This window comes from Astatotilapia calliptera, chromosome 16 (assembly GCF_900246225.1).
Source record: "Astatotilapia calliptera chromosome 16, fAstCal1.2, whole genome shotgun sequence".
Lineage (NCBI taxonomy): Eukaryota > Metazoa > Chordata > Actinopteri > Cichliformes > Cichlidae > Astatotilapia > Astatotilapia calliptera.
In genome coordinates, this window is record NC_039317.1 from 21,046,774 (window position 1) to 21,118,862 (window position 72,089).

At 40.1% G+C, this 72,089-nt stretch overlaps 2 protein-coding genes across 3 annotated transcripts; one reads left to right on the forward strand and one right to left on the reverse strand.

The window, feature by feature from the left end:
• Nucleotides 1–6,600: 6,600 nt before the first annotated feature.
• LOC113007697 (glycerol-3-phosphate dehydrogenase, mitochondrial-like) lies at nucleotides 6,601–27,735 on the reverse strand. 2 transcript variants are annotated; one of them, XM_026144527.1, is made up of 5 exons: nucleotides 27,346–27,735; nucleotides 26,213–26,356; nucleotides 25,346–25,549; nucleotides 8,085–8,132; nucleotides 6,601–6,976 (listed from the first exon to the last, which is right to left on the reverse strand). In XM_026144527.1, exons 1-3 carry the CDS (start codon nucleotides 27,623–27,625, stop codon nucleotides 25,503–25,505), a joined length of 471 nt encoding a protein of 156 aa, XP_026000312.1. In that variant the 5' UTR covers nucleotides 27,626–27,735; the 3' UTR covers nucleotides 6,601–6,976; nucleotides 8,085–8,132; nucleotides 25,346–25,502. The 2 variants fall into 2 exon arrangements, with proteins under 2 accessions (XP_026000312.1, XP_026000313.1); XM_026144528.1 differs by lacking the exons at nucleotides 6,601–6,976; nucleotides 8,085–8,132 and adding an exon at nucleotides 19,201–19,267.
• A 13,347-nt stretch (nucleotides 27,736–41,082) lies between these two features.
• nr4a2a (nuclear receptor subfamily 4, group A, member 2a) lies at nucleotides 41,083–46,526 on the forward strand. The gene is made up of 8 exons (XM_026144526.1): nucleotides 41,083–41,291; nucleotides 41,773–41,877; nucleotides 42,062–42,933; nucleotides 43,385–43,514; nucleotides 43,702–43,865; nucleotides 44,243–44,445; nucleotides 44,613–44,791; nucleotides 44,919–46,526. Exons 3-8 carry the CDS (start codon nucleotides 42,064–42,066, stop codon nucleotides 45,173–45,175), a joined length of 1,803 nt encoding a protein of 600 aa, XP_026000311.1. The 5' UTR covers nucleotides 41,083–41,291; nucleotides 41,773–41,877; nucleotides 42,062–42,063; the 3' UTR covers nucleotides 45,176–46,526.
• Nucleotides 46,527–72,089: the final 25,563 nt, after the last annotated feature.

Consider the following 72,089-nt stretch of genomic DNA (forward strand, 5'->3'; position numbering starts at 1 on the left):
CTAAAAGGGGGGTGATAGAGCCCACATTCCTCGACCTCCCACGGCATATTGTTCCATTGTATATGAACACCTCGCTGCCACAGAACAGTCCTGGTCAGGGTAGGTGTGGAAGAAGAGCGAGGGGAGGGGGTCATCCTGACCTACAGCTGAACTTGAGCGAAAGGCAACATTTTATATTTGCTCAGTCTGCATGGTCGACATCAGAGTGCACAGCATACCTGCCAGCGGAAATGAGCTGTATATCTAATGTACACTTTAGCTTTGTGAGATATGCTTTTAACCACTTTAACGAACAAGCCGAATTTCCACTTGAACAACAGCATTGTGCAACTCAAAGGGAGATATGCTGTACTACTACAAAATGTAGTAGTACGTAATTATAAGAGAGGTGGTCCTGACCCCAGGGGTTTGCTGCTAGACTTCACCAGAAAGGTTCCTGTGCACTACATGAATATGCTCAAGAAATCCACCCTGTATTTGTGTATTGGGCTGTCAAAAAATTAAATGAAAAGTCATTCTAATAGGCGACCCTTGGCCTAGATCATATTTCCTGTCAATTATGAAAGTATGAAGTCATGCATAGTTATGAGGCATGGGTGGGCCTATTAAAATTCATAAATGATTTGTGTTTATACCAGGCTACTCTAAACCACTTAATTCCACGTGGCCATGTAGAACTAATGCTGGTCCCCACTGTATACCTTAAAGATAGGCAGGTGCATTGAGTTTCTCACAAATTTTAATAACTCAATTTTCACTATTTAAGAGAGAAGTAAGACCTAAGGGGGAAAAGAGAGAAATTAACAAGTCAAACAATCTTTACTCTTGCTTTAGTACAGATAACATGTAATTTAGCAACAGGATTTTCATAATAAATTGTTTGCTTAAAGCCAGAAGATGCACCAGAAAAAAAAAACCTATTCTTCCAACTGCCACAGTAATGGGCTAATTGTTTTCTGGTAATTATACCTTCTTCACCAGTAAACGTTTTGCAGACCTCTTGGGTTCCCGATGTAACTGAGGTGTGTGTGTGTAATTACATTTCTTAAGGTCAACCTTTCTCCAGGATGAATTAGTGAAATTGCATAGTTGACCACTTCAGGGCATGGATCCAAACGCAATTATCTTTATTAATAGATCTTCACTTCATTGGCAAGAGATGACTCGGAATCCAACTTACTGACACAAAACATGCCGTGCATCTTAAAGTTGCCTCACAACATCGCTAATCTTACATTTCTTCATTTGGAAAGCATGACACAGTCAAAGCCGCCTTCCTCTTGTTAATCGAAATTAAGGAGAAGTGTTTTGGTATTGAATCCTGAATGCCAGTGTAAATACTGGCTTGAAATGCGCAAACACTTGATTTGTTTTTTCTCACCGTGTGGGGCCTGGTACGAGATATTGATCAGAGAATATCCTGGTCAATCAGACTAAATGATTGCCTATAAGCCCTCAGCGCCTCCTGCTTGCTGGAAGGCATGAGGGGGATCCGCAGGAAACCGAATTACAGAAGCCCAGATATGAGCTGCCTGGCCACTGATAGTTCCCAGCAGCCTCGTGGAACTGAGCAATGCAAATGTACAATAAACAGGGCCTAAGCTGGTGGAGGTCTTTCAATCACACAGGGGCAATAGTTCAACCCCCGCCATGCATAATCCCAGCCTTGAAACCCCTGGGAGTCCAGCTTCCAACCTGCTCAATGGCACAAAGATATTAGATAGCCATATGTAGATTCACTAGGTAAACAGACTCTCATGATAACACAATACGCTCTCTTTTCTACCAGGAATATATTTGAAGCTAAATTCTGCTTTTTTTTCCTGAGAGAAGGCTCAAATTGAAGGCTTAGCTTTGCGCCATCAGAATTCGATGCAGCTGTTTGCTTTGTTTAACATCCTTGATATATCTCTTGCTGAGAAGAAATTGGTATCTGTTCTTTGTGAATTAAGTTGCCGGGGTGTTTGCATTGCAGACAGGGCTAGACTGGAGTGTGGCTGGTAGAGGGCCTGTTGGAGGGGGGGTGAAGTGTGTTAAGGCAAATGACAAAAAAAATCTCATGGAAACTGAGAAAACTGGATATTAGTTGGAGAGGAAAAGAAACAGAAAATAGAAAGTGTTCTTTTTTTGATGCTGATCTAAGGATTCAAAGTTATTTGATTACAGCTTAAGTGGTTTTATTCTAATGAGCTGATGATTTAATTGACTAGCTCCAGCTCTGGGTGGATTGTTACCTCTGTATGATTAGTTCTGTGCAGTAGATTTATTGTTCTTTACTCTTGATGTTCAGCCTTTCCCGGGACATGTTTACTCACTCAGTCTTTCACTAACACGGCCACACGCACACAAGCTACGCACTAAAAATAATTCTAACACAACCAAGCAAGTACATCTGTGTGAAAACACAGACGCACACACAAGGACGCAGTCGCTTTGTCACACATGCATCCGCTAGAATATAAACGCATATACACACACAAACAGCAGGGAGAGTGCTTGTCTGTGTGGGGGGAGGGTCAGTAGGAACGGAAGATAGCAGTCTGGGATGGGGTGGAGGGTGATGGGTAAGGTTGGGACTGCTCGTGTTCTCCAGGTCTGTGTAACACCCCCACACCCTCAACCACCTCCTCCTCCTCTTTCCCTCCCCTGCCTTTCTCGCCAGCGGCTCACTAGTCCCAGCAGGAGCCACTCCAGGCTTGGGAGAGGGTCCTTCCGGCCAGCAGGGGATCCAGAGAGGGGGAGTTAGCGAGGGAACAGAGAAGAGAGATGTGAGATGGGCCATTTTAGGCTTGCATCACATGATCGGGAGGTGGCTGATGAGGAGCTGACACCTATCATCTGTTCTGCCCGTCCATTATGTCAAATAGAGTGAAGTGACAGAAGGACAATGTGTTCAAAAGAAAACCCCTCGATCAACCTTTTTGTTTGCAACAAATGTAGCAGAAATAGCCACAGGAGTCCCAGATAGGATACGGCTACGATGTTCTGAAATTTCTCCTCTAATGTCATCGTCAGTTTTCTCACTTGTAATCGCTTTAAGACTTGTTTTGTTCAGTTTCATGCCTATACCGTTGATCTGCCCGTGTATCTGTTGCTAATGATGCCTCTGAGGTGCATTTTATTTTGTCACAGATACAGTGCTGTAATTAAGTGGCTCTCAGTCCTGCTCCTCAGTACCCAGAGTGCTGCTTGTTTTCAGTCCTACTAGAATCTTAATTTCATTCAGCTGGTGTTCTAGGTCTAAATCAGGCCCTGATTACATGACAAAAGTGGAAACCAGCAGGGCCTCTGCATCCGAAAGGACTAGAAATGAGAATAAGTGAAACTCGCTGCACAGTAGAAAGCAAAATGCAAATGAGATCATTTAAAAAGTAACCAAGTTTGTCAATTTTCTAAACTTGTCCGTAGGTAAGCTGAAGGTATAAGAGCAAAGCTCGAGGCTGTTTCTTTTGGTGCTGAACACATGAGTCCGCTTGGAAATGTAAGCACTTGTGAGTAAGAGATGATAATGATGGTATAATAGGAATCTATTAGTCCTTCAGTTTTTGCATGCCTAATAATTAGATTAATTGAATGACACTCATTTAGAGAAAATGAGGGACCCAGTGGTGTTAATTCAACCTGTGTTTCCAGATGCTCAATTCTAAACAGCTAAGTGAACTACCTAATCATAGGCCACCATCTGGGAATTCCCCTTCAAGGCAGCAATAGGGGATGGCGCCATAATACGTTTTAAAGGCATCAACTGATGGTTGCCTCCAACTAAACATATTGACGCCTCTCCAGCTAACAAATGGGGGGTAAAAGTGAGTGCCTTGATTATTAACTCCCTGTTCATTTAGGGCACCTAATGCTAATTTCTGTCTTTTATATGAAGGTAAATAAGGTCATTATGGCTGTGTTAATGATTAGCATATCTCACAGGTGTAATTCTCTGGGAGTACTGCTCTGAGACTCTTTTCCTTCTGTAAAAATCACTCAGTGCCATGCCAACATAGGGAGACTGACTAATTTATCCCCAAATTTGCACCATGTACAAAAAATCATGCAAATGAACTGGGTTCTCAATTGGAAGACACAGCATTTGGGTGACATTAATCAAAGAAAAATATGCAGACAAAGGTGACAGTAATCCCAATACTCATGCATAAGTGGCACAGCTGTGATTTGACTCACTGTATATCTATACGGTTCCTTGCATGGACCGGAGCACAAATGGAAATACATTACGAAACCACCTCCTCTCATTATTTTTTTTTATTTTAGCTCACAGAGATCAAGTGGCAACGGACTTCAAAAAAAATTTTTTTTTCTTCACACTTAGGTGCTCATGCCTTGCCGTTACAATAATTCAATTACGAGTATCTGTTGGGTTTTCCATTATCACTTAAAGTTGGCAAGAAGCAAAAGATTTCAGGTTGTCAAGAGTGGGGATATCTTGTCATCTGTAAATGAGCATGTAGTTGTGTGGCTGGTATGACACATGAGGTGCTTCAAAAAAAATAAAAAAGTTACCAAAATTAAAATAATTTGACGGTTAAATAAGTATGTCAAGATAAATTGTGTGGGTTTATGCGTGTTTTTCAATCTCGTTAATGATGATTGATATAGACATGTGATAATTGTAATTATCTCCCACTGCCTCCCGCTCTTTACACATGTGCATCTTCATTAGCTCGGTGAGCCTATAGATAGAATGCAGCATATACAATTCCTTGGAGTGTGAAATTTTCCAACATTCACCCATTCATCTGCCTGGTGTACAACTGTTGTGAGAGCAGTGCACTGCCACAGCCTGCGCTCACCTAAGCTCTCGACTGAGTTGTAGTGCGACGCAGCCTAATCCCCCAACAGAGCCGACAAGCCAGCCTGCAAACAGAGCTCGCTGCTGGCTCTCTCTGCGTGGAGGGAGCAAACCAACATCATAACAAAGGGTGTTTATGGAAAAATAGATGCTGGCGCAGCCGACCAGAAAGGGCTTAGCAGTGATCAGACCCCGCTCCCACCTTTATCCTTCACCGTTCACATTGAAATGCAAATATCAAGGCAGGGTTTCCACCCGCGTGCCACTCACAAATTGAAAAGCAGTTTTTATCTATGCAAATGCAAGCATGGTAATTGAAGTTAATCAATCAATGCTAGCTTTCACTAAAACCTTGAACATGATTGAATAAAGTAATTATCATTCAGGAGAAAATGATGAAGTTGTAGACAGCATGAACCTTATTAAAGGAGGATTTTGAGTCACAATGGCTTAATTTAGCAGCCCCCTCTGTGTCTTCCTCCTCTTCTCCCCTCTGCCTCTCTTTCTCACTCCATCCCTCTTATCTTTGCTCTCTGGCTCAATCTTGTGTGAGGCAGAATAACTCACTGTTAAGAATATTTTAAGGCAGTGTGAAATATGCGAGTCCGACCACTTGTGGAACGAAAAATAAGGTAAGTCCTGATGGAAGCATTTATTGCCGATTTAAACTGTCTTTAAACTCTTTTTCCCCTCCCCAGAGAATAACAGTTAAATTATGTCCTGCCTTTAAATTCTTTTGCTTTAAAGTAAAATCAGAGGGAGATACATGGGAATTTTCTTTCTGACCATTTTGATGAAAAATAAGAAACCTAACATATTTAACTCAGTTCCCATTAAAGAACTTTATTTTTAGTCCACACGTCTTGCAATGACACAGATGTGATTTAAATGTTATAAATGTCTATATTTTATGAACTCAATTTAAATCTGGCTTTAGTAATATATCAGAAGCACAAACTAGTGCAAACACTCTGTCGGATGTTACCAAACTGTATCTACCTCTGCAGGTATGTCCTAAAATTAACTCCCATAATGAACAATTTGAAACTTTCCTAATTAGCAGAAGAGAGGTGACTTTGAAGTAGCGTCTCTTCGGGGCTTATCCTCACTGACCGAACGCAAACCTTTCTTTGATTCACACTTGATGTATCTGTTCTTTGAGGCTGAAATGACACTTGTACATAACAGTTGAGGTTAGGGATGAAAAAAAGAGAGATATCAGTGTCAACCATTTTCAAATGAAGCCTCCCCCCATCCCATCCCCCTAAGCTTCCACCTGTCATCCAAGACGGTGGTAATTGAGACTTCCAGTGTGCTCCGGCTGGCTACCTTACTGTAGCTCTCCTGGCTGCTCTCCTTGTGGCAGGGCTAGTTAAAGGCCTCTTTGGTTTGTCACAGAGTTTAATATGCACCCTACATAATTATGCAGGATTCACAGTGCTATCAAACTGCAATTCAAATTAGTTCAGGATTAAAGGCACAGAACAGTACTGGTTCCTTAATTGCATTGTACTGTGCTGATCACATTCAAATACCCATTACTCATTCCCTCTGCGGAGCAATAAGTCAGAGGGATTAATACTGAGGCAGGTGACAGGGCCAAGCCATTAAAAGGCAGTTATGCAGAAAGCATGGCTGGTTTTATTCACGTTAATGAAATCAGTGAAATGAAACTGTAATAGATTTATCAAAGCTCAGATGGATTTGCAGTAAATCAGTTTGATTCAGGCAATCAAACTGGACAATGGAGATAGTTTTCAGCTACAGCAGTGGATATCAGGCAGCAGCATGTGAGAAGTGCTGATATTCTTCTTGTGAGGATTTGGTGAACACCCGGTGCCTAGGCCCTATTCCCAGAGCTGGGCCTGCTCATTTTTGTCAGCTAAATGGTGCCAGTGACTGATAAAACATACTGCCTTCCAGTTAAACACCATATTCTTCTACCCCCTTCTCTCATCCCACACTCTGTCTCTCTCTCCCTCTTGCTCTCCTCTTGAATTTATGGACCGTGTGTTGCTGATTCTGGCTTGTTATACAGTGCACAAGCCCATGAATTAGAACCTAAATTCACTTACATCAAACGGATTAGTGCTGAAATCCATCCGTCTGAGCTTGTCTCATGGCACAGAGCTTCAAGTCGCTGTCCAACACAGGATGCTAGCTTGGACAAAACTGCAGAAAAAACAAACAAACACAGTTTAAATTAAATATAGCTTAATGAGACTTTGTTTGATTATCTGTTTATTCACAAGCATATGCTTATTGCTGCACACAGAAAGCTTCTGGTTACAGCTGTATTATAATTGATTTTAAAGTGTTTAATGTTGATCTAGGGCTTAAAAATGCTAAAAAAAAAAAAAAAAAGGGAATTAAATGAAGTGTTAGCACATTATCCAATACAAATCTAAACTCTGTTCAATCTGAAATTCAAGGTGCAAGGTTCAGGTGCAAACTGAAAAGAAATCAATGAGTGACATTTTGCATTTTAGCGCACATACAGCCTGTAGAAAGTCACAGTAGGACACCAGCTATGCCACTTTTCCCAAGTCCTGCATTGCACTATTTCCAGTGTAAAAATGGTTAAATGACCTGAGCTCAAATGACATTATTTTTAAATGTGTTCTTAATGAGTCGTCCACTGTACAGTATAAATTCCAATTACATCCAATTAACCCCAATCAGAAGCACCTCATCTCTAGCCTCTTTTTTTATTTAATGGTTCGCTGCAGCTTCAACCATTGATTAGGCTGAATGAGCAGCACTACTAAATGACCACCTTGAAGGAGATGGGAGCTGTTAGCCTTAATAGAGACTGCGTTGCCATTACACCTCTGCATGCACAGTCCCCCCTCTTTTAACAGGCTAGATCAACTTTTATACCGGGGTCTGACGGGCTTCTATCCAGGTTGATTTTGACTTTAGCCCATTTGCTTCGAGGGAAAATGTTAAGTAGAAACCTTCCATCCATGAACGCTGGCCCATTATTTTCTAATTACAATGCATTTAGGTCCTTCAATAGGCATGCATGATTATACAAAACGACATTTGAATGTGTAAACAATGGAGATTTTCTTGAAGCAGCTATGAAACCAAATAGGATAGTTTGAGAAGTCTTGTGTCTATTTGCATTTAGCTTAAAAGTACATCCATCAAATGTCAAGTAAAAAAGTAAACATGATGCATGTGCAAAAAATAAATAAATAAATAAAAACTGTAAAATACAAAAATTTTATATTCCTTTTAAGACCATTTGAGACTGAAAATGATTAGAGCGGCTTACTTTATTTCACTCTCGCTTCTGTCAGGATGAAGACAGGACTCTCCCTAACTGCAAGAGAAACAATACAGACTAGAAATAAAAGCATAAAAAGCATAAATCTATTCAACATGTAGTATCCTCCAGTGTTAAAACTGGCAGCAGACGCTCGGATAAGCCCTCCCACATACTCAGTCTTGAGAATTTCACTGTTTGTGTTCTTTTGAGGAGTTTGTGTTGAATAATACCCACATGGCAAGACATAACAATCTGTAGATTAAGCCCAACAAAAATATGCGTAGAACTCCCTGGCTTTCAAGTGCATTCAAAATACAATTCCCTCATAATCTGAGCTTTGTAAAAACAAAAAAACAGTGTTGGTTTCTTAGTCAACATTAGAAGTGGATTAACAAGAGAACTAGAGATGCATGGTGTTTGAAAGAGCCTTGATACACAATTGCGTGAGATAAACACGAAGCCTTCACTGTGACAGTGTGCATAAGAAAATAATTGGCTTATTTATAGATGGTGTGAAATTAAACACACTTAAAAGCCTGGGACAGTATGGTTTAATCAACTGCCTTCAATTCAATTTATGCTCACAATTCACAATGCAACTGAGGAGGGGAGCATTAAATGCATTCCCTTATTACTCTATAAATGCAAGTGTCCAAGCAGACAAAACCCAAGTAATAAATTAATAGTAATAAAAACACCAGCTGTGTGGACAGATGTAGAAATTAAAAGCCAGCAACGAATACAACAGGCAGTCTAGCTTAATAAAATACATGGCAGTAACATTTCTTTGAACCAATCACATGTACCTACTGTGCAATATTTAAACATATTTAATGTTGATATGTATCTCGTTCAGCACTGGCTGAAATGTTAGTCGGTGCTTCAAGCATTTGAAGTCCTTTTGGGGAAATTTGATATTCAACATTAACAAAAACAACCAAAAAACAACTCCTGCTAGAGACCTTTTAACTTGAACTTGGCAATGTTGATATCAAACAAGTCAATTAGTAGATGGATATGACAATAATAGAGCAATAATCCAAACAGGAAAAGGGATAATGTTAATGTCTCACTTAAGACACCTTCAATGAAGGTTTAACCAGATAAAACAGTGAAAAAAAGACCTGATACTGATTAAACCGTCATTCCACCCTGTAACATGTCCAGCTCGTCACATCTACCAGCAACATAAGAGTTCAAAAGTCTTCTAAAAATCAATCTCTGATCAGTAATTACCAACAATACCAAAGTTTTTTTTTTTAGTTCATTTTTTAATTTGGAAGGGAGAAAATGAATAGCCTGGACTTTGGCTCCCATGGGCTGTACCTGCCCCTCAACAATTACCTTACCTATGTAGGTCACAGTAGCCCTGGCAAACCTGCAGCCCAGTTTACTGTAGGTTGAGCTCATCCAAGATATAGGGAGTGCAGAATTATTAGGCAAGTTGTATTTTTGAGGAATAATTTTATTATTGAACAACAACCATGTTCTCAATGAACCCAAAAAACTCATTAATATCAAAGCTGAATGTTTTTGGAAGTAGTTTTTAGTTTGTTTTTAGTTTTAGCTATTTTAGGGGGATATCTGTGTGTGCAGGTGACTATTACTGTGCATAATTATTAGGCAACTTAACAAAAAACAAATATATACCCATTTCAATTATTTATTTTTACCAGTGAAACCAATATAACATCTCCACATTCACAAATATACATTTCTGACATTCAAAAACAAAACAAAAACAAATCAGCGACCAATACAGCCACCTTTCTTTGCAAGGACACTCAAAAGCCTGCCATCCATGGATTCTGTCAGTGTTTTGATCTGTTCACCATCAACATTGCGTGCAGCAGCAACCACAGCCTCCCAGACACTGTTCAGAGAGGTGTACTGTTTTCCCTCCTTGTAAATCTCACATTTGATGATGGACCACAGGTTCTCAATGGGGTTCAGATCAGGTGAACAAGGAGGCCATGTCATTAGTTTTTCTTCTTTTATACCCTTTCTTGCCAGCCACGCTGTGGAGTACTTGGACGCGTGTGATGGAGCATTGTCCTGCATGAAAATCATGTTTTTCTTGAAGGATGCAGACTTCTTCCTGTACCACTGCTTGAAGAAGGTGTCTTCCAGAAACTGGCAGTAGGACTGGGAGTTGAGCTTGACTCCATCCTCAACCCGAAAAGGCCCCACAAGCTCATCTTTGATGATACCAGCCCAAACCAGTACTCCACCTCCACCTTGCTGGCGTCTGAGTCGGACTGGAGCTCTCTGCCCTTTACCAATCCAGCCACGGGCCCATCCATCTGGCCCATCAAGACTCACTCTCATTTCATCAGTCCATAAAACCTTAGAAAAATCAGTCTTGAGATATTTCTTGGCCCAGTCTTGACGTTTCAGCTTGTGTGTCTTGTTCAGTGGTGGTCGTCTTTCAGCCTTTCTTACCTTGGCCATGTCTCTGAGTATTGCACACCTTGTGCTTTTGGGCACTCCAGTGATGTTGCAGCTCTGAAATATGGCCAAACTGGTGGCAAGTGGCATCTTGGCAGCTGCACGCTTGACTTTTCTCAGTTCATGGGCAGTTATTTTGCGCCTTGGTTTTTCCACACGCTTCTTGCGACCCTGTTGACTATTTTGAATGAAACGCTTGATTGTTCGATGATCACGCTTCAGAAGCTTTGCAATTTTGAGACTGCTGCATCCCTCTGCAAGATATCTCACTATTTTTGACTTTTCTGAGCCTGTCAAGTCCTTCTTTTGACCCGTTTTGCCAAAGGAAAGGACGTTGCCTAATAATTATGCACACCTGATATAGGGTGTTGATGTCATTAGACCACACCCCTTCTCATTACAGAGATGCACATCACCTAATATGCTTAATTGGCAGTAGGCTTTCGAGCCTATACAGCTTGGAGTAAGACAACATGCATGAAGAGGATGATGTGGACAAAATACTCATTTGCCTAATAATTCTGCACTCCCTGTATTCAGACAAAGCTTGAAAGTTCAGTACATGGCCTTTTCATTTGTTGCTCAAAATCACAACACTATCCAGATTTACAACGCAGTTTTCCAGACCAACAACCACCCTATTCAGTCTTTGAAAGGTAGCAGGTGCACTTCAGCATAAGGGTAGAAGCCTGAAGGCGTTATAAATGAGGCAACTAAATGCGAGTCATAGACAAGGAGAAAGTATCAAATTAGTCAGGCGCACGTTTCTAGACTTTTAATGTTCAAACAACCCATCCATTTTACCAGAAGACTGTGATATTGATATTAATTCCCCCAGGTACAGTACTATTTTCTAAAAAATGTATCCCCCTCCTGAAGGCACCCTTGAACAACACATCTCCCCCTATGAATTGCTCCTTTATTAACTTGGTGACAATGAAATTAGGAGTCAGGTTTAGCGTTTTACTTATGGCTTTGAGCATGTGTGCCTATACAAATCTGAAGGAGTCAGTGGTGTAAGCATGCAAGGCCAGGGAGAAGAGTCTTTTTTGCATTCGTGGTTGTTCGCATGCTTCAAGTATGCATGCCACAGCAAACTCAACAGAGCATCTTGTTTTAAACTAATAATAACCAAATTCATGTTTTTATACTCAAATTTCGGGCACACTGGCCTTCGCTGAGAAGTCAGATTACTGTTTTTATGCTTTTTTTTGTTAAAAAGTAAATTTGAAAAAACATGGATAACAACAATAATTATGTTTTAGTGATAAAATGTTTTTAATTTCAAAAAATCTTGCACCGATGGAGTTATCATAACAAAAAGATTAAAAAAAAAGATTTTGGTCATTACTAATATTGTTACAGCTGTGGTATAAACCTTAAATTGGGTGGCGATCTAATAAGTTTGTTAAACACTGCAATTTCCTTAAAAATTCAGTTCTATGTAATATATTAGTACATTTATTTCAACTACATCGAGTGCAATACCTAAAAATATGTATGCATTGAAATAACAGTTTGCTTATAGGGTCTCACCCAACTACCAATCACACTTACAACATGTGATAGTCTTAATCTCCCAAATTAAACAATTTAAAAAAGTAACATTTACTACAATGATTTCTTTTAGTGTTATCAACAGGACTAAAATAGGAAAATAACAAAAATGAATGAATAAATTAATATGAAATTCTATCAGCTGTTTGCCTTTCACCACCTGGTAACCCTCTTCCTTTTCTATCATACTCACTTCCAATTACACAGCATCAGAATGATGTTTGCTAGCTGTGACGGACATGCAGTAAGTATACAAGGTTCATTATATAAAATCAGAAGTTCAAAACCAAAACTCTACTAATTAGTTAGGTTTCACAAGAATGTGTCATCAAAATGTCAGAAGCTCCATATTTTAAACACATCCCACTAGAGCTTTAGACATCTCCTACAAGTAAAATCCACTTATTACAATGACAGTCTGTTGCTGATGAGGCACTGTACAGAGAAAGTATATATCACAGGTCTCCTTCTTGTAATAATTCACTTTGTAATAGGGGTGAGAACGCTACAGCATTTTATTAAAGTGTGAGCACTTGGACAGTGAGTACAGTATATTTTTAAATGTGGACACACACACTCAGGTTTTAGAATGGCTTGGGATTCCCGTGACCTCCTGCTTCAGTCGCAAGGGCCTTATCTCTGGAGGGTCAATTACCATTCGCTTTTGCTTGATCTTGTTTGTTTAACTTGACACGGTGAAGAAAGGCCTGACATTGACCAGAATTCACTGCATTAATGTGTTCCATGTTCTGCATTCATCACTGTCACTAACATAGAGGAGAGTGCCGGCATCACATGAGGACAGAAAAGAGGCTGTATCTGTGTGTGTGGTAAAGACAGATGACACACACACATACACACACGATAAAAAAAAAAGAAAGATGTGTGCAGAAATAAGAAGACAAAAATGATCAATTTCTTCACTCCACTGACAACGATAATAAAATGTCTATTTTTTACGCTGCTGGAAGATTGTTTTTAAAGAAAACAACAATCTAAAAAAAATGTTTTTGTGTTGTGCAACTCCATCGTCTGTGTGATGTGGGTGAAAATCTACAAGATGCTGTTCAGGGCTTAGTTCAGACAGTGACTCATACCGGATTCTCTTCTGTGCATGCACTCTTATTATTCCCTCTTGGTCACTTTAGATGTAATTTGTTACCAACTCACCAGGTGACAGTGACATTTGCCTTTTCATTTTACCTGAATGCACAAATTTGTCTTTATCAAATAATCACAATTATTATTTGTATTTATCCATTGAAGACATTTCACAACTGTATCTAAATGTAAATCTTCTAATAGTAGTCAAGATTGACATTTTTTCAAAATATTTTCTTTTACATAAGTTGTTCTTTTTCTATTTTTATGAATAGCTAATAATAGCATGAGAGCATGAAAGAGCATGTATGCTCCAGGGTTAAATAAATAACATAAATGCAACAGATGTACCGTTATAAATTAAACTAGTCAGACAAACTAGATGCTGGTTAGCGTCTGGTTTGGATCTATACGTTGTTTTTGTTGGGATAACATGCAAACTCCACACAGGGAGGGTTCAAACCAGAACTCTGGAGCTCGGTATCTATGTGTAGGCTTGGTGTATGTGTAAATACATGTATATTTAAATAAATACATTTAAAACATGTTTTATATTTTAGACTCTTCAAAATAGCCACCCTTTGCCTTCATTACTGCTTTGCACACTCTTGGCATTCTCTCACTGAGCTTCATGAGGTAGTCACCTGAAATGGTTTTCCAACAGTCTTGAAGGAGTTCCCAGAGATGCTGAGCACTTGCTTGTCCATTTGCAATCCCAGACCATCTTGACAGTGGAGACAAGGCCATCTGGCGCAGCACTCCATCACTCTGCTTCTTGGTCAAATAGCCCTTACACAGCCTGGAGGCATTTTTGGGGTCATTGTCCTGTTGAAAAATAAATGCTGGTCTAACTAAACGCAAACCGGATGGGATGGCATATTGTTGCAGGATGCTGTGGTAACCATGTTGGTTTAGTGTGCCTTCAATTTTGAATAAATCCCCAACAGTGTCACCATCAAAGCACTCGCACACCATCACACTTCCTCCTCCATGTTTCACATTGGGAACCATGCATGTAGAGACCACCCTTTATCTTTCCTGAGTCAAACAAATATACAGCAACCAAAGATGTCAAATTTGGACTGATCAGACAAAAGCACAGATTTCCACTGGTCTAATGTTCGTTCTTTGTGTTTTGTGGTCTAGGCAAATCTCTTCAGGTTGGGGATTCGACTCCCAACCAAGGCGTCTGTGTCTAGTAAGAGTCCCTAGGCTAGACCTCCCATGCTAACCAAGCCTACCTCGGATAAGAATGAGAGAGAGATAACTGAAACCATACTGGCTTGGACGTCGCCCGGATTAACAAGCGTCAGGTGTTGAGCAACCAGGACACACTGAGAAGAACTGGGCTACTGGAAAAAGAAGGCATACGTGGGCAAGAGATGTAAAACAGAGCGCTATTGGAATGCTACTATGCAAGTAAACCCAGTGGAAGAGGTTACATGAAGAGGATGTAGCACCTATAGACTCTTCGATAGTCTTATCGACTCTTTGTTCCACACATGGATCCTGTAATGCCTAGAACTATACAGCATGAACAGGGCCCTAACCCTTCATCGGGAACTCAATAGGGATGTGGCGAACAACACTTGAGGACAACTTCAAGCCAATTGCACAAGCCACCATCAAGGTTCCACCAAGAAGATGCTCCATCCACAATGGTGTTCTGCATAGGCCTGAACCCCCTCAGTGAGATCACTGACAAGACTGGCTACAGATAGTGTCTATGGCGCAACTAGTGACTACGGAGAAAGCGTCAGCCTACATGGGTGACATCAAGCTGTATACCAGGAGTGAACAAGACATTGATTCACTGATCTCGAAGAGAGATACCAGCAAGATGGACAGCTTTCTGTATCCTTTCTTCATCACACCCAGCGCCGACAGAGGAATGTCATTCGGACCGGAGAACTATGGTCAGATGGTAACGAAGAGAGGGAAGGTAGTCAGAACCACCCTTTTCAGAGGCTGTGGTAGGATACAATCCCCTCAGCTCAGTTGTGATAGCAGCTCCTTCTTCAAAATGTTGGAGCACTGAGGTTTTTTGTTGTCAGTCTAGGTGTTAGGTATCGGAGATTCCATAGCTCCCACATCCTCTTCATGTAATCCCTTCCCACATTGAGGAAAAAAAAAAAGCACATTGAAACTTCATGTATGTAGTTATGTACATCCTCAAACTGCCAGTGTTAAATATATTAAATCTTCGACCATATAAAAGGTCTCAAGACAGCCTTAAAACACTCAATTTTTAATTTACATTGTAATTGATAAATTTTGCTAAAACCAGTTAAGCTTTGTAGAATGGTTTAATTTGATGCAGTTTAAGTGAAGTTAAGGGACTAAAAGTGTTACACATTTAAAACTTCAAAAATATGAGACTATCCAAGAAAGTTTAAAACTGCTTCTAAGCATGTTAAATACATAGTGATGATCAAAAATGATGAAAAGAAAATTAGGAATGTGTACTTTTACTATGTGCCGTTACAAAAACGTGTTTAATTTAGAAATTGTGTTGGTAGAAACTCCCACACAAGACCCTACAATAAACTCGCAGCTCAATTAGTGCAGTGGAGTTCACGTAAAAAGGCCTGCCACTAGCTGGATCTCTATTCACAGGTTATCTGTGTGTTTCCTTTCAAACTCACAACCCAAATATAGTCTTATTTGTCATACCTCAGGGGCTTGGGAGAAGCACTTATTAAGTAATGCTGCACCTAATTTTTCTGTGACACACAGTATAAAATACATAGTTTCTGTTAGTGTCACAACTGATTTTTAGTTGGTTTTAGAGTACAGGGTCTAAACCTACACCAGCCTGGAAGGAGGGAAGCATCAGTACCTCTCTAACATTTTATGCTCATAGGTTTTGGCCAGCGTTTGTACATCACCGTAGGAAACTTTTAATCAGTTTATCAATATGTGATTGAAGTGCAGACTTTCAGCTTCATTTTAAAGGGTTGTGTAAAAGTATTACATTTAATGTTTAGAAGTCACAGCCATTTTTGTACATAATCATTATTTTCAGAGGCTGAAAAGTAATAAGTGAAAATATATGGAATCAAGCTGCATTTCCTGGACATTCTCAGGGTAACAAAACATGTCATTGAGAGAAAAACAACATGGATGTGCTGTTCCAGTCAACATCTGGAGTATTGTTCCTGATCCCGCATATGAGACAGAGAGTCTGAGTGTCATGGTTACTGAGCTAAAAGAGGATCATCAGCACAGAACATCTATTAAAGTAGAGAAATCTAAAACCTCTTCTCATAAAGGAACACATGAGAAACGCCCACTGGTAATAATCAGATAGGAGCCTGTTCACATACACATGCACCCACACACACTCACACTTTCCCGTAATATTTCATGAACATCCATGGTTAATCAAACCTTTGATTTCTTTAAAAAAAAATAGAATCTTTTCATGTACTTCTCTGAGCAGTAAAGAGGAACAACTGTAAGTAGTCTTCAGAGGCCGTGGTAGGACACAAAGTCATATGGAATGAATGGCAGAGTGAAATGTGAAGATGAATACCTCTGGGTTTACATGTTATGATCATTCATGTCACGTGAGAACTCAAATCAATGGTTTGACAGCAAAGTTAGCTAAAAATATGACCTTATATTACAATAAATTGTATCTGTATAATGGCAGTCATATTCTTTTCCCATTTTTAAGCACTTGTTGTTTCTATAATAAGCACCAAGTACAATCTAAGTTTGTTTGCTTTCTCTTTTACTTTCTTTCAGATGCCTCCATCACTTACTCGCACCCACACACTCACCACATTCCAGGCCTAGCTGTTCCACATTTCTTTTCCAACCATCCATCATATTCCACTTATCCAGTTCAGAGTTATGGTTGAGCTATACCAGCAGTCACTGGGTAAGAGGCAGAATACACCCTGGGCAAGTCACCAATCTATCACAGAGAGACAACCACTCACATTCACACCTGCAGAAAATTTAGACTCACCAATTAACTTAACATAATGAGGACCTCCTTGCTGTGAGGCAGCAGTGCTACAAACTGCACCCCTTCCTTTAACCCTTTAAAACCTGAAACCTTTGCTACATAAGCTATATTTTTGCAATTTTAGTTATTAAAAATGTGTGATGTCATTTATATCATTTTTTGAGGGTAAAAAAAAAAGTCACGCTGAGGATGTAGACGTCGCAAAAACTCACAAAAACACATGTATCAAAACGATATGCTTGGCTTTTAAAGGGTTAAGATATTTAATTAATTCAATGCTTAAATATATTGTTCTTACTATCGTGTTAACATGTGAATCATTCTGAACCAACGGGCTTGTGCATTCTACATAGAATCGGCCCCCATTTCTCTATAAAAGAAAACAGGTTTACCTCCAAGTAAAGCAAAGAAAGTGGTAATGATACTGCAGAAGCCTGCACCTCTGAAGCAAGAGGAGTGTCCAAAACTTGTATATACTAATCATGTGATACTTGATGAGCTACTTTACTAATTTCTCATGGTCTATAATAATCCACAAAGACCAACATTTATCTGATGTCTGGATTAGGGCTAAAACTACCAGTTATTTTCATTACTGATTAACTTGCTTGAATATTCCTTTGAATAACTGTTTTTCCTTTCTTATAAAGGTGCTGTGAGGAATGCAGGGATCACATTCAGATCTATATTTGAGCTTCCAGGCAGATGACGTATTACGAACAGAATGACAGGAAGGGTGAGGCTTAACTGTATGAAAAGTACTGCTAGGCTGACTGCCAATAATAGACTATTGCAAACTCCTGATAGGTATAGATCAAAACAATGCCTATTTTTAGGGCTCATGCAGGCACAGTGAATGGCTTTTGTGTACTGGGTATTATTGCAATCACAGTGTAGAAACGGTGCTGAGCAAATCTCAGTAATTAACCTATGGTAATGACAAAAGCCAATTTATGGCTCTTAAAGATCAAATGTATCTGGGTTAATGTGAGGTCAAATGCATGTGCGGGAATATCAGAGCTGGAATTGATGTAGCTGATTGGGGAGAGGTGTACAGGGATTACTGACAGTGTGAATGGTGCTGTCAAAAACATCTATTCTAAATAGACAATGGAGCGCAAGCTGTTGTCGAGCTTAATTCAAAACAATAACAGTACACAGTGTTAATACCACTGTACACTCACTCACTGGCTGGCTGTTTTAAAGTATGGTGATCTAAACAGAGAACTCATAGCTGGAGGGGTTTCATTATAAGGTTTTGGCCTGCGCTTTAATGTTACATCAAACCTGTAACCTTGGTTAAATAGCCTGAACTAGACTGAAAAGTAGTAGCTACATTAAGTATAATAAGTTCAGAATGAATTAGAAGACCCTCTCCTTGCAGTGCTCCACTAACATTAACAGTATACAGTTGAAAATGTGGCGAATGGACACTTGCTCTTTTCTCACAGTGCATCCTTCTGCCATCTCCTCCCCAGGTAAATCACACACACACACACACACACACACACACACACACACACACACTTGGGCATCCACATGATGTAAAAGAATTCCCCCCCTTGTTCCACTGCACCATGGGCGTTTTGTAGGCAACAGACTGATGTTTACATGGCCCCAATCACAGCAGACTGAATGCACTTTGGCTATGACAGCTTTCTACCATTAAGCAATTTGTGCCATAGCAACTCTTTGACGGGATCAGACCACACAGGCCAGCCTGTGCTGCCCACACATTAATGAATCTTTGGTGCCATGATCCTGTCTCCAGTTATAGCTCTCCTTACTAAAGACCACTTTTAGCAGGTACTAAACACTGCATGTGCTTGATACGATCATTTATCCATCACATTTTTGGATCTTGTCAAAGTCTTTTAGGTCTTCCTTCTCTTTCAGCATCAAGGAATGACAATTCGTAAGTATTGTAATTGAACTCAACTCCATACTGGTGCCACTGTGACAGCATAACTAATGCTATCTAGTTCACCTTACAGTAGTTTTAGTGTGGCTTGTCAGTGTATGTGAAGTTACTTTCCTGGTATCCATCAGCCCACCTGACCACTTTGTAGATCCTGCGTCTGTAGGTGGAAGCCAGATGTTGTGCCATCTGGACGCAGTGACAGACAAAACAGACATTAGTTATTCAGCCAGACTCCAAACAGAGCCTACTGACAGATCATGGCTCCTGGGGAGTTATGCTGCATTTAAATAGCACCTTTTGATATTAGATCAATACACCGGATTAACAGTCAAGTCATTCATGGGCAGATGCTGTGGGGAGACAGCATGCTTTGACTGTGATACATTATGTGCCAGAACTAAACAAAGAAGTTATTTCAATTCCAATGGTTTTGTTACTTTTTTCACAAAAGGTCAAGCGCTGTCAAAAATATCAGCATATTGACCTTTTTAAACATTCCAGAAACATTGGGATCATAGATTATGCTTTCTTCCCCTCTTTCTCGGTAACAAAGGGTTAAAACTCATTCACACCAAAGTCACAGGGGGCTGCAACTCTCTGTGCTTGTCATTTGCAGGTCATTGTACAGTTCATTTGAAGTCTAACATGGCATGGACTGTCCTGGTGATATGTGTGTATTGTCAGGAGGACAGAGAAGCTGTGCAGGATGACAGCAAGCTCTGTTACTGCTTGAGTAGATCCGTCCATTCAGTCTACCACCTACACATGTTTCATAATCCATGTTTGCAATCTAAAACAGGCTTGCTTCTAGAGTCAATATTTTCATATTTTTGAGCTTATTTCTCTTTTTTTTGCAGGACACCCACACACCTGTAAATTTTCAGCTTCCAAGTTTTCAAAGTTTTGGTTTTTTTTTTAAGCAGTTGTAGGAGCTTACCTAGAACGATCTACTGTGCAGGGCGTGCTTCTAGTTTTAAATACCTACACTGAATTCAACCTACTGTTTATCCACAGCATAATATAGAACTGTGCCACAGACTTGCATTAATTTCCAAAAACAATTACACACCTCACTGTCTGACACTGTGAGGCATGTCCCTATACTCAACAAATATATAGGTAACTTCAGTACCTAGCTGTTGCAATTAAATACATTTGAGATCATTTTTTTAAAAGATTTACGTCTTCATTAGGAACTCTGGAAGGATATGGAGGTTAGACGGTAGCAAGAGACAAGTTATCACACTGTTTTTATCAGATTTGTTGAAAAAAATAAAACATGTTGTCCCTAATAAAGCAAAAGAAGAACGCAAACATCAAATTTATATTTAGGGAACCCTGAACTAGGATAATGTACATTTTATCCTAGTTTATGATGGCTGAAATACAGCTGTGTTACAAACAAACAAAGGCAGCAAGCAAAGGTGTTTGACTTTTTTGAGACTGCAGAAAGCATCAGACTACTGGTCTATTCAAATCTGCAGTAGACAGTTTGTATTGTGTTTTCTTCCCAACATGCACAGTGGAAATCAGTCAGGTCAGTGGGCTCAGGCACATTAATTTACGTTCAGTGACTAAATACGTGAACAGGTACACCCAAAGTGTTCCTCCCAAATGTTAAAAACACAATTAAAGGTCATAGATAAATTTCACATTGTCATCTTATAATTAGCAATTTTGACTTGGTGTGTTGTATACTAGTTTTATCTATCTGGACATTAACTGTGATTGTGAACACGTTCATTGAGTGCATTTTAAACTGGTCTCCAGTTGAGTAAATAGGGAATGATCGATAGGATAGATCAAAATTGTTGCCTTGCACAGAGAGTAGATCAAGCAATCATATATATAGATATGATTATTCTCTTCTTTGCCTCATTTGTTAAAATACATACTGGAAAAAGCGCTACATGGTCACCAGTTCACTGTCACTAATGTCAACATTGTTGCTCCTGCAGTTTGAGTGTCCTTGGAGTTTAGCTTTATGACCGGAGGAAAAACCACTCCAGGGTGGTGAGACATCACCTCTCCTATCTCAGAGAAAGACAGTGCAGACGGCTATGTTGGCAAACATAAACATGTGGACACCTACTGTCTGAAGACACACGCATCCTGCAGATATATGCTGTGTGTGTCAGTGCGCGCACGCACACACACGCACCCTTGAAGTGAGTTGTCTATCCTCTCTATTTCACCGCTAAAGCAGGAAAATAAACGAGCTCCTGCTGCTGCCTCTCAACAATCCAGTTTTTCTTGTATAGTGGTGACATATAAGGGATTAAATATTAATACGCTATTGTGTATCGATTGACAAAATACCTGCCACTATAATGGGCCGGTTGATATTTCTGAATAAAACAATGACAAACTCGTTATCAAAGGGCATTTTTAAAACATTTATGACAAGTGAGTAGCTTTGGAGCAGGAGGCCTCACACGGACAATAAAAAGCATGCCGATGAAGACAACGTCCATTTAGACTTGCTCAAAATAAAAGTTAAAGATAATAAACAATGTCTCCTGAGCTCAGAAGCCATACCACCATGGATTTAAAACTCCAAAATAATGGATAATAATGATGGGTGATGAGGATGGGCTAACACTTCTAATTATTTACATGTCATTACAGTTTGTAGTGTAGACATCTAGCTGAGTTTTGATGTAAATAATCACAGCATGAAAAAGGAGGAGTCCCTTTGGATTTGATGGCTAAAGAAGAAGATGGGAAATATTCAGTGAAAAAAAAAGAAAAGTTTTTCATTCTTTAATTCCAGAGGCAGAGTGAGCTACACTGATGCCTCCTTTGTTCGGCTGACTCATGGTTGGGGAATGGAACTGTTGTGTGGTGTGGAAAGATTTCACCACAAAAACAGAAAGGCAGGCCACTTCAAGCTGCAGGAAAGAAACAAAGAGGGTCTTTAAACATGCTAGTCCAGGCAGTGGAGAATCCAGTGAGTTGAGTCAAACTGAGAACAGCGAAGTAGAGATCTAGTGTTTGACACAAGGAGACTCTGGTGTGACTGTGAGAAGCCATGGAGACCCTTCCTGCTTTAGGGAAGGACTAGGGGAGACACTGGCTGTCCACTACGCAGGCCAGTGGGCCTTTCGAGGTGTCACCTCCACACAATGTGACAAACCCCTCTGGTCTGAGTCCTGTTCACACTCCCCCATCCCCTTCCTTATGTGTTCTTAGACAAATGAGTGAAGACCCCAGCTCGGGCACTACCACAGGCAAGGACGGAGACTGCATGGGCTCCACCAGTCAAGGCTTCTCGCTCCATCACTTCACACTTATATCCCCCACACTCTGCTATGTCCCCTTCCTTTATCTTACTTTTCAGGCTTCGGGCTTTCACTGCTCATTTTGTGACTACGAGACTTTTACCGAGGTCTCGCCCAGACATACGCCACATGTCACCCTGCCGTCTGTGGCCATGCTGCCTGGAGCCAGATGTGGTCTCAGGCTTGAACTGGAGACCTACTATGGCATGTCCCCAACAAACCCTTCTGTGTCTTATTCTTTATTTTTTATGGTGCTTACAGAAGACATATTCATACAGAACCTCGAGTACCAAGACAACAATGTAAGAAGCCAACTTAAGCATAATTCCACATTAAATATAATAGACTCAATCAATCCATAATAAAAGCAGTGATACATTATTAAATAATGGCATCATGTTGCTAGATTTTTAACTACTTGCATTTGAGTATTCAGTGAGCAGTTTAGTCTAATGGTTTTCCAGTTAAGGGCCTTTCTAAAATCAGATGAACTTACGAGGTGATTACTGAGATAGGAAGGAAGAAACAAGCTAGCAGTGAGGCTGTAAGGAGTTAGAGATTGATGAATAGTTCTTTTTAAATAAAAGGTCTTTTTCATGCCATGTTTCCTCCACCTTCTTGCTGAAGAAATAATCCACTTTATTTCTAGCCTTAATAATGTATCTTATGGACCAAACACACTGATATTATGCTGCATATGTAGTTATGCTGCAGTAGGCCTAAGATGCCGAGTGGGCTTCCCTGTGCTGACTGTTTCTTCTTCACTCACCTTTTTCACTCCCTGTGTGTTTATAGACCTTTGCTGTATTAATAATTAGTAATCATTATCCCATAGTGGACAAAAGCATAGTGGGTCCTGTTCTTTTGTCCTGTCTTTCTCTGCTCTCTTCTCCCTCACCCCCAACTGTGAGGGAGAAGAGATGGCTGGCGGATATCCACCTCTCCCTGAGTCTGGTTCTGCCAGAGGTTTCTTCCTGTTAAAAGGGAGTTTTTTCTTCCCACTTTTGCCAAGTAGGTGTTTTTTTTTTCTTGTCATAGAGGGTCGTGTCATTTATGGGGTTTCTTTACCTAACGACATAAAATATCTTGAGGTGACTGTTGCTGTAAATTGGTGCCATATAAATAAAATGTAATCAAATTGGAAAATAAAGCTATGAAGCACCTAATTAGTTAGATAATTTATCCACCATTTAATGCTCGATACCTTCCGGGTTACTTTACTCTGATTACTCAGCTGCACGCACAGTGAGGCTTTAAGCTAACAGTTACAGCGGCAGCAGAAAATGTCTCAAACTCTGTGTTCCCACAAAAAAATGAGTTTGAGACATTTTGTCTTTTTAATTGGTGGAACTAACCCTACTTGGCCTATCATCGTTTGATTTTTGGAAAATACGACACACCGTTTTTGCCACATTGAGAAAAAATGTAAATAAAACGACATAGGTTTAGAGGGACATTTCTCTAGTGCTAAGTACTTAGACATCTCGCGTGAGACAACCACTTAAAAAAAATGTTTCACAGACTAAAACGCATAGAAACAACTATTCAACAGTTAAGACTCTGCTGTACTTTAACATCTTAATCTAAAAGTAAGATTTGATGAGACAAATCGAGTAAAATGCAGCTTTTTCTATGACACCCAGAACAGAACAATAAATTGGTAGAGCTGAAAATTGTTCTATCATACTTGAGTAAATATACTAAGTTACTTCCTAATAGCTTCTCTAAAATATGCCAATATACGCATCTTTATCTCATTAGTATACCAAACCATACAACCTCCTCTATACAGCTCTTCTCTTCACAGCAGATAAGCTGAATTTATCTGAGTTTTTTCTTTAGCATATAGAAGGCAGAGCTAATATTGAGGAATGCAAAAAAAGAAAAAACCGTCATGGACTAATCTTGTGCTGAGTATAGCCATGATAATGATGATGGATTAGAAATACAGCAGTGTATTGGGATTACAGTGCTATTAACTGGCCAGGGAAGGAGGATGAGGAGGCTGACCAGTATCAAACTAATCAATCAAATAATCGGGACAAGCCCTTGTCTACTAGAAACAATTAGACCACTTCTCCAAAATCAATAACCCTGCATTCTGTTTAGATACCCACTGGTCACTCATTCAATAAAACCTTCGTGGGTTTTGATAAGCCTGCCAGTCGGCAAGGGCCATTTGAGGCTCCGAGTGGGAACAAAATACATCAAACAGGCTCCAGGAAGGCCTCATAAAAATTGCAAATCGAAAACAATATAATTTAATGTGGCAAAGGTTATTTTTCCACTTGTTCATTATCAAATGTCTCATGTGAAAGCACTGCTATGAAGGGGAAAAATCTATTTGGTCTTGAGTGTTTGGGGAAAACAGGAGGGACATGTATTATATCTAAAGGAAAACAAAATAACGATGGAATCAAAAGGGTTCATAAAGTTGCTCTGAGAAATAGCCTTAGTATTGGAGGTGTCTCCAGCTTCCAGCACAGCTCCCATACATAATTAAAACAGGAATTTGTATCTGTCTGTACTCTGTGGCCTCCTGATGAATTAATATCTGGTGGAAGTCCTACACAGCCATCAGATTAGCTCATTTATTTCTGTCAGCTGCTTGCTCTATCAGCTATTTGTAAATCAGAGAGGGTGGTTGGGTGGATGCTGGGGGGGGGGGTGGGGATCGTTGGACGTGTATTTATTATCATAAATGGGTGTTATGAATTAGGTCTGATTCAAACGTCCCGGCTATAGTGCCGCAAGTGTAAGTGCGCAGTGATGACTTTCTTTTCTTTTCTTTTTTTTTTTTACCTGGGAGAAATGTTATGTTGGTTGTTGCATTAATTATACCTTACATCACAGCTGTCCCTTACATGTATTGGGCTGCAGTTCAGTAAAACTTTGATATTTGTTGAAGATATTAAAAAAGAAAACAAAAACAAAAATAGGCATCAGGTGAAGAATGGTAAGTTTTTATGGAAAACAAAATCACCTTCCATTTCCTGGCTGTGGTTGCCGAGTTAGTTGAGGATGTAATTCAGACACTGATATCCTCTCCAGAGATGACTTGCTATGCGATGGTGTGTTTGGGCATCCGCTCCCCAGGTCAGATAGAAGATGATGCGACGGCGTCTTGGAGTTTTATGCTGTCAAGTCTGGAGGTGCATGAGTGTTGTGTGCATGAGAGGGCGAGCGGCTAGGGAGGGGAACAAACAAGGAGACTGCATTAACCTTTGGTCTGCTGGAGAGGGGAGGGCACAAGCGGGCCGGGCTGGTTGAAGGGACACCCCATAATCAGGCTCCTGTCAGTGCTGTTTCCAGGAGATTAATTCAGCTGGTTTCAATTCCAGTCGCTGCTCCCGTAGCCTCAACGCAGGGTACACATATTGCCCTGTTTAAAACACATGCACATGGCACTGACTCAATTTAACACAGGAATAGCTGAGGGGGAAGGCTGTGTCACAGGAGTAGCCTTCATTCCTTACCAACACAAATAACATGCATCAACAAGAAAGCAGGAATCTCAGTCCGACCCAAAAGAGAAAGGAATCCAATCAAAAATTGAGATGCAATCTCAGCAAGAATAGATGATGCTTGAAGAGAAATGTAAGTCTTCTCTTGCAGTTAACACAGTGATTACATGAAGCTGTGACACTCCCGAGCTGAAGTTCCCATTTGGACTAAACACCTGCTCTGAGCTAGACATACAGGCAGAGCAGCCAGACAGAGCCTGGCTGTTGTGGCCAGAGGCTGAGGAGTTTCTATTGCAGCTAACTAATGAACTGATGAGACGGCAGTGCTGAGGAGCAGGTGATACAGGAGGATAGTGACAGAGACGTAGGGGTCCACCGTTAGTTACCTGTAATAGCCGGGATGACGATGTGCACCCCGGCACTGGGCTGACAGATGTCGGGGTTCTTCTGATCATCCATTTTCCACAGCGCGTCCGTAAAAGGTCCCGTGGCATTGATAACACATTTGGCTCTGACATCAAATTCCTGCCCTATGAAAGAAAACAGCATCAATCACCAGGGGCTATTCATCTGTGGCTGGTGACAAGCCGGATTATTAATTTATCAGCGAACGCCCCCCTCTCTCCGTAATAGAGTGGCTCGAGTGTGTCCATGGGAGACTTCCCAGGATTGTAATTAATAGGAAACAGACATACCTAATTTCCCTCTTGCCTCTTTGTGTCACAGAGTAGCTCAGTGGCAGTGACTGAGGGTCTTTTGAAATTGTGGAAGGGAAATGTTTGTTAATGTGATGCTTGATGTTGACGAGCTACAGTATATAATGGGATGCATATCAAAAGATACCATGAGGATAGCAAATGATCTGTTTTGGCAACAAGCTGAATGACAAACTACCTTTAAAAATTTGATGCGTGATGCTGCCACTGCTAAGAGAAGCGAAGAAAAGACCAGGAATGACTGCGTTCACAAGCCAGAAATTCATATCTCTGTGAGCGAGAAAAAAAAGAAGAAAAAATAAAAGACAAAGAAAAAAGAACTGATGACAAAACTGTTTTTATTATCCTTTCAGTCTGAGCCCTCCCTATGTGAGGCCCTCCTCTCACATTATTAAAGTGAGACATCTCCTCCAAGAGCACACTTCCATCTTTTAAAACATCAGGGGGTGGTCATGTGTTGAGATCCTCAAATCTTGGTTATTCATGAAATGTTTCAGAATACCATCTTTTACCCTTAACTGCTTTATTCTTCCAAAGCCAGCCCTATGCATGACATTTAAAAGGTAAGTAAGGCCATTTGGAGTACGCTAATTCTGTCTTATGTTCCTCTCTACAAGATCTGAAGCAGTCCTCTACACCATAAAACGCTTATAAAATATTAAAAGCCCCTGCATTAGATGTGCAATGACTATGTGCAAACTAGCACTGAGTAAGAGGCGCTGGGAGGAACCCTGTTGTGAGGGCTAGAGAGAGTAGGAATAGAGTGAGGCAGGAAGGAAGGAAGCGGCTTTTGTTGGATTTACCTGTGATCACATCCCTGCAGTGCGCTCCGCAGACCCTCTCCTTCCCCGTCTGAGGGTCTGCCCTCTCCAGTAGGTGCACCACTTCAGTGTAATTGGCTATGGCAGCCCCATACCTGGCAGCAGTGAGGGCGATGGCGAGGTTCATTCGAGCATCGTTGTGTTGTCCTGCAGCGGGGGGACAGGACCAGAGCAGGGGGATGTGAGTCACCCCAAGCCTGTGACTGGTGGTATGGAAGTGTGTCGGAACCGATATGTCACATCTGTCCCTGTCACTTTGCATCAGTGCGATTGCTGCTCTGGCCACACAAGGAGCACACTTAAAGCCACAGTGGCCCTTTGGCCTGAGTGTGGGGCCCCGGCAGCCCCTCCCCTCTCCTCTCCTACGCTGGGAAGGGTAACCGCTCCTCGGGAAAAGGAAGGGAATGCAAGGAATAGATGCACTGATGCCTTGAATATACAAAGAGTGCTGAGGAGCAAAAAAAAAATGGTTGTTTGAGAGTGTTCCTCTTGTGTAGTACATAATAGTTATTCCTGTCTTTTGAACATTTCATTAAGATTACTTTAATAGTTTTGTGTGCACAACTTCAGCAGGCTTCATTTTAAAAGAGAGCAGTGATCAGTGAAAACGGTCACGTCTCCTCCTAATAATCACATTTTTCAATATGTCAATATGACGGTAAACAAATCTTGACAGCGGCTGATCTTCCTTTCTAGAAGAAGATCCGTTGGCAGAATCCTTTTAATGAAGAGAGAAATCAAGTATCAAGATTTATGGATTAATCCCTCTTCAGCTCTAAAATACCAGAGATCTATATTCAGAGTCACAAGGTCACAAGTTTTGTAATTTAAATGAAAGGGTCTAAAAGGTGACAAATGAACAAAGCCCAGTTTCATTAGGAAGTGATTCTTATGTACATCTTTGAAGATTTATTGCTGGACAATCCCTTGGTTCAAAAGTAAAGAGAGAATAGAGATGATTAATCACTTTTAATGTTGGTGTCTCGGGTGACTTTCTTTCTATTTGTTATTGCCAAGGAAGTTCAAGTCCTCATTGTTGGCCAGGGAAAATGTTGCTACTTTGCAGGAATGAGCAGGGTCCTTTGTGCCCTGATTTATTTTACGTTTGAGCGACTTGAGGCTAGCTAGCTGGTGGGCTCTGCTTAATGCTACAGCATGCTGGAAGCCATTCCCTCACTACGGAAAATAAATAAATAAAATGAAGGGAAAAAGTAAAAAAAAGAAAAAAAAGACCCAACAACAACAGATTTAAAGGCCACATTTTAGAATGAATTACATACAAGAGTATGCACCCTGCCATGATGTATTAGGAAGACCATAGAATCCACTTCTTCATCTCTGTAGGGTGAATGTGACCATTATAGTATGTGGTTAGCAAACTTATGCCACTGGTGGTGTATGAGCACACGCATGCACACGCATGCACACACACAAGCGGCTAAGACTTGAGAGAGGTTTGGCACCGGTAGGCAGCGTCTGATCCTCGATGATTGCTGAGCCTTGTAGTGACCTTTGAACCCGTGATTCACAGCTCTCTGTTGTGGGGCCTGTCACAGATTGGCACTGGGTAAAGAAACAGGAGAATTAATACTACACTAAATGTCAGGAATTCAAGGATTAGTAAGATCACGGAACCAGGATTTATGAATGAGCGGCATAGCATGGGTATGATAACCCGGCACAGTGAAGATGATAACAATAATGATGATGATAATTATTATCATCAGCAATTAAAAGCCCAAATGGCCGAACGACAGAGGAGAGCTAAATGAGCATCAAAGCTCCCTGGAGGACAGGAGCCCACCCCCGCCCTCTTTCTTGTTCCCTCCCTCCCATCGTGCCCCTACTTCCGCTCGGCTCACACCACCAGTCGTTCCAGCCTCCTGGAGGTACAAAACTCAGTGGAGTGAGAGGAACTCTGCGGCTGGACAAAATGCTGCAAAATGACAGGGACAATAATGACAATGAATTTCATGTCTTCCAGTCATAGAGCCAGAGATGCTTGGCTGGGCTGACTTGTCCAATTAAATTGTTACAGGTACAGCAGGAGATAGAGTTATTATCCCAGATTCTTTTGTCAATTACTCCTTTAGCAGAAAGAAGAAGGGCAGAGTTGAGCAGACAACAAGAGAAAAATATTTCCGTAATATGGGAGAAAAAAAGTTTCAACACACACCAGAAATGTGAAAATTATTAGGCACGGTAATATAATATTTTAAATACTCGTGCTGCTGTTGACTAGTCGGATTTTTATGAAAAAAGCAAAGGTGAAGCACCGCTTTTAAATATTTGAAAAACTCTTGCTGCTGAATGGTTAGAGTTTACGATCCCTTGTCCATGTGATTTATGTGTATGAAGTAAAAAAAAAATCATTTCGTACTAAATTATATTTTTGCCAATACAACATTTTCTTAGGGTAAGGAATGTCTATTTGTTGAAACTATCTGGCAATGATGGCTTGAAAAATCCCGGGGAGATGAACCCAAGCAGTCAAAACCCAATCCCCATTGAAGAAGGTCAGGACAGAAAATGTCACTGCCATAATGTACCCAGTTGTTTATGGGAAAAGAGGTGGAAAAGACAGCTCGAGGAAAAATTAAATACATGTAAATGGTGTAATGTTTGTGATCAAAGAAAAAGAGTCTCTATGATAAACACTATGGCTAAATTAAATCGTATTAACATAACAATTATTATAAACAGTTATTAAGTAAATACTCTGATGCATTTCAGATTCTCTGCTTTCTAGAGGTAAAAGAAGAAAAACACACTGGTATAAAACTGAACAAATATAAATAGCTCATGTAAAATACCCCCCTCTCCCACTTACTTCTGCTAAATGAATAAGGTTGACAGATCACTGCTCAGATAGTGGCCATATTCCCTCAGAAGTATGTTGCCTTTTTGCAGTACATGGGAATCCACATATCCTCAAATGCTAAATGAAGTCTGACAGATAGCCTAGAGAAACAAAGTTGGGAGTTTGAAGCTACAAGGGAGACCTTGAGTGAATGGGACATGCTATGTACACCCTGGCTAACAATCAACATATGCTTTGTTTTTCTGATGCCAACACCAGGCACATATAGCCCGGAGATAGATGGATCCTGGGACTGGTAGGAACGCGATGGCTACTGGCTATTTTCTGCTTTTTTTTTTGGTTTGTTTTTTTTAAAAATGTTGTTTCTAATTTGTTTACGCTCACATAGACAGCAATTACACAGCTGTGTAAAACACAATATATTTAACTATATTACACACAAACGAATAAAAACATCCGCTGTATGCTGCACTACTTAAAATGAATGTTACTGCACAACATACAATTTAGCACCATGTATATATGTGTAAAATAATTTTTTTTTTTTTTACTGCTAATACAGAAAATCAGTTGTTATCAAAGTTGAATTCTTAAATGTGTTTTCTACAAACTTGTTTTTCTCATAAGACAAGAAAAAAAACTTTTTAAAGCACATAAAACAGGACAGACTTAGGGTTCTACAATTTGCAGTCAGATTGCTGCTATCAGCATCTCCAGCTGTGATAAGTGCTATAATTTTTAACATTACAAGTGAAAGTGATGCATACACTTTAACAGTGCATAGTAATGTGCACAGCACACTATATACTGCTCAAAGAAAGATTTCATGATTAGAGGCTTTGAGCAATAAACAGTGGCTCCCACAGCTTGTCTGTCTTGAGTCTGGTGGATTAAGAGAATCAGCACCTTGCAGCATTAGTGGAAAAAATAAAGCATTTCCATGGCTGATATGTGCCGAGGATGACTTGTTACTACATAGTCACATTCTTTTATCCCCTCTGTCTGCATTTTCCTCTAGGACAGCACTAAAAAAGACTTCATTTTATCATAGTCTTGAACTCTTTGACTGATGTTAGTTGGGCTAGGTATGGCTTTGTGCAAACGAGGGAGGTGTTCGGCGATGGTGACAGGCAGCATGATGAGTTAAGAAGGTGCCACGGCCCGGCAATGAAAGAGAAATCAGAAAATCTCCTATCCCCCTCTCAGTAATGAACCACACCTGTACACTGCTTTAAATACCAGAGAGAAGCTTTAAATGTCAGGTGCAATTAAAGCTTATGATTCAAGGCTGCACCAATCAAATCAAGGCCTCTGAGTTCAACCAAGTCTGAGAGAGAGCAAAGGCGAGATGGAGCAGAGATGCCATGGTCTACTCTTCCTTTACCTTACACTTCAATGAGCCTTCAAACCCAAAGGTGACTATAAAGTTTTCTTCCAATCGGCCGAACTTCTACATCTTTTCGACTCCACGGCTTTATTGAGGGAAAGGTTTACCGTCTTTGTTTTGATCAGTCTTGATCATGTTTGCTTAAAAATTAATTAATTGAATAGTTTCATCAAATTTTAATCATAACCTTAATTTAATGTAATTTATTTGGAAGAAGTAGATGAAACAACACATGGGCAAGTATTTCATCTGATGACATCAGTGATTTATGGCAGTTCACTGTTATCAGAAAAGTTATTCCTTTAACAAAATAATATCACCTTTTTTGGTGCACAGTCTTTTTGGAAAAACTGGATAAGATCATATGTTTTAAGGGTAAATATACAAGCTGAAGGTTCAAGCTACCGGCTCCCAAATACCGTTGCTTTAATTTGCCCTGTGTAGCACAGGCTGCATTTTACTGTTGAGCTGCTGACTAGGCAGCTGTGTTTCCTCCAATCACACTAATTGGCCTCTTCTGCTGCTCACCTCCAGCATCCTCATATGTTCATACAGATAACAAAATAAGGCTCCTAAAGAAAACACAGGCTTAGAATAATGAGATATCGCAAAGACTGAAACGTAACAGAAAATTGTGACATTTTACTTTGAACCTGGGTGACTCGTCTTAAACAACTTATAGCAAAAGAGGGTACATAAGCCTTGTTTCACCTATTACTGAGAGATAATTTCCCGAATTAATTTACAGTGTGATAGCAACAGAGGTCTGCTAAGTTGTAAGAATCCTTTAAAACAACTTCAGAAAATTCCAGGCAGGCAGTCATTCAAGGCAAACATGTCACTGCTTCCCGTGAATGAAAAATGAACATAGGGGGGTAAATAAAGCAATATGACCAGAGGGACCAGGAATTCTGCGGATAAGTGTCAGCTGCGGAGAAAAAATGAAGCATTTACCTGTTTGTAATCCAATTTCATGATGGCTTTCTGTAGATATCGGACTCCTCCGTGAATGAGCTTGGTGCTCCGGCTGCTAGTGCCTGATGAGAAATCGTCTCCCTGCACAGGGGCAGTTTTGAGATCTGACAATGGGAGCCAAGGAAACACATCAACATTTGGATACTTACTGTCCCAAATCTTTAGAATGGATCAAGATGCTATTCGCATATGCACAACTTTCCACTGTAATATTCATGACGAGAACAATATTGTGGGGCCATACATATTCCATTGGTTAAAAACAACAATCATTTCTACCACTATGACAGCATGAAGCACAAAGAGCAACCGCATATTCTGAGACCACATTTAAAAAGAACAAAACTTAAAAAAAAAAAAAGAAACCTAGAGAACATATGCATGTTTTTAAACACCGAAGGAAGTCATATGACTTTCATAGCATTTTTAACAGTGAAATCGCTCTTTGCTTTGCCCATTAGAAGCTTCTTTGCTGTCCCAGATGGTCGATAAATCCCAGTTTTGAAAAGAAGAAAGGAAGAATAACTGAGGATTAGAAGAAAGGGTTTGAAACCCCCCTCTTCACTGCCAATAGACAACCAGGGCAAATAAAGGGGCAAAACATATTTAAGAAGCCTCTCACCAGCAGCATAGATAATTGATTTGGTATGTAATGGTAACCACATGAGGATGCACGCCCTTACTGGAAGAGAACAAAAGAGTTTTCATTTCTTTTTTTGGTGACTGGACTAAAGCCCGTAGACATGTGAAGGGGAGAAATCCTTCCAGTTCAAACGTACTGCTGCTCTACACTTTCTAGCAGACATGTGAAACATCTTACAGAGGAAGCCCCAGAGAGGCAGCTTGGAAAGCAGCTCCACCACAATGGCAAGGAGGTTATGCAACATCAGGATGGAGAATACCCATTTGCAGTTGCAAACAGAGGCTGAACAAGACTCTGCCATGAAAAATCCTTTCGGAAAGCTCCTCACAGAAAATATTGTGCTGGTACTGTAAGAAAAAACTGGGATTTATTTGTTTTTATTACTTTTGCCTGTAAAACCCCGATACAGATCCCTGTACACGAGGGAAAATTGGATTTTTTTTTCTTTTTTTTACTAAAGAAGTTGGACCAGAAAATATTGGGAACCAGGATAAGGTGGGATTTTCCTGTTTTTTTTCTCAGTGTCAATAAATCCCAGATTTAAAAACAAACACACCTGTGCTGTTTACACCTCAATACTGTCTCTTAAAATTTACTTACAGGGGCAGGATGGTGTGCATGGGTTTAATTTAAAATTATCCCCAGTGTCCAAATGTATATGTCACCCAAATGAACTGTTTGACCTTTTGATGTGTTTTTAATACGGCTATGAGCCTTTGCAGGCTTTGCATAAACATATAGCACACCTATTTCAAGGCAGACTTGTGATAGAGATTATTATTATTATTAGGGGTAATCCTGCTTTTATGCATTTTTTAGGCTGGTTTATTGTAACACTAGAATTGCAGTCAGATCAATGATTGTAAAGATATTTAAAGGATTTTTAAAGCTTTTTCTTACAATAAGAAAAAAATGTAAAAGTATATAGCAGCACTTTTTACGGCATACAGAAACGTATGCAAATACATTCAGAATTTTAAAAAAGGGTAAATCAATCTGACTATGAGGTTGTAATGAGCAGTTAGGACCCCTTAAACAATCACTTGTTGGATTTTATCTCATCCCTCTGATTCCCCTGAGTCCTCTCGATGGGGTTCTTCTTCTATCTGTTCAGTCCCCCTTTTACCTGTTCAGCCACCTTCACATGCAACACTCAGGCCTATAGCATCCATGCAAAAGAAATCCAGCCATCCATTTCATTGTCATATGACTCCAGGGGACAGTACACATTAATAAATGTGTTTCATTATTATGCATATGTCTTTATATTCCTTGTGATGGATTTAGGAAAAAGAAGCCATGTATTTTCTGTGACAAAGCTGTCAGACACCATCAAACAATAAAAAACAATACATCACATGCTTATTTATATTCCACTCCCAATAACATTTCAAAATAGTGTCTTTCGAGATTAATCACAGAATCTGCATGTGGCGAGCAGACGGACAACGCTGAGACATGTTAACAAGTAAACGTGACTAATTGCAAGACTGATGATGATGATGATGATGATGATGATAGAGCTGGATTATCTAAAATAAGCAAAGCAGAAGAAGACAAATGGCATTCGCTCTCAAGTTCACTGCAACTGTGAGACACGTCCACATTATGGAGGCACCATCAACCATTTGTTAGAAATAATATGCAGCAGGTAATAGTGAACAGAATGGAAACTAACTTTTGCTTAGTCACCTGTTGTTAATGAACACGTTTAAGGTCTGTGCAACACCGAGTGAAATTAAGTTACAAGTACCGTCTTTAAATCCACGTTGAAATTTTATTCAACAAACGCAATCTGAAGCATCCTTTTTATACTAATAAGACTTTGTTAACAACACTACTCATTGCTTTGCAACACTGAATCTCACATGGTTTTTTTTCTCTATTCTGTCAGTGCAGTAGGGCCATAAAATGAAAACAAGCCGCCTCCTTGCACTGACAGCAGTTCCCATTACTGCTACCTCCTCCTGTAATGCCCAGATACAGCTCAGTTGGTGAGCAACAGAAAAAAAAGAAGAAAAATCAGCAACGAGCTTTGCGGTGTACAGTGGCCTAAGCAATCCATTGCTTAAACAAACTGCATACTGCAGGCGTTGTGTGGTAGGTAAATTGCACATGGAATTTATGGATTGGAACTTTTCTTAGGTTGCACAAACTCCAAAGTCTTAATAAAAGAAATGTGCAATGGTAGAAAGTAATTAAGTACATTTACACAATTACTGTGTTTAAAAAGAAATGTGAGGGACTTGTAATCTGCCTGCTTTAACAGGAGAAATGATATTTTTATTCCACTATGCAGACTTTACAGTCATAGTTTCTTATTACCTGTACATAAAACACTCCATAAACTTGTAAAATATAATACATAGTTAGTGTTAGCTCTTCAATATACTGGAAATCTCTCCTGGGGTCTGTCTCACCTTTTTCCCTATGACAGTTAGTATAGGCTCCAGAGCCCCTGAACTGGACAGGTAGATGGGTGGATAGTTAGTTCCCAAATATTTGACATAAAAAAAAAAACAGCATCTGAATGTCTTTGCAGGTTTTCCATCATCCAGGTTATAATAATTTATGTGCTCAAAAAGAAACCAACTGGACTTATTTATGAAATCAGAGTCTTCCTCTGTTCTCAAATGAGTCCCAGGTATTTAACCCACAGTGGGGTTGTCTTCTTGGTGAAAAATAGATGTCTCAATTATCTGTATATAGAAACTTAGCTTGCTACTTTTTTGTTACTCATAAGTGCTTGTTCAATACATAACTGTGTTCACTTTGAAAAACAAACAAAATATAATTTAAAAGAAAAACTATAGCTGATAGTTAATAATGACACACTAAAGTGGTCACAAACTTACACAGTGCAGCGGTGAGTGGTTTGATGATACGATGCCACATTTTCAGTGTTTCCCACATGTTGTGCATGTATCTGAGATGTTGTGCTGAGACTCAGGCAATTTAAAGAGGTAGAGTGCGCGGTTATGAGATTTAAATGCTAAATGCTTCGTGCACACTGAACTAAAAAATCTTCAAGCTCAACACCGCATTTCTTTTGTTCCTCAGGAATACATCCACCAAATGTGATGAACAGTCATGGAGAAATGCAGAGAGACTCATATACAGAGATACATTCGCTTAGTAGTAAGACTAAAAATATACATTGTACTTGTTAACTGATAATGGTACTTTTACTTTTTCTTCCACAGCGATCTGAATACTTCTTTATCACTCGATACATGACTAATGCAGCCTTTCCTGTTTGTGGAGAAACAGGTCTGCCTCCTCACAACACAGTTTGGACGGTTCATGGCAAACTGAACCCATGAGAGGAAAAATCCTCTCCTCCAGCTACTTAGAGGGGAAAGCCTTCCAGCTTATGCAAAGCTTTATCCAATTCCCTCATTATCCATTCTAGGACACTTTGGTGGGGCCGAAATGGAATCGCAGCAAATTCCAGTACACAAAGAAATCTGCCGCACTGTCTGGCCTATCGGAGGAGCGTGCCTGTGAAAACTGTAAAATCTAATCAAACCTCAAACGGATCGGATGGAATAAAAAATTGTTTGAAGCAGAGCGCATATGCTTATTAGTGATCTACAAAAATAAATGATCTGGGTTTGTTACTTTTAAGGCAAGAGTAATCAACGCTTTATATCAATGATCTTTTAAAAGTCCAATAGCCAGTGGCACTGACATGGTATATAGGAGTCTTTAAGGTCCACATTCATAACTATTAGAAAGAAATTCACTTTACAATATTTAGCGTCCTCTCAACCTTTCATAATTCAGATATATTAATAATCAAAGAAACTGACAAAGAAACTAATGGTTTGTCTGATTTTCACTGGGGCACAATCCAGCCAGCAATTGATTGTGAAACCAGGGACACCTGCAGCTTCGGAATACATTTTCACTTTCAGGAGGATTGAAAAAAAAGAAAAAAAAACCCAGCACCACGAGGAAATATTGCCCCACCACATGAATATGCAGGGAATTGATACCAGCAGTGTCATTACTAATGTTGCTGCCAATTACAGAGCATGTCATGACACTGTGATTCATGAATATTCATCGTTGACTGATATAGACAGCAGCAGTATGCAGAGGCTTCTATTCCCATTTTACTGTCTCATTGTGAATGGTGAACAGGTACCTCCATCATGCCATGGAGGAGCCTTCCAGCTGCAAGACAAGCTGTTCCATAAGGCATTGCTAGTTAACAGTGTGTTATATAAAGGTGTATAAAAGTGATGAAGTGCACCCTGGCTCTAAAGAGCAGGCATTAAAGCATATTAAGTAGACATTTAAGCTTGTAAAGTGGGAATCTAGAAATGGAAAGAAGACACTGAGCAAAGGGATGCCTTCAGGGTCTGGCTGTTCAATTCTCAGAAAGTTTGATACCTGCCAGTGCTTTGAGATGAAATGAGGTTTGTAGAAGCGACCGGGAGATTTTGCAAACTATCTAGGCTGCAGTTTAAGGAGAATGGCGCAACTTCTTTTCTAATTTAAATCCAATTTCACAAAAAAAGACAATGCAATTTAAAGATGGAGCGACGATTAGTTCTTTAAGAAGTGGAAGCCTCTTTCTCAGTTCCCACTTATTCTTAATTTGAGTAGCTTATGTGCTCAATACAATAATGAGAAAGTGGTGTTTCATGGAGTTTTCACAATTTTCTGCAACTTCACATGCTGCATAGTGTTAGAGGGAAACGGTGTTGTTATTCTGTAGGTTATTTCATAAACAAACATATGTCATATCTAATATGATTGCTAAGAAGCAAAAGAAATTCATCTTGTTAAATGGTAAATGTGGGACGACTTATGCCAAAGCAATAACCATCTACAACAAAAGTGTCATTTGCATGTTACAAACAGCTCAGGAAGTGTTGATTCTTAAGTAAAAAGAGCACAAAAAAGGTAAAAAAAAATGTTCAGTCTAATTAAGTTATTCCATGACCAAGAAAGTATTGAACAAAACTGCTGATATTGATGATAATTGTACCTATTGTCCCTATATTTTATTTTGCTGCTTAAATTAGAACACATAATCGTATTTGAGAGCTGACCTTGTTTTGCATGAAAAATCTTCTTCTGTTAAATCTTTTATTATAGCTGACCTGTAAATGTTGTGCAGTAAAACAGTACAGTGTTCTCCACTGCAGCTGGCAGTAAGAAATAAGTATGCATGTAAGTCAGAATTTTACTACAGTACTTTAGTAAATGCACTTTGTTTCCTTCCGCTTCACATAAATGCTTCACTTGTTAAACACTTGTAGAAGAGTAGCCTGTACTTTTCATTGTGCTAAAATGCCATGTACTTCTTTTGCAGGTATCTGAACACATATTTCACTACTGAAAATGACCACTTTTTTTAATCCTCTTTATTAACCAATCACAGCAGCAAAGCTGTAATGTATTATACTGAAATGCAAATGTTGTTAATAAAGCTCCTAAAATGTGTCAAATGGAGCTGCACAGTATCTGAGAAGACTGCACCACATGGTCAGTTTGGTCCATACCTGAAATCCATCTACTATATGTGAACATTACATCTCCAGAGAAGGGGAAAAGGAATAGACTATATCAAATCGCCCAAAAAAAAATAGTGAAGAATACTTGCTGGAGGTAAAGACGTTAATTTGAACCGACTTGTCAAAAGGAATTAAAACAAAAAAATTGACTCAGAAGTTTCTTTGCGCTGGGCCTGTTGCTAATAACAACCACACTCATGATGGAGACCAGCGAATCAAGTGGGGCTCACTGTTGGCATCCCTCCTCGCACTCAGGGTCGAATCCCCGGGGAGCTGGCAGACCCTGGTCTCACTGTAACTGAGACTCATATGGTATCCTTTGACCTTGAGATGACGAGAGTGTCTCTTCTACTAATAAAACGCATTTCCCACAGAGTTGTCGATTGCACCCGGGGAGAAATTAATAATGGGGGCTCCCACGGTGATAAAAGAGAGAGAGAGAGAGAGTCAAAGCTACACATTCTGGCATTTCTACAAACAAACCTAAACATATAATCTTCCGTATGATTACAACTAACCCGTTAGATTCACATCAGACTGCCAATTAACTGTGCACATAAATAGGAAGTTAATTACTCTTCGGTAAAACGGCCAATTAAACGCTAACCGAGCTTAATTTTAAATGGAAAATTGTTACCAGTCAATAAAAACCAAGCGGCGTCCTGTCATCAGCGTTTTAAGTCAAAATAGTTTTTGTGTTTTTTGTGGAGGTTGGTCACATATTCCACTTTATGTAAATATATTTACATGGCTGTAGGATAACTGTTGTTTAATGAGCCGAAATCATGATGACACAAGACTGGGTCAGTACAATGTGAAAAGCGCCATAATCTATGCAAGTCGAACAATATTTTACTTCCGGATATCCACAGTTCAGTGTGGGGAAACTGTAATTTACAAATCCCGTCTTATAGTCCACCTGAAAACGACTGGGCGTGACCACACAGTCTTAATGGGGTTAGGTTAATTAAAAGGTTAATTGTAAGAAACAGCAGCTTTGTGATGTATGGCTGGCGAACAATAGTGTCCTCTAGAGGTGAGTGTAACCATGATATACAGTTTTCTTTCCCCCACCCCTCTTCTTGCGCACTCTTATTGTGTGTGCTGTGAGTACGGGGCAGTACATAAAACAGCTTCAAGACTGATGGTTGTTCTGTGGTTCATGTAATAAAGCAGCAGTCCAACAGCAATAACATATGATGCTGCATGCGGCGAGATCCTGCTGTAGCGTGTGGAGCCACATCTCTGCGAATGCACTTTCTGCTCGCTCTCTTGGGCCTGGTTCCCAAGCCTGCGTACATCTAGAAAGATTTAGGCCAACTCGACTGGCTACAAGGTGTTGGTGTAAGATTAGGCGAAGATCAGTTATTCCATCGCTGCAGAACAATAAGGCCAGCAGATTATTTTGGCGACCGCGTCAACTTGAGAGTTTTCTGCGTCACTCTTATTCTGCGCGCTGCTATCACGTTTCCCTGTTTTGGGTCCCCCATGACAACTGGCTACAGGCCCGCTAATTATCCCCCCTTCCTCCTACAGAAGCGCTCTCTCTCTCGCGCGCACACACACACGCGCGCTACCAGCGCTATGAATAGGCAGCCCACCTCGCAGACCCCACCCCATCTGAGGTCTAAATTTGGAACACAATTGAAATAGCCTACAGAAATCCTGTCAGAAGATAACAAAGAATAATATTGACCCCTGCTTCATTAGGGCTATTTCATACAACTACAGTGAGTCTAGCATTGTGACGTTGTGACATAACTGTGCCTTATATGTGTCCCGGTGTACACTCATCTTAATTTCACATTCAAATACTGACAACCAGGCCATGCATAAACTCAGTGCTAGTAAGGAGACGTGTTTCCACTTAGGGGTGTGTGTACGTTTGTTTTAATGCCACAAAAATACACCGCACACTTGGCTACATATTGGCCTGCTGCAACCTTGGAGTGTACCTTCATTTCTTTTGGAGTAGTGCATGGTAGTAAATGAACTTTCCCCGATTGTAAATACTATTCCCGCATGCCAGAACAGTGAGGAAAACAACAGTGACAGCACCAGTCCATCGGAAACGTGCATCATTTACTTTAGAGATTTGTGGCAAATACATCGAAATCATATCACATAGACTCGTGTCAGCTTAAAACAAGCATGACGTAAGGCCTGTGCAAACACCAAGGTGTCTGAACTGAGTTTAGGTGGGTTTATCCTCCACTACATCTCTGCTAATGTCCATGTGGGAAGCAACACAGAACACATACCACAAGACAAACATACTCACCAGAAAAATTGGGGCTTGAGAAAGCTCCCGAGGAGATTGGTCCGCGTCGATGTCGACGCCGATGACGTTGCGCACTGAAACACGTGGGCCAGGGTATCTAGAGCTCACATAAACAAAGCCACATTGGCCAGACTGGATAGTCGAAGCTCGTGTCGCTGTTGGTGCGCGGACTCACTTCCCTGCTTGGCATTGCTTGTACCTACGCTCGTGATTTGGAGCTTTTACTAAAATTGATGAATACCACCTACATGCTTATCGCATGGACAGAAAGTCACGATCCTGATGTGAAAGAGGTAAGATTCATTCATTCTTTTCTTGCAACATAATCTCCGAATTCGCTCGTCCTGTCCGGCTTCTCCGAGGCATTGAAATCTTTTTTTTTAATCTAAGTCTTTTTTCTATCCTTAAATTGAAATTACACGCAATTAAGTTTGACTGAGACTATTCAGATGTGACTGTCATTTAATGCCACATTTCAGCTTTCTGCTTTTTAGACAAGTTTTTACTAGTGTCAAGTGCGCAAAGTTGGTCTGTTCACGTCGAACCAGCATCTTATTAACAAAAGAAAAGAAATACTTGTGGTTTGGTTTCTATAGCATGTTGTTCATATTCATTAGAACACTGGATAAAATGTTGTAACATGCTCTGCACGTTTGGAAACGGGGTATGGTTTGCGCACAAATAGACTTATGCTTAACCAATGTGTGATCTCTCCTTTTAGAGAGATTGTTTTATTGTATAATCTAGTAACTCCAAACCTTTGTGTTTTATTAGGGGAAGAACCAGAACAGAGTCGCATTCTTCTATCCCGACACCCACACAACAGCTCCTGACATTACCCATTTCAAGTGTCACCGGAAAACTGTCAGAAGACTTGAGGTAGGATGTGAAACATTTATGTGTTAAAGTTTTATTTTTACCTGAAATCCCACACTTGTTTAAATTAGTGTAGTTTTTGCTGTGGACATTTCATATAATTTTAAATTGATATATAAAACTTTCCCTCTCAGTTTAAACATTTATGTGAAAAATTCTAATTTGTTTGCACCCGTCTGGTTTTCAGCCATGCCCTGCGTTCAGGCTCAGTATGGATCATCACCTCAAGGAGCCAGTCCAGCTTCCCAGAGCTACAGCTACCACACCGCAGGAGAATACAGCTGCGACTTCTTAACACCCGAATTTGTTAAGTTTAGCATGGACTTGACCAACACTGAGATCACAGCTACTACTTCTCTACCAAGTTTCAGTACATTCATGGACAACTATAACACCAGTTACGACGTTAAACCGCCCTGTCTCTATCAGATGCCCCACTCCGGAGAGCAGTCCTCTATCAAAGTGGAGGACATTCAGATGCACAGTTACCATCAGCAGAGCCACCTGCCACCCCAGTCTGAGGAAATGATGGCTCACTCTGGGCCTATGTATTTCAAACCCTCCTCGCCTCACGCCCCAAGTACGCCAAACTTCCAGGTTCAGCCTAATCACATGTGGGAGGACCCTGGCTCCCTCCACAGTTTCCACCAGAACTATGTTGCGGCCACGTCTCATATGATAGACCAGCGCAAGAATCCGGTGTCAAGGCTTTCGCTCTTCTCGTTCAAACAGTCCCCGCCCGGTACTCCTGTTTCCAGCTGTCAGATGCGGTTCGACGGGCCGCTGCACGTGTCCATGAACCACGACAACCCGGGCGCACACCGCGGCCCGGACGGCCAGAGTTTTGCGGTGCCCAGCGCTATACGGAAACAGTCTGGCCTGGCCTTTCCTCACTCGCTGCAGCTCAGCCACGGGCACCAGCTGATGGACAGCCAAGTGCCATCGCCCCCGTCCCGAGGATCTCCGTCAAACGAAGGTCTGTGTGCGGTATGTGGGGACAACGCAGCCTGCCAACATTATGGAGTGAGAACCTGCGAGGGTTGCAAAGGATTTTTCAAGGTGGGCTGAAATGACAGCGACAATGAATGCGTGTTACTGTTTTTTACGTCAGCGAGACATTCTGTCATTATTATTCACAGCGCAGTGTGTTAAATGCTGCTCAGTTACTTAAAAACCAAATAAATCAAAGGCAACACAATAACACTAAACCCGACTTTAATACAAGTGTGAGTGCGCACACAAAAAAGAACCACATGGCAGTCATACTTGTCCACACAGACGTGACATCGAATGAAAAGAAATAATAACCAACACCACTAATGCGTATTTGCTGAGCTTCTCTTATTATTATTGGGTCATACAGCACAATTCAAAACATTAAATATGAATTATATTATATTGTTTTCATCCTTGCATTTCCCCTTCAAGTTGTGCGTCAGAATTGTGTAACCTTGGAAATGGGCCCGAAAGTTGACTGTGTGTTTTTTTTTTTCTCTCTCTCTCTTTTCAGCGCACCGTACAGAAAAATGCAAAATACGTGTGTTTAGCAAATAAAAACTGTCCTGTTGACAAACGCCGAAGAAACCGTTGCCAGTTCTGCCGTTTCCAGAAGTGCCTTGTCGTCGGAATGGTGAGAGAAGGTACGTTTGGGCTATGCATTCAATTATTTCTGTCCCGGTGGTTAATATTTTTCATCTGACACACTGGGAAACGTGCGTAATGCAGTACTGGGTTGTGAATTTATCCACTAATAGGTATTTACGCACACCAGCTGGAGTTTGTATATTGATGATTTATCTAAATCACATATCTTTATATATTTTGCAGTTGTCCGAACGGATAATCTAAAAGGTCGAAGAGGACGCCTACCATCCAAACCCAAAAGTCCCCAAGAGCCTTCCCCTCCCTCGCCGCCGGTCAGCCTCATAAGCGCACTTGTTAGGGCCCATGTGGACTCCAATCCCTCCATGTCCGCTTTGGACTACTCCAGAGTAAGTGACTCTAATAATCCCAGAAATAAAAAGTCACACACTCGCAGAACATTTGAAAAAAAAAAAAGAGTTAAATATTATTCAGAGAAAGCAGATAAAACGAGACTGGCGACCCCTTTAATTTAGTCCTGCATTAGGACTAAATTTATTACCCTGAAAGTTTTCTGTAATACATCGCTGAATTCCAAACTTTGCCAGCCTTTTAATGTGACACATTTTAAGTGAGCTGCACTGAGATGCAGAACTTAATAAAAAGGAGACATGAATTCAACGGTTAAAAAAAATCTTTCTCTCCTTCTTGGAAATGGGCATTTGCAATTTCACGGATTATATATTTTAAAGGACCTCATTAAGGCGCTGTTTAAATTAAATTCCAGTTCCAGGCTAACCCTGACTACCAAATGACTGGAGACAACACTCAGCATATCCAGCAGTTCTATGATCTCCTGACGGGCTCCATGGAGATCATCCGAGGCTGGGCGGAGAAGATCCCTGGCTTTTCTGATCTACCGAAGCAAGATCAAGATCTCCTCTTTGAATCCGCCTTCCTTGAACTTTTTGTCCTACGGCTGGCATACAGGTGAGACTGAGTAATTACTAAATAAAACAATTTAGGCTTTAGATAATCATCAGTCCCTCCTTCAAGCTTCATTGCTTTTGGCTTTATTAGCCGCCCAATAATTAGAAGGCTCTTGAATCCACATTTATTACCAAGCATAATTAATGACATTTTGTTAATAACTGCAGGTCCAACCCAGTGGAAGGAAAGCTTATTTTTTGTAATGGAGTGGTTTTACACAGACTACAGTGCGTCCGTGGATTTGGAGAGTGGGTAGACGCCATCGTGGAGTTTTCTTCCAACTTGCAGAGTATGAATATAGACATCTCAGCTTTTTCCTGCATCGCAGCACTGGCCATGGTAACAGGTGAGTAAAGGCGACGGTGCATTTATGAACACTGGATGGTTCACAACGCTTATGAAAAATGAGAGGGTTGACGTATCATAGATTATTTATCCGTGCCTGTTTTTTCTTTGTTAATTGTATTTTTCAGAGCGACACGGACTTAAGGAACCCAAGAGAGTCGAGGATCTCCAAAACAAGATCGTCAACTGCCTCAAAGATCAAGTGACATTCAATGGCGGCGGCTTGAATCGTCCCAACTACTTGTCAAAACTCTTAGGAAAGCTCCCAGAACTGCGCACACTCTGTACCCAAGGTCTGCAGCGTATCTTTTACCTAAAGCTAGAGGACCTAGTCCCTCCGCCAGCAATAATTGACAAACTTTTCCTCGACACCCTACCTTTCTGAGTCTGACTCAATGGCGAACCTCAAAGAACTTCCAAAAGACTATTTGTGTCAGACTTGACCGATTTTTAAAGTTGTTATTTCTGAATATTTGCAAGCTCCATATGCTAACAGAACAACCACATTATGAATATGAATTCGTGAAAAAGTAACACGAGGGAAAAAAAGACAAAGTCTAATGGCTGTGCGGGCCTTGATTTTTTTCCCCTTTTCTCTCTTTTGTTTGTGCCAAACAACTGAATTATCACTGGTTAATGCTCTCCGGTGGACAAACTGTCATCAAATTTAACTTGGTCTTGCAATCATTTACTGTTTGTTTAACCTCGGCTCTACTGATTCAGCATACTCAGATGTAATATATTCCATTTATATAGAAATATATAAACCCACGCACACACACTGTATATTATGATAGATTATGTGATGCCTCCAATGCATCGGTTTATAACATGTGTAAAAAGTTTGTTATAATGAAAATATTTAATTTTCTTTTCTCTTTTGACTCGTGCCTATGTGTTTCTGACAGGATCCCAAAAGCATCCAGAAAAGACAACGCATGATTTAGTTTCTTTTTTTTCCCCCTCCCACCCCTTTTCCTTTTTCTTTTATAGGCACTTGCTGAGGTGATGTCTATATATAATATATACCGGACACTATGTAGTCTGCTAGATTTGATACTGATTCGTAGTTATGGCACTCCTTTTATGTATGACGCATATGTGGAAAAATATTTCATCTGTATAGAAAATGAGGGACCCATGGTGTTTGTAAAACTGTCAGACATTCCTTGTTTGTATGTGCTGTAAGTATTGTTGCTGTTGAATATAAACGTTTCTATATATTTATTATTTCTATTGCCAAGAGCTACACTAAGCATGGTGCAATTTAAACGATTTCAAACCATCCAAGTTTCATGCTGAGCACGTTGTCTATGTTTTATGTCTTATAAGCGTCTAGCTAGTTATAATTTAACACGTTTTGGAACTGAAAAATCCCATCTTATATGAAGAGGTCCATGAGTGTGTGATATAGGCCTACATCTTTGGCATCATGGTGTACTTACAACTTCTGTGACGCATTTGGTGCCGAATTCAAAAAACTTTAGAGAGAAAGAAATATTTAATGTTTACAAATAAAACTTTTAAATCGATCCTTTGCTAAACACTTTCTCTGAAATTTATTCTTCAAATTCAGACTTTTCCAATCCCCAAGAGAGAGCGAGGCACACGAGAAATGATGCATTTTCTCATAACTTCTTCACTGAATTCTCAGTTTTGTGGAAGCTGTTGCGATCAGCGCTCAGGCTCGATTGCGCAAAAAAACCCAAACGTTTTTTATAAGGACACCACAATAATAATAATTTCTGTTATCATCCTGTTTAAAAAAAAACGTGACAGGATGCGATGAGATATTTAGTTCAAGCTAAGGGAGTAAGTCGTTGCATTAAAAGATGAAATATTCGTAAAGGCGGGCCCATTTTAATTGGATTTGGATTTTTAAATTTGACAAAAATATGAATCTTTACAGAAGCGCATATTAACGACTTCACAATTTTAAGCTTTCATTTTCCGACTCTATTGAGCTCATATTTCATTTATCCAAATTCAATTTAACCCACTTACATTTTAGGAGTTCTAAAGTGTCGCCATGCGTGCAGGTGTGTATTTCCAATTATTTCTAATATTTTAACAAATAAAGGTGACAATTTTATTAGTCTATCCTTTGCCGATAAAACATTTCCTCCCTTTTCTAATGTCGCTGTCTAACTAAAGAAGCGATGCAACAGATTAAACGCAGGAATTTAAATTGAACATAAAACACAATTTCTCGAACGACTGCTTAAATGAGAACATCGGAATTCATCTTATAATTCATCTGTTCTTTGCTGATGTAGCGCGGATGATTATAAAACTTTAACTTTGTGGATCTCGACTTTCCTCGTTACCAAAAAAGGTGATTAAAAATGTAATGACGCGCTCTATATTATCCCAGTCTGTGTACAAGCTGATTTTCTTTTCCTTTTGCGCTTCCGCTCCACTGACCTTTTATAATTTAAAATCAGACTTTTAACCTATCCTACCGACAAGTCAGATCAGAGCTAGAACTAAACAGTTTTACAGTCGGCAGTTTTCTGGCATAAAAAAAATCCGTCTACATGCAACTTGCCATTACAAATAAGAAGAAAAAGGCGTTCGAAAAGCTTTCTGAGAGGTGAAACCCGGTTTGAGCACAGGTAGCGCAGGCTCGCATTTCGCGTTCCAGCGTAGTTGTCTGTGAAATTTAAGTGAAGAGACATATGATGATGCACAAACAGGAAACCTTTACTGCGTCGTTGTGCGGCATTTTTTTTTTTGCAAACCGAGGCCGATGTTTGGTGAAAATAAAACGATACCCAGTTGGTTTTTAATAGTTTAGTAATACGCCAGTTTTTTACCGACAACCTCCCACAAACCCCCCGGGAATGAAGTTCCGCGCCTCTTATTTCTTCTACATCCTCCCCCTTCCGCTGTATCAGCCATTAAAGTACACAGGTAAAAACGTCCCTATGTAGGCTGTATCCTTTAATCCAGTGCGCTGATTAATCTCACGCAACTGCGGTGAAGATTTTTGTGAGATGTCGCTGCACATCACATCTGCATATTGTGAACTGCACAAGTAGAAATACAAGTCATTTAGAAATGTATACAAAACGGCTGTGATTAGCTTGAACAAAGTGAGGCAGGGCCGCTGTCACTAAGCCTTTCCTTCAGTCTATCAGGAGGGAGAAGTGACGCGAGGCTTTGAGGCATGTCTGGGACTTATCCACAACGATTCCACATTTATCACATGATCAAGATGAAGGGAACAGCTTATTTTGAGAGATATTAGCAGCAGGCAATAAATTGTCTAAATAATTACATCGTCACTGTAAAGTGCTAATTCCAAGGCAAATTGGGATTGTGCTCAGAACCAGTTTGCTGACATTTAGCAGATCTGTTGAAAGGGTGCATTACAATGTCACAAGTTTCCTCTATTGACTCTAAGTACAGTTAGGTTTTATACATGTCTATCTCAATACAATAAAACATGACACATGTAGCCAACACTTCTGTCACTGTTTGTGCATGATTATATATATGCTGCAAGACTTTGAGTCTCAATTTATTAAGTGCCTAATTTCTTCCCCACTCTTGGACACCAGCGAAAGGTTAGGCGTGATTGTGTGAGCACAAGTTGGTCTACAAGAAAGAAAAGAAAATCATTTTTCACTTTTACAGTCTTGTGTTGAGCCTCTGAACACAGAACAACAACGAAAGCCAGCAGGTGGAGGTGGCCGTCTCCCAAGAACAAAGCCCGCATATCTGCCTCTAAGTGCTCATACACAAGGTGAGAAAGACATCGAATTAAAAATCTCTCAGTCTTAGAAGAGACACGAACTCCGCACACTGTGGCAGTCTTGCATTTGGTTGCACGCTCACCTGTACACTGTGGTGAAGCTGACAGGTTCATGTGTGTTGTATGTGGTGGATTTAAAGTGTTGTCAGTCAGTTGTAGGTATTTAATCTGAAAATCATTTTCCACTGTCAACTGACCATCGTTATTTTATTATAATACGCAACACTGTCAACTGCTTTTATTCATATTATTTTAATCGGGAAGCCAAAATGTGTTAATTAACAGCTAGATCATTGCATCACTTGATACCTGAAGTGGGAGAAAACCACACCGTGCATCTTTGCAGTATATGAGAACTTAGTAGACATCTAAAGAGCAGGCATTGCTTTTGCTGAAACTGCATTTAGATGGAGAAGAACTACACTGTTTTTAAAGTGCAGAACCAACAAGTAGCAATCAGCGGCAGTCAGAAGGAGATAAGGAAGAATAATTATAAGGATGCATGAATACATCTGATACAAACTTCTGTGCAAAACAGTACAAAAGTGGCAGCCTACACGTTGCCCACTGTCTGCTCTCTTGGGATACAGCAAGTGAGCTTTGGTCACAGTATTTATTTTCTCTGGCCTAGCTAAAACAAAGCCACGTGCAAAATGACTTTTTAAAACTCTTTTTGTCTTTTATAGTTGCCAATGAAAGTCATTTTGAGGTACAAAGGGAGATGAAAGCTTGTGAAGTGGATCTATATGTCTGCACACCACATGGCAGTCTTTATTACCTGGATCTGGCCATTTAAACAACATTCACTGCCTTTTCGACAGCCTTTTTCGGCATCTTTTCGTTCATTCACTGCATCCACTCTTCCCTCAACCTTGGCATCAATTTCTTTCGTGTTACCTTTCCCTCTGTTTAGGCAGCGAAGCACTTTGCTGTGGGAGCCTGCAGTAAAACATGTTGATTACACAACTTATGAATCTCATGAGTCCTGCCGACTATTGCTCTAAACAAAATGAATGAATAATGAGTTGAAAGATGGCCCTTTGGATAAGACTGTCTATAGTTATATTACTGTGACTATTTGATTTACCATATTGAAATGCTGATGATTGTCCAATAAATAATGCAAAAAGCTGATTTCCGAGCGGCGAGGCAGGAAAAGAAATCCACCTTGCATATAGATGGAGGTGAGCCATGTCTGTCCCTCTCAGCCTGTGGCCCAGAGCAGCTTTATCATTCATAGGACTAAACAGACAATCAATTCAGCAGCCGTGTATGAAGGATGAAGGGATGCGACAAGCTGTGAATGATGAGAAGCCAAAAATCAAAGGCCTCACTCCTTCTTAGCTCTAATAGCCATTACCAGCCCAGGCAGCACCAGTAAAATGAGGTTAATCATTCGCACAGATCCTTTCAAAGAAGATTGACTGAACTTGATGTCTAGTCAGATCACTCATAAATATTTACTTCACATTAAACAGCTGTGTGTGCTCTGTTATCACGCATTGATTTCTGACGGATGCCATAAAATTATTGTTTCAAGTGTGGTCAGTAAAATCCATTAATGTAATGCTTGTACCAAGACTCAATTATGCTAACCACAAGAAATTAATAATGCAATGAAATTGACAGAACATCATGTGGGAGAGGGGTTTCTTCAGGTTTCTGCCTAAAAAAATGTATAAATGGGGGGAAAAGAGAAATGGTGTTTTTGTTTGTTTATTTGCTTCTTTTCATCACAAAAAGCTAATCGAGGCTAAATTAGTGCATTCAGTGCTGATAGATGCCCAAATGAAATAGCCCAAGAATTTAGGGATGAGATTACGTTTATGGGCACCGCATGTATCAGGATCGAACACATGGGCTCGGTCCTTTGACCTTATTGACAAAGTGAAATCGGAAATTTCCTTTATAGAAAGAGTTAATGTTTCCTCAGGCAGACATGTTTCCGATTCAATTAGTTTTAATGAAGCCGGTGCTCAGTGGTCACTGAAGTAGAAAAAACAGGCTTAAATGCCTGATGGTAATAGAGGACATATTAAGGAGGAAGGGATCGGACACACAGTGCATGCTTCTAAGTGGCGAAAAATGCCTCTATCAGGCTGGTAGGAGCCAGTGGCTCGGTAAGCAGTGAATTGTATGAGCCTCAAATGATGCATTTGGTCTCTGGGGCGAGGCTGGAGGAGACTGAGGAGTAAACTGTAAAAACGGAGGAAAGAAGAAGCTGCTTCGGATGATGCACATGGGTTATCACGAGTGGACAACAATGTTCACCAAAAAAAAATCTACTTTAAATAATTTCATCCCAAGAGCCAGCTATTTGATTAATGTGTTTAACTATTTAATGCAATCGTTGCATTTTTAATTAATGAGTAAAAACATACCTTGTAATACCTCCAGTTTATACACTGTTAACTATGTGACTGAATGCAGGGATGCAAACTGGACTATCCCTCCATCTGATGTCAGACTGTAAAATGTCAACATGGTCAGATGCACTGGCTCTGTTCCCACAAGGATATGCCCTTATCCTGTGTTATGGTTTGTGCTGTTGCTCCACGGTAAAGTGGAAGCACACCCATGCACATGTAATCTGTTCATGCCTTTGGGTCAAATCATGTGTGTGGTCTGCCATCTTCTCAGTATTACAGTTTCTCTGTCTGTAGCATTTTTTGCATGCATTTAGTCTTGCGAAATGAAAGCAATCTGGGGTTGTTTTTTTTATAAAGGTAAATACATAGTAAACCAAAAACTTGAAGTTGCTTACCATGTAACACACTATGTCATGTCCTAGATTACAGGACTGCATCAACTGCATCATATCTTTTGGCACAATGCTTTTTTTTTTCTTCTTTACGATGACTAACAGGAGGTAAACAAGCTTGAAATGAATGCACACTTTGATACATGTTAAGGGCATCTGAGGCCTCTGCTTTATTTCTCGAATGCACAGACTATATGCATGTAATCACTACATAAACTGATGCACTAATGGTTTTACAAATCTCCCTCAGAACATATTAATCACACATGTAGTGTGAGAAAGTGCAAGTAGATTGAGTGGGGTACTCTTGAAGGGTCAAGAGAGGAATATGATGTGTGTTGGACAGAAAGGAAGGCGATAGGGGGCTGTGGTGTGTGTGTGAGTGTGTGTGTATTTGTGTGTCACAACAGACAGAAGAGATCCAGCCCAGGCCCCCACACAGCTTTGTCATATCACTAGGAGATTAGGAACACACATGTCAAGCTAGGCACAGCCTGCTGCAATAATGCACCTGCCAGCTCTCAAGATCCACTCAACCCTTGTTCAACCCCTTGTACCTACATGCAAACACAAAGGCACACACACATAAATGTACCATTTTTTAATGGAAAAAAATACCCCACCCCACCCTTCAAATATACGGACTAAAAGACGTAATTTGAGATAAAAGTGGAACACGTAACTAGAATGATATTATTGATGTATGTTAAAGGAAAATGTATTTCAACACATACAGCAAGAAACACAGGAGCTATCAAAGATATGAAAAGGTTGAGAGCTGGAAAAAAGTGGATATTTTACATGAAAAGTCTTACAGCAGAAGGTCATTGTCTTTCTTCGTGACAGAGTTCTTCAAGAAAAGCAGAGAGGGGAAGCTCAAAGAGATTCATCTCCACCAGGATCCAAGGTCATCCAACCTAGTCATCCTAGAAGCACTTGAAAAATATGGAGTGAAGACTTGAGATATTCTTCCCCCACCCCAAAAAAAGGAGTGTAGAGGGAAGACTCTGACTGAAGAGAATCACTGACCTTCAAACAAGCGCTCTATCCATATAGAGTAGGGGAAGACATGCACAATCCATCAAAAATGCACATGAACTTTCCCTCTTCAAATAGTTCCCGCTTGAATAGCAGTCAATGGATCAACTATGAATATTGCATGTCCTGAATTGCAGGGAATCAGATTGAATTCAGAGTGAGACAAAATCTGTGATATCGCACTTTCAGATTAAATCTCAAAAAAATTGTTTTGAGGGTGAACACTTTAGGCTGTAATTAATAACAACGGCAATGATGAGTTTAAACCCTGGGTTTGTTGTTTATGACATAAACCGGCTGTAAACAAACACATTAAAATGTAAAGAGGAGAATATATATAATCCAAATAAAAAGTAAAAAAAAAAAAGAAAAAATAGAAAAAAAGTCCACCCTATAGTCATGAAATTGCCTTTTGCCACAGTCTCTCTTCAGGAATGGAAAGATCAGTGTTAATTTCAGCCCGTTTTTGATTGGATGAACCTGACTCCCTCTTGCACGACATGGATACCACAGGTCAGTGGCTGGTGCAGTGTTGCATGAAACAAACAAATAGAAAAAGGCACCTTGTGGCACTTGACTCTCGCCAGAATGCAACTGACGGCAAGCTTGCCAGCGTCCTATAATAACGACCAGTGCCTCATAACCAAAGAATGAAAGAGAGAGAGAGCGAGGGCGGGAGGGGGGAGGTGGGTTGAGAGAGAGGGAGAAAAGAGCAAGGAAAGAGGCAGAAAGATGATTTAAAAAAAACAAAAAACAAAAACGAACAAGGTTGTAGAAGAATGTAACATGTTTGTGCTTGTAAAAGCCAGGAAACTGACTACAAATATATAATACTGAATGCAACAGTATGCAGAAAGGATAAAAATACTGAGGATATAAATACTGAGCGACCACAGAGGAAAATATAAAATAAGTCTGACAGCTCCAATACATGGTTAGCAACAACGACAGAGAAGCATTACTAAGGAAAAAGAATCTCAAAGCTCGAATGTGTTTTATGTTTATTTCATATATTAATAGTGCATAAGCACAGAGTGAGCATGGGCTTGCCTTTAGGAGCAACATGGTGGTTGTAACGCTGCAGAATAAAATATCAAATTAACATCACTGCTTTTATTGAGCTACTAATCAGAAGAAATACAAACACACTGCAAATACATCAAAACTTTCATCAGTTTTACACATCAAATCTGTTTACGGGTTTTCAGAAATATACAACTAACTGTTGTATGAAGTCTTTTGTGGGGTAGCTATATAAATTCTAATAAACTGCCTTAAGGGATGTTTCTTGTATCAGTGTCATTTAGGTGTAAATACTTTATGTTTGAAAATAGAAAATGGAATCTTTATGATATCTGAGAGAAAATAATTTGACAAACTCGTATCTCTTGAGGCTCCAGATGACATTAGCCACTAAAATGTTTGACCAAATGGTTGACAGCTCACTTGTTACTCATTAGGGGTAAACTCCTACCAGCATGAGGCTTTTAACGCTGAGGTCCAAGTCATGATAGGTGGTAACCCTGACCCTAATTCTGCCCTAACCCTTTGTTTTAGATAAAAGCAAAATCGACTTCTTTGGTAGAAAAAATAGTTTTTTGGTGTTTTAAGGTTGTTTGACGAGACTTAAAAGAAAAAAAAATTAAAAAATAAAAGATATTTTCTGATTCCCTGAAAAAGACATTTAGTCATTTGTCCGATGACAATTTAATAATAATAAAAAAGTTGAGGGATTTGCTACAAATATACTGGAAAATTGTATAATGCTTAAAAACAAACTTTGTGGAAGATCTCACAATTGTTCAGTGACAGGATTAGGTATTAAAAGTGTATCCCATAGAAGTATGGAGAACTTTATCATTCTGTGAAAGATCATAGACATCATGTAGCCACCATGATTCACCCACTGGTGAAAATGCTCTCAAATGCATCACTACCACAGACAAAGCCAAGAGGCTCAAACTGGAGTAGGCCTAACACGTATCTTTGTATCAGTCACAAAAGCCTCAATAAACTTTAAAGGTGTTAGTTAATCACTCGTACAGATGTTAAAACATGAAGAAAAGCAGCTACAGATACCGAAGTCATTTTGTTTTGTATCAAGCTGGATTGCAAACATGCGTTTTTGTGCTGCAATTTGTATCGATTGACTGGCTTTTGGAGCCGACCTCAAGTGGCAACTTGAGACCTGCAATTTTTGGCACTTCTACATTGGCTTCATTTCATTCTTACTTGCTTGAGCGTAGCAAAGAAAAGACTGCATAGGTAAAGTTCAGCGATTTAAGAATAACGTTTCTCAACTTAAACGCCACGTTGTGCTGGTTTCATCACCATCTATGGTACGCAAAAGCGGTGATTCCGAGAATAGCAAAATTGCTTTATGCGAGGACCGAGCTGAAAAATCAGTTGAATGGCTGCAAACTTCTGGCAGCACTGACTTTAAAACAGACAGTTCAGGAAATCATTGCATGAGATGAGGAACAAGTCAGAAAATCATCGTGAACACAAGTTTTCACTTTATTTGTAAACTCTATACAAAAGAGAAAAAAAAACATATATAAAGAAGAGCCAAGAATCCTGTCAGCTTCTCTGGGAGCAAACTCATTTAGGAAAGACTGAAGTAAAATTAGAAACTGTGGCCTGATCTATCAAAATTTGAAACTGCTTTTAGAAATCAGAGACACTGTCCTCCGGGCTAAAGAGGAGAGGGAATATCCGGCTTGCAATCAGTTCAAATGTCACCATCTGTGATGGTACAGGAGTGCACTGGAGCACATAGTGGATAATGTGCACAGCTGTGAAGGTACCTTTAATACTGAAAGATACACCAGCATTTGCCACCATGACAAGGTTTTTTTTTCAGGGAAGTGAGACGAGGCCAAAGAGCATTCTGCATGTATTACAACAGCATAACTGTAGGGTTAGGGTATCCTCAGCTCCAAAACACATATAGAGTATTGTTAAAAAAATGTAAAGTAACTCAATGGGTAACATAAAGTAGAACTGTTTGTGAAGCGTGCTGCAGGCTTTAAAATGTGCATCCATTTACAAACCCCCCCCCCCCCCCAAAAAACACTAAACCACAATGTTTACATTATGTTATTAATAACGTCTTTAACACCTTATGCAAAATTTAGGGAAAAAAGGGGTAAGTTGGTACGGAGGAGGGAGGAAGAAAAGGTAGAAGAGAGAGAAAAGGAGAATGGAGAACAGAACAGCCAGGCGGATCATCCTGTGATAAGATGAGGAAAATAAGTCTGATTATCGCAGAGACTGGGAGCATTAGACAGACAGTTGGGAGTCATCTCAAAACTCAGGAGAGAAGAGGCAAGACAAGAGGTCACAATTATGCCCCGCTTGCTGCACTCCCCTCCTCCTCATGAAGTCCTCTAATATATTCGGTTAGTTCCTGTATGGCACGGAGGGGAAATTCTAATTAAAGGGTGGGGGGAATTTTGACACATGTGAGGCAGAGATCAATATTTAGCACCATAATCAGCCATTCTTGATGGCTCGACGGTGTCACAGTGAGCCGACTACGACTCTCCATTAGAGTGCTTGGTAAGGAGCAGACAGGCAGGCGAGCGAGTAGCCAAACAGGCAGGCTGCACAGGAGCACCAGATTCCCAGCCATCATGAATCAAAGCAAGCGATGCCTCCTGTGCTCCATTTTGCTTTGCTTTTTATCTTCATTCATCCTCTTAAAGGAGAAAAGTGAACTCTGTCAGACTGCTTTGTGAAAGTGATGCAGGGGGAGCGGAAAAAGAATAGAAAGAAAAATGCCATAGAGGAGATATGGCGGATCAGAAGGGAGTGCAGCTGTAAGGATTTTGGACTTTAATATGATTGTAAGGTACACAGATGGTCCTGCCTGTGGAGTGATTTCTCTTTTGGTTTGACCGTAGTTCATTTTAATTTCAAACAACGGTGGATTAAAAACTTAGATTCTCACAGTAAAGTAATACCAAAGTAATACCACAGAAGATCAACCATCAATTAAAAGTTGTATCCTGAATATGTTATGTAGAAGTAGAAGTACAGTATTTTGTTTTTGAACCTAACCATTGTAAAGTATTTCACTCTGAATTAATTGAGTAAAATTTGCAAACAGTCCAATAATGTACAAATACTTCCAGATTTGTTTTTCTGATAATGATGTTAAAAAAATACTTGCAAATGAACAAAACAGATACACACTCACACACACACACACACGCAGCATTGCCGTATGTGAACAAGACTGCTCGGCTGACACGGATAGTGACCGCTGACTTAGTATTAAGAACATGGTGTTGTTTCTAGAGGGCAAGAAGTGTGAGGGCGGGGGGGCAAAGGAGGAGCTGTGTGTGTATGCATGTGTGTGTAGGTGGGTCGTGAGGGGTGGGGTTGGAGGGGTGGGCGTGAGGGGGGCAACCCAGCCCAGGTTGTCCCCTGTCTCCATGTGTCAAGCCATCTCCTTGTTCTTGCATGTCACTGACACACACGTGGGTACTTACCAACCCAAGTTGCTCCAATTAATGGCTGTCCCACTGCGCTGTCCGATGTGCAGTGTGCTAGCCCGGGTGACAAGATATGGTCTGGGATCTGTCTCTCCAGTGACATAAGGAAGGAATTTTAAGAGGGAGAAGTGATGCAAACACACACCGGCTCACGCTGCGCCCAGATAGGTAGATAACAAAGACTCTTGTAAATGAGTGGCAGTGCGGAAGGCATCGAGGATTCTCTAATTACTTGCTGCAATCTATCTAAGTCACTGGCCTTCTAATTTGATTTATCAGAATGCATGAAATCCCCTGGAATAATGCCCTTATTAGAAGGACAGAACTGACGGGGGGACAAGAGGTCTGCTGAGAGGAGGAGGGGCGAGGAGATTTAAGCATCAATTACAGTCAAAAGGAGAATTAATAGTTATTAATCCACAAACATAGCTATCGTCCTCATTGCTAACTCTCTGCCACTTGCAGACAATCCCTTTCGCGCTCGAACCACCCCACGCGAACGGTCACGCATACTGTACCCCGACTGCACACACAGGATTTTTTTTTTCTGTTGACACACACCAGCATGCATATAAACATTCACATGCACATCAGATAAAAAGATTCAAGCATACCCATGCATAAAAGAAGCAGCTAATACAAAAACCAGTACTGCAGAGCACAGTGCTGCATGTTTAAAAAAAAGAAAAGAAAACGAAATTCATGTGTATAAGCAGTAACAACAGCAGCACGAGGCAGATGCCATAAATATCCTTAATACTCTGGACGGTTGAATCATTTTGCTCACCGGTAGTTCAAAGGTCTTTAACTCTTTAACTAAATTCTTGACTGACAAATTCAATTGCTGTCAGTATTCTGGGGCCCTCAATGTAATATGTGCATTTTGATTCAATTTGCCCTGCAAATACATACATATACATATTGTTTATCTTGTTACATGCACAAAAAAATCAATACTTATATCTGTGCTTTGTCATTCCTAAGTGCATCATGAAATAGCGAAATATTCCTCTAATTGAATCCCGCAAAACCACATAGATTGTTAATTTTGTGCTATTAAGCTTTTGCAACATTTACAATGTCTTCTTTTTGCCTGTTGATGACTCTTGTTTGTCTCCTTGTATGGGAAAATAACATTTTATATATTTTAAAATTTAATTTCAAAAGGTCAATTTCTAAACAAATAACAATAAATCAAAGATGAAGGACACTTGTACCGCTTCCAAGTAGTGAAATTCAGAATACAAAGGAAGAGTTTTCCTAAGCTTATATTACTCGGAATAGAAAAAATGCCAGTATATTGTCGCATGTAGGTATTTTGCTCTTATGCGCAGCAGAAAATAATTGTTATTTAAACGATCCTAATGAATTCACACGTTACTACTTTTGCTGCGAGAGGGAATATCGATGTTCAGCAGCAACAACAAAAGGAAATCATGTCATGTTAAATAATTAAAGAACTGCAGGGCAGAAATGGAGCGTTAGGTGACACTCTGAGCTGAGTTTTATGTTAAATCCTGTGGTTTTTGTTAAAGCGTTGCTGAGTGGCTGAAAGGAGAATGCCAGTGTGCTGTTGCCTTGCTGTCAGTCACACAGAGGCAGTATTTAGACAGGGAGCTGAGAGGTCTGCTCCGCCGCCAGCTCCTGCCTTTTAAACAGCCCTTTCCTTAGAGAGACAGTTTAGCACTGAGTGCCAGTCAACCTCGCCTGCCCAGCCATGCACCCCCCCTGTATATACACACACACACACACACACACACACACACACACACACACACACACACACACACACACACACACACGCAGACTTTGATAGCCTTTTTGCTAAAGAACAATTTGGCAGAAGGGGAGAAATGATCATTTATGGTCAGACCCAAAGGTACATTGTGATGGGTCTATCCCGCTGTTTCAACAAAGTGGAGTGAAAGACATTTGGACAGCAAATTCATCAGCATTACTTGAATGGAGGAACAAGCTCATATAGCATTACATGGCTGACAGGGAAGATGAATATAGGCAACCCAGCGCATCGGGGGAGCCTCACAGACCTTCAGTCATGGCCTGTGGTAAAGACTGAAGGATGGGAGAGAGGTTGTGAAGATAACACATCACGCCCTCTCCACATCCCATATTATGGTGCTGTCCTGTAGAGTGTCTGGGACAATACTGTGTTAGCTGCTAGAGTGCCGTTGACATCATTGACAAACCTCTATGGTGTCAGGCAGTCACTCACACTTCTACCGGGTGTCTGTCATCATGCTCAAACAGTCAGGCACTGACACCTTTTCACGTGAATGAAAATTCTCCAGTGACTGATAAAAAATAGTGGATGGCCTTTAAGGAGGGGAAAAAACAGCAAGAATAGCACCTCTCTTCAAAAGGAGAGACTTATAATTTGCAATAATGGCACACCAATAGCTCTCAGAGAGAAAATTACAGGAAAAAGCCGATCTGAAATATCCTTTTAACTGGCAGAAACACATCCATTGTAGACAGAAGTCTTGTTTACTTGGTAAAATGGCATCAATTAGGAGCGGATGGCAAAATTAGCATATTCTCTTAATGGACTGGCCTTTCTTGCACGGCGCTCTCACACTGATTGTATGGAAGGGACATGTTAAGGGAGACTGAGAAAAGGTCAGGTGTCTGTACCGTTCAGGTGATCATATTTTTTACCAAACAGTTGTGCATTCTCCATGGCTATTGTCATGTTATACTGCAGCTGAGAGCAACATTCCTGCATGTGAAGATATTCTATTTTAGATCATCTTGGAAAACAAGCCACTCATTCTGACACTTCCTGCATGTTGCACGGGCAAAATTTATTCTTGTGCATATGAAAAAACAAAAAAAATCCCAAAACAATATTTTTATGCTTTGTATCTTTTTTATTTTAAATTGCACAAACCTTTTTATATGTTTAACAGACATATACATAGAAATATGGCCTGAAATTTGATAACTGAACAGACTAACACTGAGCTAATCAATGAACACCAGTTTACCACATTGCAAGCTAATTAAATCTAAATTATATTTCATCACCAATGCTGCAGTACGTCTCTCTCGTAGGGGGATCGGCTCCTCGCAACCAGACCAAGCCACAGACTGCAAATTCTCTTCCCTCATCCTCCTCCCCTCCTCCCTTGTGCCCCTGCTCCCACCACCCCAAATTGACTGGTCTTGCACAGTTGCAGCTGAACAAGAAAGGAATTGCTAGTGTCAAGACACAGTTTACAAATATGACATCTCCTCTGGCATGGCTGGAAATATGAAATATTGATTTATGTGCAGTAAAAGGTCTTATAAAAATGATCACATACACATGAGGGATTAATGCGCAGAAGATCAATAGAAATTTCATTCTTGACACTAGACTGTCACCTATGGTGAAATGCTAAAATAAAGAAATCAATATTATCTATGAAATGTCAAATTTATTATAATTATGTGGATGAAAGCTGGCCAAGTGGCTCCCAGGGGGCTGAGAGGGATAGGTTACCACTCTCAAGCATCCCTCATGTCCCTCCTTCTCGTGCTGCCAATTTTGAGAGCAATATTGGTGTAAAGGGTTTTCACCCGTTATGTATGGCCTTGTTGAAACAAATTCCTCCTGGAATATTTAACTCTGGAAAGACTGACAATGGACAGAGCTGCAGTTCATAGCCCAAAGGTTGTGTAGTTAACAGCTGTTAGCTTTGGCACAAATTGTATGACTCTGCCCTCTCGATTGAAACCTATTTGGCAGCTGCCTTTGACACCGACAAGTCACAGGCCACTAAAGTACGACATGTCAGCATGCATCCTCTTCAAAAATGGCATATTCAGTCACGTTACATATTGATCCTGAAACTACAATGTATAATTAATAACACTAATTTGCTTTGCCTTGTAAAAGTATTAAGAATATGTTAAAACGCAAAAGAAATGACAGATGTAGAAAAGGATGTAATATTTTCAGGGCACTTTGTACAAGTTTAAGTTGCTGGACTAGCTTTTTAAGTTCATAATTACATTAACAGTCTTGTGCTGCTCATGTGTTACTCTGCTTCCTCTCATTCTCCCTCAGTGTTTTATTTGCTATTGCATTTAAACTAAAAGCTATTTGTGTTCATTCACTTGTTTTCCATGTCTAATTAATATCCTTTGAATGTATGGCGATCAATTTATTTAATCAATGGTGGGTAGAGCCTCTGGCCTTCTAAAGGTCACTTTGATATGGAAAGGGAAATCATCAGAGCCAGATCACAAAGGGGCGAACAGGTAATTTGAATGTGGCAGGCAAACTTTGCATATCTGATCACATGTTCCTGAAAAACTATAAGAAATTATTTTTCCTTCTGTCCTCCTTTTCAGCCAATACTCTTTTTTTTTCCCCCCACCAGAGGCCCACTGTAGACTCTAGAGTGTGGCAGCTGTGTAATCCCTTTAACAACCAGCGGGGCTATTAAATGAACCGGCGGTGCAGCTGCAAATAGCCAATAAAGCCAGCACAATATCATCCCTATTAAACAGTAATCTCGGCAGGCTTAAGAAGTTCTCTGAAAAATGGGAGGAAAACCATAACAAAATGTAATCAAGCAAAACACGAGGATTTTCCTCAACAAAATAAGCCAAACAATTTTCACAGTGGCTTACATGAAAGTGTTGAGCAAGAGCATTCAAGCCTCAGAGAAGTTCTCAGCCGATTCAGGTGACCACAGTTTGCTACCTTATCTCAAATAAAGAAGCACCCGACAACAACAACAAAAAAAAAAGAGCCTGTCAATTGAACCAATTTATCGCCACAGATATTAACAGAGAAAGGGAAACGGGGGAAAATAACAAATTGTGCGGTTACATTTTAAAAGTGACCAAATCGAATTCATAAGATCACAATTTGAGAGATAGAACCCAGTTTATTTTTTTCTCCCTTTCACCGGCTTATGTGCTCTGTCAGATGAAAGCGAGCCAGAGAGCTGCTGTTGATGGAGCCTTTGAGGCTGGGAGAGGAGGCAACGCAGCCTCTTGAAGGTGTGCCGGGGACAGCGATAACCAGGGAGGCGGCGGGAGCTCCCTCCGCTGCTTAGGGAAGGTGTTCCAACTTATCAGAGTCTGCACGCGGGGAATGATTACCCCCTCTGCCGGACCGATTACTGCTGGCTCTCAGGGTCAAAGCAGGCCAGGATAAAAGAGAGAACTGAAGCTTCCTATCCTGCCTCCAATCATCCATTAGCACTCAAGAGCGAGGGGCTTGTCTTCCCCTCCACCCCCATCACGCCTCTCTCCAATATAGGCTTGTCAGTCTGGTGCATAAGAAGTAGCAGGACGTAATCACAGGTGGGACTCTCACTCACACACCGATGTCATGGAGGGCCTGGAAAGCTTGCAGAAGTAATTTATGGATTTGAGAATAAGCACTTCTTTGACATATTATTTATTCATTTGAGTTTGTTTAAGAACAACCCTCATCATCTGCAGGGTTAGGCAAAGTGTTTACACTATTGATGTACTTTATATATGCTGATTCACTCACATGAATAACAATGCGAAAAAGGCCAGATACCATAAAACAACAGACACGTCAAACAACAATAAGTGACTGCAGCACACACCATTCAAGAGTTCTCTCCTTTTGTTTGCATTATTCTACTGATAAAGAAGGAGAAGGCATGAAAACATGATGCTTGGTAGGCATCAATGCTAAGAGCAAATAGGTTTGCTGCCTGTGCAACATCAGCTTCATGTATATCTATATATTTTACATCATTTTCATGTGTATCCAATGAAAACAAGTGAGATGTTGTATTTTCAGTGAATAAATCGCACCAGCCTATAAGAGGTCTACAAGCTCCCCAGTGACTGAGACGCTACACTTGGAGTATTTACATTTAATGCTTCACTTTGTATGCATTCCCCAGCTGGCATCGTGTTATGGACGGACAACGGGCTGGTATAGCACAGCTGACCAGACTCACCTCTGATTACAACAGCACAGCCCTTTAGATTAAGGTCAGCGCTCCGGCCACTTTCCACTCTCGAAGCCAATTGTTAGTGGAATCTCTGATGAACAGAGTGTAAAAATTCTTCTTCCTGTGACTCTTTGCAAGGGTCAGTACAGGGGTCTTTACAATGCTGCAGTGAAATGCTTTGCTCAGAAACCCCAAACATGTTATTCCAGTGACAAATCTGTTCTTATTATGTAGAGTTGGTATCAGGGGAGAAGGTCTGGCTGAGTGAATTTGGGACAGATGAGCAGCGGGATGCTGTGCTCCCTCTCCCGCAGGCAAGCCGAAGCGAGACTGCACCCCTGAGGAAGGAGGAGTGGATGCTGCCATTTACAGCCTGTTGTGACACAGCCACGGAGAGCTTGCTACTTTTAAATTTCAAAACATAAATGACAAGTCCACAATTTCATATAAAAATGGACGGCACAGAAGGCACGATCGATTGAAAGTGCTGTAATTTATTATTCCAGTTCATTGTTTACTTGAACTTTAAACATTACAGCTTTCACTAAACCAGCACACAATAACCAGGCATTAACAGCTGCTTGCGGCTAAGCGGCATATTATTATACACGCAAGCTACCAAAGCTATCTCTATTGCTATAGTTTATAAAGAAACAGGCAAAGGGTTTTCTGACAGAAAAAAGTTCAGAGGCTCACTTGCATCTTGCTTTTTACCTATAAGTCTGGCTAACATACAAGTAACTAGTGGCTAGCAAGTTATGGACAATGATTAACCTTCCAGTTATCTGCCATGTTTGGCATTTAATTCATTTTCTGTCAAATCTCTGTCCATCACAGAATAAAAGGTAGATCTAGCTACCATAATATCAATGTCTGGCAAAGAAACAAACACACTGTCATTGGCTACTGATTTGTGATTGACAAGCCATTAACCAATGAGCATGTGTTTCACACTACAAATAATCCTCCATTTTGAAACGTAGCGCGAGAAAGCTTTTTAAAATAGGCTTTGTGTTTGTTCAATATAACCAAAACTGAGTGAATGAGCGTGTTAACTAAGCAGAAAAGACTTTACAGAGTTCAAGGCAGAAAGCTGTTTTTCCATAGGAAGAAAGTCTTTTTGCAACCATAGCTATTGCCATCTGCTGGCCTTCAGACAGAATGCGGGCTTAAGCTATTTAATCAGAAGGATGTTCTTGGGGTTAAGCTTATGCAGAGAATGAATGGAAATGACTTCAGTGATTCTCTGACTTTTCCTCCAGGGAAGCATGAAGTTGACATTTGTGGATTTTGGTAAAATGTCCAGACACCTATTAAACAGTCTGCCATAGCATATATTTGGTATTCATCTCTTACTTAAAATGAGTTGTGGTGAATGACTAACTTTACAGGACTTTTCTCACATAGAGGAAATTTTTAGCAACACTAGAGAAGTCAATAAACATCAAGGTTAAACGCTATAGGCTACCTGTAAGTTTTGTAAAGTCAGTGTTTATCTTTCTAACTATCTTAGCATGATGCCATTAAGAGCATTTGTGCTTTTGTAGATAGTGTAAGGAAAAATGAATTATATCAGCATCCAAGCAAATATGGCAACATTATCTAAATGGGTTCAGTATGACAACAAAAACTAAACCACAGACAGACAGATGTTGATGTTGTATAAGCATAGCAGTATAGTATAAACTCTAATATAAACCACATTATACCCATTAAAAATTATAGACATGTAAATTACATGTCATTTGTTGCACAGTTGCAGAGCCCCCAGAACTAATCATTGCCTATCGGTGATGTGCACAGTTTGTTGATTTGTTAAGTAGCTCAATGATATGAGAAATGGTCCGCCGGAGTGAGAGGGCATGAGTTTGAACTGCACTTGAGCTGGACGTTCATACATGCCTCTTGAATGAAAATACTTTATTTCATTTCACTGTAATAGATAACAAACTTGTGTGGAAAGTCTCATAAGGCAAAGTTGCCATGCATTACATATGATCAAGATGAAGATATTACAACTCCAATATAAAGTCTTGCCCTTCTTAGCAGCCAGCCCTTTGAAAAGCACAACAGCCATGCAACTTAGATGTCAATGAAATATGCATAATTAAATAGAATCCAAATTCTGGAGTGATACTGAAAGACTGTGAAAGAAAATTTTTTCTATGCTGACAAAACTGGACCAAACATTAGCAGAGTAAAGCCTTTCAAAAGATGCCTAGACACATGAATGTCAGAAATACTAGTCAGCATCACAGCAGTGAATAATTTTTCATGTTTAATTAAATATTGGCATTTGCTCTGTTGAAGTATCAATGGGGGTCAGAAATGAAAGCAAAACACCAGAATAAAACTGAAAGGGATCACCTTCGCCAGTAAGAATTATTTGGAAGAGAGTGCAAGTCGAATAAGGTAACAAATTTTTGAGGGCAAAGCAAACAAAGGGGGAGATTGACTACATGAAAAGACCAGTGGCGATGCTGTTTTCAATGATCCAAAGCATCTTGTCTTGTCCTTTTCACATGCTTCCAATGAATTATGTATCTGCAGTGATTTATGGTGCGCCAACTCTTCCTTTCCTTTCCCTCAATGTAGAGCCTTACATGGATTTTTCACAGGGAGCCAACTGGGAAAACCAAAATTGCTCAATTTAGGAAAGTAATTAAAACTGTCCGCAATCAATATTTATCCTTAGAAGGACCCTAGTGGGGGGTTTAGTGTTTTACCATCCCCCCACCAAGCCCATATCTAACCCTTCGCCCCCTTGCTGCTCTTATTGACAGCTGTCGACTGCTTCAAATAAACCACACCAATCAAACGATTCTGATACACGGCCAGCGCAACACATGTCGAGCAAGTTCAGTAACCTGAGATGCAAATGATCTATTTACAGAGGGATAACTTACTCTTAATTGTGTATTACGTCCAATAATGAATTTTTAAATAGTCAGGCCACCATTTTTATCCCAAATTAAAGCGTTTAGATATTATGAAACTTTCAAAACTCATGAATAATCAAAAGCTGAGCTCTCTCCCATTTTCCTACTCTTCACTGAGATAATTAGTTTGACATTATCGTCTCACCTGTGCACAAGTGGAAAAAAGTGGAGCTACACAGATTTCTATAATGATATTTAGACACTTCTTTAAAATCAAAAGTTGTTCATGTAATCCAAATAGAAAAATGGCATTTTTAGAAAGGGAATAATATATAAATATAGGTGAAAGCTGTACATGTTATAAGCAGTTTTGGATATTTATTTCCATTCTCCTGTAAAAGAGAAACTGTTAACTGCTCATAAATGCTAAATTTGTTGGGGTTAAAACACACTTAATGACTTAAAAGTCCATTCTGTCTATATAAAAAAAAAGACTCACAATAGTCTAACAATAATGACGCACCCCAACTTAACCACCATGACGGGGGTACTTCCATCAATAGAGAGTAACCTTGAGTCACCATTGTTAATCAAACTTTAATTCAATAGAATATTTACGTGGTATCAATTTAGTAAGGTGAAACAGTCATGTAAAACAGAATAGTGGTGGCATGACGGTTTGGTTAGACTGTCTTCAGAGACCTCTTGCTGCAGGCAGAAATCATGTCTCTGTCATTTTATATCATCATTTTTAATTATCCTCACAAGTGCTCATTCTGCTTCAGGCAGCAGTGGGAAAGCCAGAATCCGAAGGAAAAATTCCTTTAATCTATTTGGGACGTGAAGTGTGAGGTGAGATCTCTGTCTGTCACACCCCTCCCGTTTTATCCCCCCACCCCTACTCCACTACCACGCCACCTTGTCCATAGCAGACACACCCACACACACATTATGGTCTTGTGCTTAGATGCACACATATGGGCAGTAAATCAATAAAGCATAGGGATACTTTACTCATGCGCTATAAACAAGTCATTTTTGTTCATTTGCCTCTTTTCTTTTTGAATGTTGACTCTTGTGTTATAGTACCTCCTCCTCAGGAGTCAGCCAGTAGGTCAGTCTACCAAAGGTCATGCACCTCCTTGCCAATCTCCCGCTGTAACTGAACATCACAGACATTTAGTGATCATTATGACACTCCAAGTTCCATCTGCTCTCAATAGCTTGGCAGGGGTCTTATGGGCCACTGCCCCCTGCTGATTTAGACTACCTCGATCTACCTACAGAGCTTATGGACTGCACAGTCACTGTTTGCGGGGCTTTATAATTGGGTCTCACCGGGTTAGAATATTGGCTTGAGGTCTGGTTTGGCAGGGAAGGGCTATCGCTGGAGTTGAAATTACTGGGGTTGATTTAAAGATATACAATTTTTTTCATGGTGGCTTGGTGGTGCAGTAGTTAGCACTGCAGCCACACAGCATGCAAGCTCCAAACATACCCAGAGGCTTTCTATGTGAAGTGTCCTGTTTTCCCTGATCCCGTGGTTCCCCTTTCTACAGGGGCTTTGTTTTCCTCCTGCAGTCTAAAGACACGTGTGTTAGGTTAACTGGTGATTCCAAATTGGCCCTTGGTGTGAGTGTGAGCGTGAATGTCAGCCCTGTCGGTGTCTGCGTCAGGCCCGTTATGGACTGGCGACCTGTCGAGGGTGTACCACACCTCTCACCCTGTTTCTGCAGGGATACAGTCCAGTCTCCCAATGACCCCCTGCATTTAAAGGGTAACTGTTTTTCATTAAACAATTAGGATTAAGGAGATTTGGAAAAATGATATGCTATTCAAACTAATAAATTCAATATTTGTTCAGTTCATGGCAGCTATGTATACCATTATTTTTCTGTGAAGTGATCACTATCTGGTCTTTGCTGTCACAAACTGGCAGAAAATAAAATTAAAACACTTTTGACGAAGGAGACAGATTCTGTCATCACACTTGGAAGCATTTATTGAAGGATTCTTCACAATGTCTTTCCACTTTTATCAAGTTGCTGACATTTTGAATTATTAGCACCTAGCAGACAGTACTACAATGCTACATAAGTATTCAGTACTTGTGAGTACTCTACGGACAGACATAAAAAAAAAAAAACCCAAAGCACTCAACAGCTTCTTTGAGGTTTTTCCCAGTTCAGTAGGTGTCTCTGGGACCACATTTTGCCATAATGACACCCACACAGAGACTCAGAGCTGATGGAAATAGTACCCGCTACACTAATGCAGCTGGTAATTATAGTAGCTTTTGCATGGCACAAAGAAAAACCTGAGACACTGACAGTAACAGAAAAGTTTGACTCAACTTTAACAACGCATTAAGTATATATCACATTTTGCTCCGGTTTGACAGCAACTCTTTTAGAGTAGGTGTGCTATTTTTCTGGCTGTTGACGCCATTATTTACTATACAATGAGTGACGCACAATCAGACCTTCAGTGATTGGAAATCTGTAGCACATAAGTATACAATATGGTTAAATCTAATCGGGGCAAATTGCATGCATTTTTTTGTGTGTGGGGATCATTAAGTTATTAGCATCACTAGAGGGGGGAGAAAAACACTTGAAAAAATCTCTCTGCTAATTGCAATCAATTTCTTCTTTTCAGAGAAACTTCTGATGCCTTCCGGTATTCTGCTCCTCATGGATTTTATGTGGGGCCTGCCCTAGTAATAGCAGCAGTGTTGTACACTTCTGAGGAGGGATCTGTTGAAACATTTCTGAGCAAATGCAAATAAACATTGTAGTTTGCTGCAATATCTACTTGGGTACTATCTGCATGCAGTCTTAGCCATAAAGTGGAGGCTGAAATGACCCATAAAAAGACATAATTAATGGAAACTGAAGTAGCATATGAAAGGCAACCTCTGAAAAGTGAAGCAGACAGAATGAGGAACTGATAATGAGTTTCTGCTTTGGTGAAAAATCTTCTTGCTCCAGGGAGGAAAAGAAAGGTACTTCCCCTTCCATAAAAAGAAAGGATAAAAGAAATAAGTTAGAGAAAATCACTGGCCAGCTTTTACGTTTCACTCTGTCAGCTGAGTGTCAGGGATTTGCTGTCATAAAGATAGTGAAAGCTCAAGAGCTGGTGCTTACCAAGAATTAATCAGTTTAGGTTTCGGACCTGAACATAAAATGTCAGACATTGCCTCTCAACACTTGTAGGTGATTTCTTTGAGCCCAACAACACAATAATCCCACTCTTCACTTCTACTGAAGGTCAAAGTTGGTCAGTGAGCCAAGAAATACCATATCAGAGCTTCCTTCCTCCTCAATTGCTGCAAGTATAAATTATGGAATTAGTGTATTGATTGCTGACTATGGCTTCAAGCAATCACTTTTACAGCCATGACAAGATTATTTTATCCTACTTTTCCTGTATTATTATATGCTGTGTTTGAGTTATTCCACCAGCATGGGAAGTGACAGCCTGAATTTATTCAATAAAGCGGGGCAGTTAGGGAAGCCAGTGAGGCAAAAAGCAGAAGACATGGCATGAAGGAGAGAGACAGCGTTCCTGCCTGCAAGCCTGCCATCCTAAATAAAGAAAGATATCTGCCCAAATACACCACTGATCAATACATTCATACAAACACAAGCACATCATTTGTTAAGTCTTTGGTGATAACCTCACAGTGTTGCACATGGGGAACTGCAGGAGTGGGGAAAAAAGACATCATAAATTACAGATAATAGAGTTTGCAAGGATTTTTAGACTGATTTGTAAATGCCCTGTGGTGTTTCAGTTTGTGTACTTGTTTGCAAAATAGGTCAGGATTAAAAAAGATAAAAATGTGTCGCACAAATCAGTTATATAAGTAGATGGGTTTTTTTTTTTAAATCAAACTGAAGATAACAGCATCAGTAAGACTTTAGTGTGTTGCTGAAAGAGGATAGATGTTTGAATTATCGCCCCATCTGCATATACAGACGTTTGTACAAGTGTACGCCCGTTGACAGGTGAAAATGAAAATTGATGTAAAGGTCAAATGTCAAAGGTTTATTTAAAAAAAAGGATAAGGATAATTTAAATAATCTTTTCAATGGGTTAAAAAAGCACTTTACCTCCAGCTAACCTATACCAGTGGTGAGTCCCATCCGGTACGAATTAAACACTCATTTTGGCCTACACTCAACTTATCTGTAACAACCCCTCACCAAATACATTGCAAAGCTACGGACTGTGAAAACCCTCAGAGCCGAATCACTGATTCTTTAAACTGTGATGCACGTTTACAGTGCACACATAAAAATTGATCAAACAAGCGCAGAATAAATGTGTAACTGTGATATATAATTTTTTAAAAATGGCCGCCCATAAAATGCAGAATTTAACTAACTGAAGATTCATGTAGTAGCTCGTTTTCCTGCAGTAGCTTGTCGGGTGAAAAAGCAATATTACCTGTGTGCTGTGATTGATGTACCTTTCCATTTATAATCCAATTTCTATTGTTTTTAGCTGTTCCCTCAAAACTCTAAGAGGTAAGGTGCATAAAACCTTCATCGAAATGGGCATAATGTTCCCCATGAACAAATAAAATTAAAGATGCTGAACTTAATTTCAGACCTAAATAATACAATTTCTAAAATTTATTACAATGTACATACAATGTAATTGTAATAGATGAGATTGATTTGGGAAAATAATTTGAAAAAGAAAGGAGACACAATATTCCCAGTGACCCGTGTTCAGCTACAAAAAAGCACTTCTGTACATTAAACTATCTAAGCCAGTTTTTCAAGTAAGTTGTTGATGCCCTAAGACAAACATCAAGAAAACAACTTTAAAGAACGAGACAATGCCTCAGTCTGCACATGACAGACAAGTATCTGGGGCCTGCATTGCATCAAAATGACAGGACCCAACACAAGTAATCTGACACATCTTGATCACAGCACAGTTCTGATCTTTCTGTCACACTGGGGATTAAAACAGAAACTCGGGGCTAACAAGGGTCAGATATGAAATTTCAAGGAAGTGACACATGACAGGACAAACAATTAAGTGTCAGTACGCTGACCTTGGGGCAACAGTTTTACACCGTGACCCCGCGTGCATTAGTCATTCCATCAGCAGCATGAAGGAGGAAAAAGGGAGCCTCGCTGCTTTTGTTAATCCAATGCCACGAGCCCAGTGTTGTTCATTGTTTAGTCATTATGATTAAAGGATGTACAGCACTATGGATACTGGAGAGCTTGTGATTTGTCTTTGTCTGGTCAGACTCCTACAGCATGCTGAACAAGTGTAGCTCAATATAGCTGTAGTCTTGATACAGCAAGCTCAATATAGTATTAACAGAAATGGAGATGTGAACCTCTTTATTGTACAAACAGATGTTTTATTCATATTAAGCTATTTTAAAAATCACCTCAATGAAAGCAACTCCTTTCAAGGGGTAGGAGCCTCTAATGATCTTATGATTTTTCTATTGTGGAAGCTGTACAACTGCACCTCAGAAATCAAGGATGCAATTACTCATGCAGAAAGCACAATGTGAAGGAGAAAAAGCAATGTTCTGCTGAGTATTGCTTTTAGAGGAGGCAACCAAACAAGCAGTGGCTGCACTGTAATCAGTCAAACCCCACTGCTAATTCTTCAGGTGGTGAAGACTGCAGCGTTTTTGTTTTGTTTTTTTCTTTAACTCTGAAGTAGCACTGTCCCTTTTTACACACTACACACCAGGACAGCTTCTCATCAATATCTTTGCGCCACACTTCGGTATAGAAATACAGTGCAATTTTTTGTTTTCCAAACTTTTAGTTCCACCTGTTGAACAAATGTTACTAATAATAAACATTGTGAACTATTTATATGATCATTAATAACCTTATACTGACCAGTTCCACTGCTGCTTTTCATAGAAACAAATACGAGCTAATTAATCATTAATTCCTAAATGTGTTTTTTAATCATCATAGACACTGGCCAGCATGGTCTCATTTCTCTGTGACAGCTGGCGATGCTTTCCTGTGATTCACAGTAATCCACTTTTCATTATGAAGGAAAAACTGGTATTTTTCTTATACAGTGGGGAATGAATAAATATTGTAGGTGGCAGGGACATATGGTCCAAACAGAACGGAAATGGCAAGCCAAATTTCCAAGAAAAAACTCAGCACTTTCAAAGGTGTCTGTTTGGTTGTATTAGCTCAAGGATATTAAAAGAAAAATTCAAAACTACAAGAATATTTAATTAAAGCTCTATTACTGTGCCATAAAGTCAATATGTAATAAAGATTTTTGTTTCCAAGACAGGAAACAGTTGCGTTGAAATTCAAATATCTAAATTTTTAATTTACACCAAGCAAAACTGATGCCTGCAGCAAACTTTAAAAAAAAACTGGGACACGGGCAGGAAAAGTT

Coding starts and splice junctions, on each gene's coding strand:
- LOC113007697 (XM_026144527.1), bottom strand. CDS start 27,625: ATGCAAAGTGACAGGGACAGATGTGACATATCGGTTCCGACACACTTC. Junction 26,357..27,345: donor CTGCAGGGATGTGATCACAG/GTAAATCCAACA, acceptor TTTCTTTCATAG/GGCAGGAATTTGATGTCAGA. Junction 25,550..26,212: donor CGTCATCCCGGCTATTACAG/GTAACTAACGGT, acceptor TCCCCTCCCTAG/CCGCTCGCCCTCTCATGCAC.
- nr4a2a (XM_026144526.1), top strand. CDS start 42,064: ATGCCCTGCGTTCAGGCTCAGTATGGATCATCACCTCAAGGAGCCAGT. Junction 43,866..44,242: donor CCGCTTTGGACTACTCCAGA/GTAAGTGACTCT, acceptor ATTAAATTCCAG/TTCCAGGCTAACCCTGACTA. Junction 44,792..44,918: donor AGCACTGGCCATGGTAACAG/GTGAGTAAAGGC, acceptor TGTATTTTTCAG/AGCGACACGGACTTAAGGAA.